At 36.4% G+C, this 72,089-nt stretch overlaps 3 protein-coding genes and 1 long non-coding RNA gene across 4 annotated transcripts in view; 2 read left to right on the top strand and 2 right to left on the bottom strand.

Annotated features, from left to right (window-relative positions):
- Positions 1 to 37,965: 37,965 nt before the first annotated feature.
- Positions 37,966 to 41,215, top strand: LOC113340013 (thiol protease aleurain-like). Its single transcript, XM_026585224.1, has 8 exons — positions 37,966 to 38,253; positions 38,343 to 38,464; positions 39,313 to 39,428; positions 39,544 to 39,617; positions 39,793 to 40,057; positions 40,335 to 40,466; positions 40,613 to 40,748; positions 40,878 to 41,215. Exons 1-8 carry the CDS (start codon positions 38,048 to 38,050, stop codon positions 40,913 to 40,915), a joined length of 1,089 nt encoding a protein of 362 aa, XP_026441009.1. The 5' UTR covers positions 37,966 to 38,047; the 3' UTR covers positions 40,916 to 41,215.
- A 12,491-nt stretch (positions 41,216 to 53,706) lies between these two features.
- LOC113339324 (probable GTP diphosphokinase RSH2, chloroplastic) lies at positions 53,707 to 57,557 on the top strand. The gene is made up of 6 exons (XM_026584618.1): positions 53,707 to 54,729; positions 54,823 to 55,008; positions 55,764 to 56,224; positions 56,330 to 56,488; positions 56,585 to 56,939; positions 57,029 to 57,557. The coding sequence occupies exons 1-6, from the start codon at positions 54,034 to 54,036 to the stop codon at positions 57,341 to 57,343; spliced, it is 2,172 nt and encodes a 723-aa protein (XP_026440403.1). The 5' UTR covers positions 53,707 to 54,033; the 3' UTR covers positions 57,344 to 57,557.
- Positions 57,558 to 57,860: 303 nt separating this feature from the next.
- LOC113339325 (transcription initiation factor TFIID subunit 9-like) lies at positions 57,861 to 60,979 on the bottom strand. The gene is made up of 3 exons (XM_026584619.1): positions 60,812 to 60,979; positions 60,140 to 60,409; positions 57,861 to 58,352 (listed from the first exon to the last, which is right to left on the bottom strand). The coding sequence occupies exons 2-3, from the start codon at positions 60,404 to 60,406 to the stop codon at positions 58,062 to 58,064; spliced, it is 558 nt and encodes a 185-aa protein (XP_026440404.1). The 5' UTR covers positions 60,407 to 60,409; positions 60,812 to 60,979; the 3' UTR covers positions 57,861 to 58,061.
- Positions 60,980 to 69,625: 8,646 nt separating this feature from the next.
- Positions 69,626 to 72,089, bottom strand: part of LOC113339862 — a 2,910-nt gene continuing 446 nt past the window's right edge. Inside the window, exons 2-3 of the long non-coding RNA XR_003355166.1 lie at positions 71,721 to 71,971; positions 69,626 to 71,209 (exon numbers count right to left, since the gene is read on the bottom strand). This is a non-coding gene — a long non-coding RNA (uncharacterized LOC113339862). The remainder of the gene's footprint in view (positions 71,210 to 71,720; positions 71,972 to 72,089) is intronic.

Genomic DNA, 72,089 nt, shown 5'->3' with positions numbered 1-72,089 from the left:
TAGCCTACTACTAACTAACTTCGGTCTGAACTGTAGTTGAACCCTAATCAATCTCACACTGATTCAAGGTACAGTTGCGCTCCTTACGTCTCTGATCCCAGCAGGATACTACGTACTTGATTCCCTTAACTGATCTCGCCCACAACCAAGCGTTGCTACGACCCAAAGTCGAAGACTTTAATAAACAAATTTGTATCACACAGAAAAGTCTACAAGGATAGATAAATTTGACCCCACAGATAAACCTAAAAGTTTTGTTCAGTCTTTTGATAAAAATCAAGGTGAACAAGAACAAATTTCTAAATCGGAATTATATTCCCGAAGAAAAACCTAGTATTATCAATCACCTCACAATAATCTAAATCGTATGGTAGCGAAACTAGATATTGTGGAATCACAAACGATGAGACGAATATGTTTGTGATTTCTTTTTATCTTGCCCTATCGGAGATATAATCTCAAGTCAATTATTCAATTGAAATCGTACGATAGAAAATGACAAGATCATATCGCTCAACTACAAGAGAAGTAGTTTCGTCTGGCTTCACAATCCCAATGAAGTATTTCAGTCGTTAATCGACAGGGTCTCGATAAGAAACCTACGATTAAAGGAGAATTGACTCTATCAAACCAACTAGTATCACACAGGAGGTGTGGGGATTAGTTTTGCATAGTTTCTAAACGTCTCCTTATATAGTTTTCAAATCAGGGTTTGCAATCTAAGTTACCTTGGTAACAAAGCATTCAATAATCACCGTTAGATGAAAAACCTGATTTATCCAAGCTAATATCTTTCAACCGTTAGATTGAAACTTATCTTGTCACACACAAATGAAATGTATTCATTTAGGTTTGAGTAACCGTACCTAAATGTGTACATTGGTTGGTTCACAAATGGTTGAGCAATGGTTAGCCATATGAGTGCTTTCATATTAACCGTATTCATCTTTCTCATAACTAGTTCAAATGACTCATAAGAACTAGTGCAAGAGTTATTCAATTGCTTAGGTCTTTATACATAGACACATTGAAACAAAATTGGTTTGATTCATTTGAATCAATTTATGAACAACATACCCACGGTTTGCAAAGATTGCATTCCTTATAATTTATTGTTTTAAGTCCATGAAACTACCGATTTGAGAAATAAGTAGATTAGGTACGCGTACGGGTATGCGTACCTTAGCTACCGGATTTTGAGTTGGTTTTAGTTTCCAAACTCAGCAGACTTTTTCGGGTGAAAAAGTTCTGCCAGTACGCGTACGGGTACACGTACCTAAGGTGACTGGTTTTTGAGTTCGTAAACTTCAAACTCAGTAGAATTTCACGGACGTGAATTTCCTCCAGTACGCGTACCCAACCTGTCTCCTTCACCAATACCGCATGCACACATATGCACGCACTTGGTTTCCGGCACATGGATTTATACACTTATGTGCGAACACACTATATGCTTAATCCATAGGTGGTTACATATTCTCAACTCTACATTTCAATCGTTTAAACATTCTTCTATAATGTTATAACAGTCGTTAGACATAAAGAATCGACTATCGTCATCAAAGCTATTTTCAAGATTAAAACGTCATCATGACTTTCGTCACGGGTAAAGATGAAGATGGTTAAAGAAAAAGCTTACCAACATGTATTTCGAGAAAAAGATAGGCGAGTAAACTCGGCTCGAAATAGCAAATGTGTATGTATGAAAACTATCATGCTTATACGACTTTTGTCTCAAGAGTGGGAGATAGAGTAGATAGACTTTTGAGTGACAAGATGAGTTCAAGTCTCCACATACCTTTTGGTCGGATGAAGTTTCACTGGTTCCTTGAGTATTTCTTCGTCTTTGCAAGATAATCGCCATGGAGTCTGGAGCTCAACTATTCCTAACTATCCTAGACCGAGACTTAGTCATAAGTAAACTAGAAATCAAGACATATAGTTTTGATCACTAATATTGACAAACATGCTTGAGATAGCAACGCATGCGAGTTCGACCGAGCAATGCTCTAACACAAAGTGACCTTTCAAGATTGTTTTCAACCTCAAGAACAAGAATAAGTCCTTGAAAAAAGATGATGAATATTGGGTTATGAATAAAACGATTCTGGATTGTCGTCATAACCACGCACGTCCACGTGACCTTCATGGACATGCAAAAGTAGCGCGACTCAAACCCAAGGAAATTCTAGAAGTGGATAAAATGACACGAGCACGTATGTCACCGTCTAGGATTCTTAGTAAATTGAAGGAGGGCAACAAGAATAACAAGTCGACTATGCAAACTATCTACAACGCAAGAAATAAGATTAGAAGACTCAATTTGCAAGATAGGATGGTGATGCAACAAGTGATGTGGTTAGGGGTGAAGAATAACTACGCTTGCCAAAAGAAGTTGGATGACTTTGGTCAAGTGACACACCTTTTTGTTTCCCACCCAGAATGCGTCCAATTGGCTCTATGCTTCCCACAAGTTCTTATATTGGATTGCACGTACAAGACTAACAAATATGAGATGCCATTGATGAACATTGTTTGGCATACATCGACAAAGGCACCGTTCACCGTGGCTTTTTGTTTCTTGAAAAACGAGAAGAAAGAGAGTTGTGTTTGGGGGTTAGAACAATTGAAGTTAATTTTCCGGGAGGGTGCTCTTCCTAAAGTGTTCGTATCCGATCAAGATTCATCGTTGATGTATGCTATAAATAAGGTATTTCCGGATGCTTTCAACTTTCTTTGTACGTTTCATATATCGTGCAATGTGAAGAAAAATGCCACCCGATAATTCAACCACTTAAGATGAAAGAATTAGAGAATATTGCTAAACTACCGGCATAAAAACGAGTAGAGAAAAAGAGAGAATTCTTGAAACAATATGAACACAATGAGATGTTGTGGGATTCTTTCCATGGCGAATGGGAAGCTTTGATATGGTCAATCACCGATGATATCTACGAAGAAAATGTTAAAATGCTTATTAATCATTGGAGGACTGACTACCCCAACGTCATTACTTACTTGCTCAAAGATGTGTTGGAACCTAATAAAGAAAAGCTCGTGTCTTGTTTCACAAATCGTCACAAACACTTCGACAACCAAGCCACAAATATCGTAGAGTCGGCTCATTATCGGTTGAAGAAGAACCTTTTTGGATGTGTTGACACGTTTTTCACGGTATTTGATGCAATTGATGAATATTTCAAAAGTGATGTTGTGAGAATTAAAGCGGCGTTCGAACATAACCTTATGCTCAAACACAAGGATTACAAAAGTAAATGGCTACGAGGATTAACTTAGGGAAAATTAAAAAAATGCTCATGTGGGAAAATGCATTTACGAAAATGCCTACGTTATTTTCATTATTTATTTAATGTCATGCCGTCACGATTTCCATAGGCCCCACCATTTTGGTAAAATGTCGTTTACTTTGTCAATTTCTCGTCACGCGAATTGAGAAAATTGGGGGCGTAATTACAAATATACCCATTGGCCTAGAATATCATGATATCATCTTTCACCGTTCATTTGATTAATCGACGGCTGAATTTCTGTACGAGGAAAACATCATGTTAGAAAAGACCTTATCAATATCTTCCATCTTCAACTCATCTCCACCTTCAGCCTCTCCGTCATCCCCTTACCCATGTTCTCTGCTCATCTCCTTTGATGGCAACTCCACTCAAACCCATCTCACTTGCTCTCCTTCGACAAATAGATTCAACCGATATCTCCCCATCCCTCGTTTCCAAACCATAATTAGATGTTGTTACAGTCTCAAAATTATGAGTTGAAGACGCAAGATCGTGTTGATTTTGGTTGTTTCGAACGGCGAAACGGCTGGAAAAACACCCAAGAAAAGGAAGGAAATAATTGGTGTTACTGCTGTTACCTAGGGTTGATAACGGAGGAGATGCAAGTGGTGATTGGAGCCGCCGACAACATCAGTTCTTGGGAGTAATTAATCAGTTCCTATATAAATTTAATCAAGAGATATTGTTGCTTTCATGGACTTTCATGGATGGGTTCACATTCAATTTGAATTCAAAGCAACGAAAGATGGGAGTTCGTGGACTGAATTCAAAGCACCCCATCAATTTAATCAAGAGATCTTAAACGAAAGCAACCGAAGATGGGAGGTCATGGATTGGATTTGGGATTGTTTTCCTCACTGATAATCAGTTCAAAACTAATGTTGTTGCCGTGAAAACAGCCAACAAAGTGTTGTCTATGTTGTTAGTTTTATAAGGATTGTTTGGCTTGTTTAGATCTCGAAATTGCATGGATTAAAAGACATACTAAGGAGCTAAAAACATAGCAGAAAGACACCTCTCCACCATCGGAGTTATGCCTGCAACATGTTTGATAGAAGTGCAGAAAGATGAAGATGGTTTAGCTCGGTATGGAGTTCCGTCTCAATTCGTCACTGACTCAGCCTGACTCTACGATTTAAGGGCTTAAACGTCTTTTACTAGGACACGATAACTGCCACCAATAGACTAACGGCCGTGGAAAAGGTCAATTCATGGGCATTAAATAAAAAATAAAAAATAAACGTGAGCATTTTCTTAAATGCATTTCCCCACATGGACATTTTATTCATTTTACCATTAACTTATAGGGTCTCCCATCTATGCATTGACTTATTGATGAAAGAAGTAGATTTGATTGAGATATTTGGCGCCAACTTGGAGAAAGAGTGTGTTTGTAAAATGAAGACATCTATGGGACTTCCATGACGCCACGACGTACTTCGGTACAAGGATGAGATCATACCATTTGAGGATATTGATCATTTTTGGGAACAATTAAGCTTTGATCCTCTCCCAACCGAAGACAACGAGGATGATCTAGAGATTTGGGACACGGCAAACGGGAAAAAGTTGGCGGAGATGTATAGGAAGATGTTCCGAGCTCAAAAACAAATCCTATGGCACAACATGATGCCAGTCATGTATCCCTTCACCCAAAAGAATATTTTGGAACCGGAGAAGGGGGTCCCGAAAGGTAAGAAGAGTAAGAAAATGAATAATTTCCAAACTAGACAAGCAAACAAGGCACTATTGGCTACCCATAGGGATCCATCTGGCGTTGAGATCCATGATGCAAGGTATGAAAAGGCAAAGAAGGAAATTGAGAAGGTGATGAAGGAGGAAGAAGTGAAAGTTCCAAATAAAACGTAGTCGTCCGAGTATTCAAAAAGCCGAATCAAGTAATAAAGAGGTCAAGGAAAATAAATGTTCGTGACAAGCAAAGGACGGTATAGAGGACGTCAAGGGGAAGAGTAAGATGTATCCTTCACAAACCAAGATAAAGGAGAAAAGGACCGTACATGAAATTGGTAGGATGAGAGGACCCCAAAGAGATAAGTCCGGTAACTATTTGAGGTCTATCAATTTTATATACGATAACTACTTGGAAGATCTATCGTCGATAATTCATGAGCATATTGTAACAATGGACGACGTACAAGGTGATGGAAATTGTGGATATTACGTCACGACGGAACAACTTGGTCCTTTTAAGGAAGGGAACAATCTCGTGCCCCATGAAAATGAAGTTTGTTAGAGCATAGCTCGGTTGAACCCACCAAGCGTTGGTATGTCAAGTTTGGTTGTCATATTTTAGTGAATCAAAACTCATTTAAGAGTCGATTGATTAAATGTACTAGAGTCAACTTCGCATAGGTTAGCTTGAAAGTATTAGGATATGAGACATTACAAGTATTGGGAAGACTTGAAGAAGTGAAGAAGTAAGTAGCTACATCCACAACATCATCCTTCCACTTGAGGTTAGTGATATTTGACTTGAACTGTTTTATTCCCTAACGTATCTTTCAAGTCGTGCATATTGAAAACAAAACTGCCAAGCATGGACACTCTAGATAGACATAGTATTAAGGAATACAATACGAGGTTTATTGCTTAACCATTAAACTTTGTAGATAAGACATCGACATAATCGTTTGAATGCTATTCTGATTATGTATGGGTATGAGGTGAGGATTTTATCCTAGGAAACAATGTTTTACATGTGTTTTAAGGAAGTAAGTTCATGAACTTAGTTTGTGAATCGAAAAGGAAATCGCCAGGCGTTATTGGGATTGTTATTCATTGCATATCTTATAAACAACCAATATGTGTGATTAGTAAAACCGCTCATGACTTTTTTCTGTTCTTGATAAAAATATTCACATAATGTCTGACTTATGTATTGGTATGACTTTTATTAGTGAAACCGATCTTAAGTAATCACCTGATGGTATGATTGAGTTTGTGTGGATTGTAAGACCTAACTCTGGGTAAAGGGGAACCGATCCTAGTAAGAGGTGCAACACATCACAAAGGGGAACGGATCCTTGTATGAGGTGCAGCAAGGTTTATAGCAGAAAGGGGAACCGATCCTATGGACATGTGCAACACGTTTTTAGGCAAAGGGGAACTGATCCTATGGACATATGCAACACAAATAAGTTAGATACCATATATATGTGGGGAACCGATCCTAGTACCTATTGAACCGAATTTTGGGAAGCTAGTGTGACTATGCACAGTACTCACATGGAGGTAGAACCGAAACTTGTTTTGGTAGAATCGTTAAACCCATGATTTGTGATTGAGTGTTCTTGATCAATCACATAGCTCTTGAAAGTCAGATGAACCAATTCTAAACTTGTTTGGAAGCGTGGTAAATCGGTTTCAAGTGTGTAAGTATGAAAGAGGACTTACAAAGTAAGTATGTCGACACACTTTGAACACGTGCATTAATGCGTATCTTTTATTGTTCAAATATATTCCTTAACAGCTAAAAGGAAGAAAATCCCAGGATCGAAATTAAATAAGTTAAGAATCTTTCAATTAAGGTTTTTAATTATATATATGGAAAATAAGAATTAGTAATGTGCAATTACTAGTTAAAGATTTTCCAAGGAGATTTTCGATCAATATTTTGGACAGAGCATTCTCAGGAATTATGAAAACCGAATTTGGAAATTATTATTGAATATCTTGAGAATATTTTCGGTTTTGGAAATTCCTTGGTGTCCAAACTTCCTTGTCTATAAATACTTGAAGTTTGCATTTCTAGCAAATTAATTCTTCGTGACAGTAAACTTCCTCTGTTGTACTGTTACTGGTGAAGCCGCCTATTTGGAGAGGAGAGTAACCTAATTAGGCGAAATCTCTTACGACCGCTCAGTTTAAAGTCTTCTTTGGGATTGAGAAGCTCAATTAGTACCGTTTGTGGGAAACTAGATAATTGGGGTTTATCTTTTGTTTTCAATTGATTTGATTGACTAACGGTGGTTGAACTTTGATTGCACCTAGTTTTTTTATGCTTGAGAATCTTCTCTTCTGATATAAGATTCACTCAAACTAGTTCAAAGTTTCGACAGTGATTTTTAGATTGTTGTTAGTTCTAAAGACGATCTTGTGATAATCCATTGTTAACAGACTCCGTTATGTGTGTCATTGATCACAAGAGATTCAACTAGTTGTGTGCAGGTATTTATTGAAGATCTAAGAAGATTTGAAGACAAAGAAGAGATAGAAGATTTCTGACTTGGTTATATAAATCTTTGGGGTGCACAATACTTGTTTCGGTAAAAAGAGGATCCAACTATAATCGGTTTATCCTTGTGGTAGATTGAATTGATTAGTTGAGTAGATCGGCATCAATACGGTTCTTTGTGATTAAAAGTATTGATTGCAAAATCTTACGATAGATCTAAGGACCTGACGAATGAGTTTATTGAGATAAACAGAAGATCCTTTGTCCGACTCATATCACTTGGTTGAAGAGAGTTGATACCAAACAGATTTGTTGTTCCTTTACTGTTTGGAATACGAACCAAAGGGATTGTTCCAAGTACGTGACTTATTCATAGGTCGGAGGCGTGGGAATACAGACGAAACTAAGTGAACTATAGGGTTAGTTATTTGGTCTCAACTATACGAAGTTAGGTGTAATTTTGTGTAGCGGCTTAATCCTGAGAGTATTCAATTCTGGACTAGATCCCGGGGTTTTTCTGCATTTGCGGTTTCTTCGTTAACAAAATCTTGTTGTGTCATTTACTTTTATTTTCCGCATTATAATTGTTTTATTATAATTAAAGTAAATTACACAAACGTTAATTCCTATTTACTTGATAAGCAATCCTATTGTGTTTGGTTAAGTCCGAACCTTTGCATCAAGTAAACATACTTCGTTGTTGTATTGTCTCGATCTCGTATCCATAGACAATCACATGAAGTGTGAACCGATTAGTTGTATTGTCTCGACTCAGTCCATAGACAAGCACTTTCGGAGAAAGGACTTATAGGTAGGAAAAGTTTTAGCTTGAGGTATATTTGGGTACCCTCGCCTTTTCAATTGGTATCAGAGCCGGCAAACACGAAAAGATCTAACAATCTGTGTTTGGTGCGATCCATCCTATAAGAAATGAATCTATTCTCTGATTCAGTTAATGTTATGCAAGAGTATGAATACTCAAAAGTTGAAGATGTTACCACTTCGTTAACTCATGATCCAGGAGTTGCGAAAACTTCTATGTCTTTTTCTGATGAAAAAAAAGATGTTGATAAAGAGTTGGTAAAACTCCTAAAGCCTATAAATTCTCTGTCTTCTAAAGTGATGATATTAAAGACAGAGACAAATCTTCTTAAACAGGAGACCAAAGATAAAGATATTCAACTGAAGAATATGAATTTCACTGTCAAATTAGAATCTTTTGGTAAATCTCTTTCTCAAGAAAAGGAGACATGTCCTATGATTCTGACAAATGATACTGTTGTGATTTCTTCTGATACTGAGGAAACTAAAATTCCCTGCTCGATTTTTACATAATGTGATAAAACTGGTTTGGTCACATGTAAAACATATCAAGATGATGGTAGTCTACCTAACTACATAAAGTCAGAAGAGGATAAGAAACCATCTTCTTTGTCTACTGATGATCAAACAAAATCTTGTCCAAAGGAAACTTTGAACCGATTCCATGAAAGTAATCTTAAGGAATACACGTTTCAGTTACTTGACAGGAAACTTATACTTCTTCAACATACTGTGGTAAAAATATTGAAAGAAGTTTCTTGTCTTAAAAAACTGAAAGACCATTCCTCAGCAGAAAGACAGATTATACCACTACCTGAAAAGATCAACTCAAAAGGTTCAGAGGAAAGAGTTGATAATCGCTTCTGGAAAAAGGTTACTCCTCACCCATATTCAAACAGTTGTTTTGATGAAGAACGATTCCATAAGAAAGGGAAAGAGAGAATCTCTACCAAAAGGAACAATCAGGAATTTCCGATAATTGTTTCAGATAATCACACTGACGTGAATCATAAGGAAGTCCTTAGAATGAGAAAATCCTATGAAAACCTCATTGAAAGAATTAAGAGAGATCTATCAATCTCTGAAAATTCTCACATCAGTAAGATTTCTCCACATGATCATATCTTTAGAGTTAGAAAAGATCATCGTCTTGAGAGAAAATATTTTGGGCATAAATTCCCTAAGAGAAACATGAACTATGTTTCTGATATTCACTATAACCTAGAAAAAGCTTACTCTGATGCAACTTAGTTGTATAAAAATTTGTGCACTCTCATCCTCTTCGGTGCTCTTATTCATGGATGGGAGAGGCACAATAAAACTGGAGCACATGTGTTTGTGTAGTTGATTATCAGAAAAGTTGTGACACTTTATAGATAGCTGCGAATCCATGGTTGCCTGAAAAAATGTTCATGTTTAACATGATTTTCCAGAAATAGGTTTTATTTGGAATTTTCGAATTTTAATAAACCTTCCAACTTGAAAAATTCGGACAAAAGGAAACGAAATATATTCTTGTAATATTTTCGGTTTCTCGGTTTTCGATCCGAAAGTTGTTCCTTTTTGAAAGGGAAACTATTTCTTACCTGTATTCTGATACCCTAATCAATCCTTTATATATATAACCGAGCATGCCTCCAATAACTCGCAGTATCTCAAAGACTAATAAGGAGGAAGCCCAAAAGGTTAGAGATTGTCAAGGAATCGATACAGAGAGGAAGAAAAGAAATATATCAAAAATCATGTCTGATTATGATTCTGATAGTTCAGCAGGATCACAAGATGAGTCGTGTCTGTTGGCTTACAACCTTCAAGATCCAACCAAAACCAAGTGGTTCGTTCTGATAGTATGATTGACTATATTCAAGGTTTTGAAGAACTATGAACCAATATCATAATAACGGTTCGAAATCAAGATTGGCTCAATGATAAGATTGAGGAAACAAAGGCTGGAATTGCTGACATGAAAATTCAAGTTGAAAAACTTGATAAACAAGAAGTGGTTGCAGACAAGTCTCTTGAGACATGCTTTAACAGTTTGAACACTGAAGAAACCTTGGTGAACAACAAGAGCACCACTAGAGATTAAGTTATATGCTGTAATACTTAATCTAGAAAAATAGGCTGCAATTTTTGATTTCTTTCACTGATTGTAATAAGTCTATTATGAATAAAAACTATTATGAATAAAGTTATTTGATTTATAATTTTTATTGTGATAGTTTTTGATTTACATAGCTTGTGCTTCAAATGCTTTATTTATTGCTATGTATGTTTATGAGATGTTTGATTTCGGTTTTATTACCTTGATATTCGATCTCATATGTTTTGAACCCTTATGGTTTGGGTGACTTTTTTATTTAGAAGGATTAAGTTCTAGCCTATGTTGGTAGGCTTTATCAAAGGATCATGAGGGGTTCTGATAGAAACAATATGTGAAAAAGTCACAATATGTTGAATCGGTTTTGGTTTAGCATAAAAGCATATGTGTTTCGTGAGTTTTCAACTTTTTCTTGCAATAGTTAAAAAACGGTTTTCAACCTTTCTCTGGTAAAGGTTGGTTGTTGTTATTCTTTTGTTTTCCATAAGGATGACAACATAATGGTATTTCGAAATCAATTCTCCCTGGAAAAAGAAGATGCAAACATATTGGAGAAGTGGATGCGAAATTAAGGTAACAATCTTGTTAGTTAATTGTTTTCCTATTTAAGAAAATCCTAATTTTATTGCTTATATCTTTTTGCTTTTGCTTAACAAAATTTCGGTACAATTGATGTTTTATTCCATTATGTGTGTATGTATGTGTGTGTGATTCAATCGGTTCCGGTTAAGAAAAACTATTGTTATCTTGATTTTTTGTGTGGTATCAATTGTTTAGGCTTACAAAATTTCCGGTGCAATTGCGGTGCTTTAATGTTTATGTTGTTTCAATTGCTTCCGATTGAGGTGAATAATTATGCAAGTTGTTTTGTTTTGGTTTGTATGAATTATTTTTGGCTTGACAAAAGAATATGTTTACGGGATGAATTGTTTAGTCCAATTCGATTCCGGATAAGAGAAACTAAGTTAATTCTGATCTTAGTTAGACTTATCAAAGTGGAGGTTTCGGTTATTCAAGTCTAATCGAATGCCTTAACAAGAAATGCTAGTTAACTAACCTAGTATTTGGCTTGTTTAAAACTTAAAGGTCTAAGTTATATGGATAATTAGAACCTGATGAGAAAAATAGAGTTATCTTTATTTTGGTCTTATCGAATGAAGCGATTGTATTTATACAATCGGTTTAGCAAAGGAACTAATGTAATTAGTTGATTTTTGGTTTGCTAAACTAGTTGGGAAAATTGCTTCGGGCAATTATTTCCATGATAGCATATCAAAACATAATTACTTTGTAGTTTCGGTTTTGATATTGGTTATCAAAAATGATGCGTGGAAACCTCGTGCTTGACTCAACAGGTTGCAAGTCTATTTTGAGATTTGTAAGATCCTTTTCGTGTTGTCCTTTATTTTTTTCGTTCCTTTGTCATTTTGTGACAAAAAGGGGGAGAAATATATGGAGTAAACAAGTGATACTGGCACTGATTTTATATTCATTGGTATCGCTAAGGAAAAGAACATTGGTGCTTGAACGTTTATCTAATGAAAGAGTGAAATCACAGACTAAGGGGGAGTAACATGTCATATAAATTGGTATAACAAAGACGTGCAGATTGAATATCTACCTATCTTCCTTAAGGGGAGTATTATCTTTTTTATTATAATGTCAACAACGACATTTTCAAGGATTGAATGTAAGCACTTTACTGTGCGGTTGAATTCAGGAATCAAGCGTATGTGTAATGAATTCTTGTAATTTGTTTATCCATATGATGTAAGAGTTTTGTCACTAAAATTGACAAAGTGGGAGATTGTTTGAGCATGGCTTGGTTGAACCCACCAAGCGTTGGTATGTCAAGATTGGTTGTCATATTTTAGTGAATCAAAACTCATGTTAATAGTCGCTTGATTATGTACGAGAGTCAACTTCGTATAGGTTAGCTTGAAAGTATTAGGATATGAGACCTTATAAGTATTGCGAAGTCTTGAAGATGTGAAGAATCAAGGAGCTACAACGACAACAATCATCCTTCCACTTGAGGTTAGTGATATTTGACTTGAACTGTTTCATTCCCTAACGTATCTTTCAAGTCGTGCATATTGAAAACAAAACTGCGAAGCATATTTGAACTCTAGATAGACATAGTATTAAGGAATACAATACGAGGTTCATTGCTTAACCATTAAACTTTGTAGATAAGACATCTCCATAATCATTTGAATGCTATTGTGATTATGTATGAGTATGAGGTGAGGATTTCATCCCAGGGAACAATGTTTTACATGTGTTCTAAGGAAGTAAGTTCATAAACTTGTTTGTGAACCGAAATGAAATTGCCAGGTGTTATTGGTTTTGTTATTCATTGCATATCTTATGAACAACCAATATGTGTGATTGAGTATAACCGCTCACAACTTGTTTGTGTTCTTGGTAGAACTATTCACAAAGGCCTGACTTATGTATTGGTATGACTTTTATTAGTGAAACCGATCTTAAGTAATCACCTGAGATGGTATGATCGGGTTTGTGATTTTATGTCTGACCAAATATGGGAAAGGGGAACCGATCCTTGTAAGAGGTGCATCAAGGTTTATAGCAGAAAGGGGAACCGATCCTATGGACATGTGCAACTAGGCAAAGGGGAACCGATCCTATGGACATATGCAACACATATAAGTTAGATACCATATATATGTGGGGAACCGATCCTAATACCTAGTCAACCAAATTTTGGAAAGTTAGTGTGACTATGCACAATACTCACATGGAAGGTAGAACCGAAACTTGTTTTGGTAGAACCGTTAAACCCATGATTGTGATTGAATGCTTGTTTGATCAATCACATAGTTCTTGAAAGTCAGATGAACCAATTCTAAACTTGTTTGTAAGTGTGGAAAATCGGTTTCAAGGTTGTAAGTGTGAAAGAGAACTTACAAAGTAAGGATGTCGACATACTTTGAACACGTGCTATGAATTTTTATTTTTTTAATTGTTCAAAGTTATTCCTTAATATCTAAGGGAAGAGAATCCCAGGATCGAAACATAAATAAGTTAAGAATCTTTTAATTAAGGTTATTAATTTCATTTTGTAGGGAAATATAAGAATTAGTAATGTGCATTTACTAATTAGATTTTCCGAGAGATTTCGATCATTATTTTTGGATAGAGCATTTCCATGAATTATGGAAACCGAATTTGTGCTTTAATGAATATCTTGAGAATATTTTCGATTTTGGAAATTCCTTGGTGTCCACACTTCCTTGTCTATAAATACTTGAAGTTTGCCTTTCTAGCAAACTAATCCTTCGTAACAACAAACTTCCTCTTTTGTTGTTGTTACTGGTGTAGCCGCCTATTCGGAGAGGAGAGTAACCTAATTAGGCTAAATCTCTTACGGCCGCTCTGTTTAAAGTCTTCTTTGGGATTGAGAAGCTCTAGCGTGTACCGTTGGTGGGAAACTAGATAATTGCGGTTTATCTTTTGTTTTCATTGATTTGATTGACTAACGGTGGTTGAAATCTGATTGCACCTAGTTTGTTTATGCTTGAGAATCTTCTCTTATGATATAAGATTCACTCAAACTAGTTCAGAGTTTCGACAGGGATGTTTAGACTGTTGTTAGTTCGATGATCTTGTGATAATCCATTGTTAACAGACTCCGTTCTGTGCGTGATTGATCACAAGAGATTCAAGTGATTGTGTGCAGGTTTTTATTGAAGATTTAAGAAGATTTGAAGACAAAGAAGATATTGAAGATCTGACTTGGGTTTATAATCTTTGGTGTGCACAATACTTGTTTCGGTAAAAGAGGATCCAATTAATAATCGGTTTATCCTTGTGGTAGATTAGATTGATTAATTGAGTAGATTGGAATAAACAAAATTCTTTGTATTAAGAGTGTTGTTGGCTTAATCTTAAACGATTACTTAGGTAATTGAACATAAGATAGATCTAAGGACCGGACGAAGGAGTTTATGTTAAGATAAATAGAAGAGCTGTTGTAATATTTCGATTGCGGTAAATAAGAGTTCGTTGCTCGGACTTGTAAAGATTTAAAAACATAAAAATATATACAAACGTTTGTCACAGGATCAAGAGACACTAGGACTCAGGATTCCACCATTAATCATTCACACAATTCATATATTTATTCGAAACAATTATATCTCAAATCATAAGGACTCTCATTCTTGCCAAGGTAGATTTTTAGAATATTTATTGTATATCACTAGCATGACGCATCAAAAGCACTACGACCAAGCATACATCATCATACGATATCACAACCAATTAAGAAATCATAAATCAATTAATAAAAAGTGCAAGTAGTCAAAAAAAGAATTAATATAATTATCATATGCATAAAGAACGGCTTCCTCCTTCATCCCAGTGTTGGGGTTTAGTTAATCATAATAATCATATTTTTAAAATATATATTTGATGCTCAAAGTATGATTAAAAGAGTAAAAAGTTATAAAACAGTGGTTCTGAGACTCACAAAATACGTCCAGAAAGAAACGATACCGCAAAACTGCAGCTAAACTGCGACACTTATTCACTGCGCTGGAACTGTTGAAGAACGACGCTTCTCTGCTGCTGACGCTGCTGAAAATAAGACTGTCCTGGGGAGTCTGTTCTTCGTGTTCTTGAATCTCTTTAATGGCAGCAGCAGCAGCAGGTGAACATTGCTTCTACTCCTTCTTCTTCGCTCCCCCTGGCTCTGGCTCGACCCCAAACTCTTGATAAAACTTCTCTAACTTCTCTCCACCTCTTATATACTTCACAACTCAAAGAAATCCCGATAAAATCTCTTTTTTTCTTTCTTCCAAAGTCTCGGAAAATATTTCTCCTTTTCTGTTCTTCACGCGGCTTCTGGGTTTATCAAAACTTCTCAAAGCTATTCGTACGCGTCTGTTAGCTATAAACTTTCCACCAAACTCTTATCAAGACTTGAACATGACCTAGTACGTAACTATCCAGCGTAAAACTCTCACAAAATCTTTCATAGAAATCCTTAAAACTGGACAGAACAATACGTATCATGTTTGGACTTTGATCGCTTCTCCCAGCCATTCCATCCCAAGTTGATCGATAAAATCACTTGCATACGGTCTGTTTAGTCTTAACAGGCCTGGCCCAATTGATTTCAGGGATTTAATCTCCCTCAAAACTTCCCAGAAATCCAATAACAAATTATCAGACGTGAACTTTAGTTTTCCCGCCAAATTCCATTATTTGAACTTTGAATGTGGTGTCCCCTTAACCAGACTGGGAGTCTCTTTAGCATATGCCTTGAAATGGGGTGCCTCTTATCCAAATTAGGGGTGCCTTTAGGAATTCTTCTGGGATGTTTTCCGCACTTTTTCAGGGTTCCTCCGGGGTATTTCCGGTACACTTCTGGGGCATTTCCAAGGGCCACATTTTTAGCCAATTTTTGTCGCAAAGCCTTATTTATCCAAAAACACCTACAAAGAGATTAAAAACCAAAATAAGTACAACAATGGTCACTAACAATGTACACAATTAAGATAAATTAGACACATAAATGCGTCTATCAAATACCCCCAAACTTATTATTTGCTAGTCCCGAGCAAATCAAAGCTACAAAATAAAATCCTAACTCACTGTCGCAGGCATCGTCGATTGCATTTAGCGTATGCAATAAGCCTTTAAACCCCTAGGTGGGCCTAGTGGCCGAGTTATAGTCTCGGGAGGGATTACCAGAGAAATACCCACAAAACCTGTACTCCAAACCTTAGTTATCTACGCAGAACCTTGGAAGGCACTAAAGAATCTCCTTGGTTGGCATACTTATTGACTACAGGAAGAAGTACCATGATGCGAAATTCCAATTGTTGTACACGAGTTTGCACTCAAGCATACTAAAATTCATATAAAGTGACAGAGCTCTACTCAAATAGTTGCACTATGGACATCAATATCCGGAGTCAAAACTAATCACATGGATAGATCAAGAAGATGGATATAGATAAACATAGATGGTTTTGATGTTTACTAAGTGAACGACGTTTCCCATATCTGTCTGAAGGCCTCCGCCAAAATGAACCTATCCTAATGGATTGAGATACTAGTCTGACTAATATCAACACACTGGCATATACAAGGGTACCAGTGGTCGATAACCTAACTCTAGGTCAACACAACTGGCATATACAAGGGTACCAGTGGTCGACTTTATTGAATTTATTCCTTTTGGTCAAATGGTCTGGTCTCAATATTTTCTCTTTTTTTTTTTCAACTTTTTGGTAACTACCATTTTTTTTTTATCTCTTTTCTCTTTTTCTTTTTCAACTTTTTTTTTTATGGTATCTCAATCACTCTAATTCACCCTAGCATTGGTAACAACTTGAATCGTGGGCCCCACCTATCACTTAGAGAAACATAGTTTAAAAGCAAAATAAAATAAAAATAGAAGTGAAAAGGACTCAACGAGATATGGTGAAACTATCATGTTATTTCTAACACCTGAGATCTGTGCTTTTATGAATAGACTCTTCTAGATGTTTCCATCTAATCAGATTGGTTCCTCAACTCCTACAACCAAAATGCTTCCATCCACTTAGATTGGTTAGTGCAATCCTAATTAGGCATAAATTTCTAAGCTCTGGAGTTTATTTATTGCAACTAAAAAGTTTCTCCCATACCCCCAAACTTAAATCTAACATTGTCCTCAATGTTCTAAAGATGAAATTAAAAGCATGAACAAGGAGAAACTGTTACCATTTGAAGCAAAAGAGATAAGGAAAGATATTACCGTGTCGCATGAATATTGGGTTACCTCCCAAGAAGTTCTAAGTTTAAAGTCTTCAGCCAGACTAAGCAAGGATTAGTCAACTCGAATCATATAGTAACAGTCGAAATAACTGTGGGTCTTCAAACCAAATAGAGATGACCAAAGGAAACTGCAATAAACCAAGAAAATGAACAAGACTAGCAACCCCTTACCTAGTTTCCTGATTAAGATATCTATATCTAATTGTGGTTCAGGTTCAGGTTCTATAAAAGGGTCTAAATATATTTCTTTAGGCTGCAACTCCTCCAAATTGAGATCCGAATTATTAGGTCCTAGAGTCTGTAAATACTCAAATAAGAACTTAGAAGCACATAATAATAACCTAAATAATTGAGGATCCTCTAAGTCAATCAGGTTTGACTTACATAATTGACCACAGTGAGAGTAGTGGTCATTCTTAAGAAAATGTGTCGATTCTAATATCCTAAAGCATTTAGGTTTAGTCTCACAACTTAATATTCGACACATTTGGAATATAAACGTTCCCACAGTTGGATGAAAACTATTTGGTGGGAAAACAAAGTCAATCTGGGGATCATAGCCTGCGCAAACCACATCAACCAGAGGATGGGTTTCTAACGACTGAACTTCTTCCTGGACATCATTAGGCTCGGGAAAACGAGTATGAAGGTAATCTTGTAAAATGGTCGAGGCACAGATATCAAGTCCTAAGTGTGGAGACTTTCTGAGAGTTAAAGGTAAGGCACTAGGGAAGTGATAATCACCCCCAAACTTAGAGTTTTCAGTGTCTCTAGATAGACCTCTAATTATTTCTTGAATTTCCGTATCTTCAGAGTCCTTAAAATATTCAAGAGATTCTTCTAAGTTATTATCAGGTAGTGCATCTTTACTCATCTCTACGGGTCTATCTTCTTCTTCCAAGAAGATTGTTTCTAAGTCGCTAGACTCTAAAACAGTATTTTCGAAATGAACCCGTTCCTCTAAACCACTATCGGCTTCGTAATCAAAAGGAAAAACTACATCGTCTAAAACGGTGGTATCCCTAATCAAATCCTCGTCCTTTTGAATAGGTGAATAATCATAAAAATTATTTGGATTTGAACTAGAAATAATATAATCACTATACAGCTCAATTGGATTACTAGACTCCTGATCACTATGCCTACATATTTCAGATTCTTCATTACTGCTATCCTCATCATCATAGTACGAAGATGATTGAACCTTATCTAAATAAGTAGTGTCTTTTATTCTAGCCTCTTCCTCTAAATTAGGCAAATATTCACTATTGATATCAAAGGTAGAATTAGAAACCCTACTTTGTAAATTTAGATTATTTCGAGCAGCATTGGCCAACTGTTCATTTTCTGCCTCTAGACGTGCCTGAATTTCACTAAGCATAACACTTATACGTTCACCACTCTCGCTTATCATCTCAGAATATCGTGTACACTCTTCTTTTGAACTATTCATTGCAACTAAACGTTTATACGTCCTTTCAATCCGTTGTTGGGTCTCTTCTAGAGATGGAACAGGTTCAGAAATATCATAATCAGGACTAGTTTCCAAAAACGAGTAACCAGTACTACAGTGTTCCTGATTTTCTTGCTCGTAAGACCAATTCGCGTGTGGCTAGTAATTGGGCTCACCATGGTATGAACCATAACCTTGAAAAGGTTGGTGTTCCCAACTACTATTCCCACCATGGTCATAAAAATGATGATGTCCATATTCAAATTCAGATCGATACTCATTGTATTGGCTTCTATCATACCAGATCGACATTCTTAATTGCAAGGGAATTCTACACAATCACAAACAAGGCTGACTCGACCAAATCAAACCTATAAAATCTAGCAAACAACAAGCATGATGGCTCCACTAAGATTGTTTCTAGACCAGCTTCTATTCCTTCAAAAAGGAATTCGTTACAATTTGAGCACACCCCTCTGGAATCTATCCGAGTCAAAGTAAGTTGAATTGAGGCGAGGGAAGCTCAGTTGAGCTTTGATACCCAAGGCCTCACCGCTATCACAAGGCGGCGCAATCACGCATTCAACTCACAGAAACCATCATGAACTTTGAAGTGTACTTAAAGAGCAACCAATATTTTTCGAACGAGTTTCCTATTAAGCGCGATACCCTATCGGTCTCGTTCTAGTCAAGTTTTAAGCTTGGGTTCGCGTTAGGTTTCGTTTTCCTAAGGCGGGCAAGAAGGAAACGGTGATGAAATCCGAGTCCTTATCTTGATTTGGCCAGGCCTTGCCCTTTACTAGGAAATTAAAAACAGTCCAAATTCGTCCTCAATCAATGAATCACCTTAAGGAATACAGTAACTCTCTTACAGGAGATTCGCGAGTGTTTCGATGGACTTACCTCCCGTACCAGACGGGGGATGAACCGTTGTAGTCGACTCGGGCCACGACTCCTATGTCATGTACGAACCCGAGGGGCCGAGACGATATTGTAATCGTCGTCCTTCCCTGCAGACAGTTTATATTTAATTTTTTTTTATATAACCCTTCCGTAGGGTTAAAAAAATAATAATAAAAAAAAAATGTCCAAAAGTCCAGAATAAAGTCCAAATAAAAAGTCCAAAAATTACAAAAATTATGAAAAATAAAGCCTATTTACAAATTCTAAAAAAAAAAAATAAAAGCTATATACAAAAAATTAAATCCTAAAAAAAAATTAAATCCTAAAAAAAAAATTATGTCTTTTTTTTCTTCTCTTTTAGCTTTTAGCTTTAAGATTTTTGTTCCCAAGTCCTTAGTATTCCACTTCGAACCTGTAAATCAAAGACACAAAAAGAAACGTAAAAAGGAACAAATAATAATAAATAAATAAAAAATTAAACCTAAAAACAAATCTATATACAAGTCCCCGGCAGCGGCGCCATTTTGTTGTAATATTTCGATTGCGGTAAATAAGAGTTCGTTGCTCGGACTTGTAAAGATTTAAAAACATAAAAACATATACAAACGTTTGTCACAGGATCAAGAGACATTAGTACTCAGGATTCCACCATTAATCATTCACACAATTCATATATTTATTCGAAACAATTATAGCTCAAATCATAAGGACTCTCATTCTTGCCAAGGTATGTTTTTAGAATATTTATTGTATATCACTAGCATGACGCATCAAAAGCACTATGACCAAGCATACATCATCATACGATATCACAAACAATTAAGAAAAATCATAAATCGATTAATAAAAAGTGCAAGTAGTCAAAAAAAGAATTAATATAATTATCATATGCGTAAAGAACGGCTTCCTCCATAATCCCAGTGTTGGGGTTTAGTTAATCATAATAATCATATTTTTAAAATATATATTTGATGCTCAAAGTATGATTAAAAGAGTCAAAAGTTATAAAACAGTGGTTCTGAGACTCACAAAACACGTCCAGAAAGAAACGATACCGCAAAACTGCAGCTAAACTGCGACACTTATTCACTGCGCTGGAACTGTTGAAGAACGACGCTTCTCTGCTGCTGACGCTGCTGAAAATAAGACTGTCCTGGCGAGTCTGTTCTTCGTGTTCTTGAAGCTCTTTAATGGTAGCAGCAGCAGCAGGTGAACATTGCTGCTACTCCTTCTTCTTCGCTCCCCCTGGCTCTGGCTCGACCCCAAACTCTTGATAAAACTTCTCTAACTTCTCTCCACCTCTTATATACTTCACAGCTCAAAGAAATCCCGATAAAATCTCTTTTTTTCTTTCTTCCAAAGTCTCGGAAAATATTTCTCCTTTTCTGTTCTTCACGCGGCTTCTGGGTTTATCAAAACTTCTCAAAGCTATTCGTACGCGTCTGTTAGCTATAAACTTTCCACCAAACTCTTATCAAGACTTGAACAGGACCTAGTACGTAACTATCCAGCGTAAAACTCTCACAAAATCTTTCATAGAAATCCTTAAAACTTGACAGAACAATACGTATCCTGTTTGGACTTTGATCACTTCTCCCAGCCATTCCAGCCCAAGTTGATCGATAAAATCACTTGCATACGGTCTGTTTAGTCTTAACAGGCCTGGCCCAATTGATTTCAGAGATTTAATCTCCCTCAAAACTGCCCAGAAATCCAACAACAAATTATCAGACGTGAACTTTAGTTTTCCCGCCAAATTCCATTATTTGAACTTTGAATGTGGTGTCCCCTTAACCAGACTGGGAGTCCCTTTAGCATATGCCTTGAAATGGGGTGCCTCTTATCCAAATTATGGGTTCCTTTATCAATTCTTCTGGGATGTTTTCCGCACTTTTTCAGGGTTCCTCCGGGGTATTTCCGGTACACTTCTGGGGCATTTCCAAGGGCCACATTTTTAGCCAATTTTTGCCGCAAAGCCTTATTTATCCAAAAACACCTACAAAGAGATTAAAAACCAAAATAAGTACAACAATGGGCACTAACAATATACACAATTAAGATAAATTAGACACATAAATGCGTCTATCAAGAGCCTTTGTCCGACTCATATCACTTGGTTGAAGAGAGTTGATACCAAACAGATTTGTTGTTCCTTTATTGTTTGGAATACGAACCAAAGGAATTGTTCCAAGTATGTGACTTATTTATAAGTTGGAGGCGTGGGAATACAGGCGGAACTAGGTGAACTATAGGTTTAGTTGCTTGGTCTCAACTATACGAAGTTAGGTGTAATTTTGTGTAGCGGCTTAATCCTGAGAGTATTCAATTCTGGACAAGGTCCCGGGGTTTTTCTGCATTTGCGGTTTCCTCGTTAACAAAATCTTGATGTGTCATTTACTTTATATTTCCGCATTATAATTATTTTATTATAATTAAAGTAAATTACACAAACGTTAATTCCTATTTACTTGATAAGCAATCCTATTGTGTTTGGTTAAGTCCAAACCTTTGTATCAAGTAAACATACTTCGTTGTTGTATTGTCTCGATCTCGTATCCATAGACGATCACATGAAGTGTGAACCGGTTAGTTGTATTGTCTCGACTCAGTCCATAGACAATCACTTTCGGAGAAAGGACTCATAGGTAGGAAAAGTTTTAGCTTGAGGTATATTTGGGTACCCTCGACTTTTCAAATTCAATTGGCCATGCTCAAGATAAGAGAACTTACGGAGCAACACCATATATGCACAAGATTGTGGATCGGAGATCGACCAGTACTGCGGAATAAACAAGGATTCATTCTATTTTTCATCATTATTTGCACAATTACATATAATAGACTTAATCCTTGTAAACAAAAGTTTTGTCCTTTCTTCTTTCAAAATAATGACATAAAAGGCTTTAGCTCTTGTATTGTCAAAAGTTCATTCTATCTTCTATCAATACTTTCATACCGACATAATAGAGATAACTTTTGACCAAGTATGGGACAGTCACAGGTTCACATACGTAAACAACATATCCCATAACAATTTGCAATATATAAAATCATAAAGATTAAAATTGCAAACATCATCTTCCAAAAAACTTAGAATTTAAATAAATAAATCTAAAAACATGAAGATGAAAACATTGGAAATATCTATGTGTACTCACAATAATGGCTATTCCAAACCCTAGTTTTTCTTCTAAAAACACAAGAAATAAATTCTCATAAGAATATTTACTAGACAAAATCAATTAAAACAAAACAAACTCTAAAGACCAATCATGATCACAAGCACTAATCAGAGTTCAGGCATCGAAGCTTCACTGGTTCCAAAATCTTCAAGCTTGTGACAGACTGTATCAACTGCATCTTCGGAGAAGATATCCTCATTGAGAATATTTTTAACATGTGACTTCATGAGAACAAGGTCAGAGTTAACCTTTTTCAACTCAGTTCGCAGCATGTTAAGATCTTTTACCGAGTTCTCAAGCTTTAGTTGGGTCTTCCTAATGTCAGTGAGAAAACCATGAACCACTTCAGCAGAGACCATCTCAGCATTTTCTCGATATTTATGAGAAAAAGAATAATATCATGAGGCACAAGATTCGAGTTCGTCAGCTTTAACTAGGGTTCTTTTCTTCTTTAAAAAATTTTGCAAGTAAACTGAATCATCAAATGAATCAGTTGGAAACTTCCAAGGGTTTGAAGGAGACCCCATTCTTTAAAACCAGGAAGAGAGAGTATGCGTACTCAAAAGAAAATATTGGAATATATATGGTTTCACAAGAACCAGAATTTAGGGTTTCCTAAGTTGGTCCGTGACAAATAAACTGGGTACTCGTACGAACACAGCCTTGACCTATAAAAACGTAAAAGACCCACGAAGGAACCAAATAACCAAGAACGTTGTTTCTCCGTCAAGATTTTTGCTACGTGAATAAATTCACAGGCTCAATAAATATTATATTATCACCAGAGAAGAGTTCAGAGCAAATAAAAGTAGCATTTTTGGACACAACAAGGTTTCAAAAAGAAAAAGAAAAAAAATCTCTACTCTTATTAGAACAAACAAATACTTATGCACGAGTGTCTGTGAATAATAATCCAGCTAAGAACGATAAGAAAATATCATAGAGAATCAGAAAACATTTTGTCATAAATATACCTGAAACTTATCTCACTCAACCAGGAATTTTTGTGAATGAGAATACATTCTTGTGATCAATTGACACAAGTATGAGCCTTGATCTCATTAACTGGATGTTGTTTCCGGATAAACCTCTTTTTCCTGATCTTTGGAGGAAAACCATTATGATGTGAAAAGTTATCAAAAAATTTACTATCATCAAAATATGAAGCATAGTTTTGATTCTTACCTGAAGAATTTTGACCGAAGGGATTTAACAGCCTGTTGATGATATCTTTATATCTTTCAATAATCATTTTAGGTTTTTTTTTATACCTCCATTGCATCCTTCTTATGGTAATCTTTTCACATCATGTACAACATTATCTCCCTTTTTGAAGGAATAAAAACCATTAGTTCTTCTTGACCGAAAAGCGTTGGGGAGTCTGTTAAGTTCTTGAACATTTGAAGAACACTTTGAACTGACTTTCCCAGTAGAATACATGGGGTGAATCCTAAAACCAATTGGTTTAGACATACGAATGTCAGTTACACCTTTGAGAATTAAATCTAAGGTGTGTTGAAGACGAATGATAGACTTGTCATTCAACCTAGGTTTCTTATTTTGTTCAACATGACCTTTTGAATTACAAAAGAGACATACTTTCTGATCATCTGAGTGATTAGAAGGAACAGACTCAACACTATTGTTTGGATACATCTTCCTTCCATGTGATGTGGATATTCCTTGATTAGAGGAAGACACAGGAACATCCTTTTTGACAAGAAGGGATTTTGTTTTTACTTCTGGAACTGAGTGTTTTATAGTTAAATCAGGAATAATTGGTATGGTGGACTCTTTGGAAATCTTTTGGAGGGAGAGTTTACTTAAAAGATGTTCCATTTCCAAAGCATCCTTTTTGAGAGTAGAGTTCGTGAAAAACAGATTGAGATATTTTCTTCTTGAAGGACCTTTAGACAAGAGTCATGCTTATTTACCATACCAACAAGATTATTGACTTTGTGTTTCAATCGGTTGACATCATAAGCATGGATTCTAACGAGTTTTATAATCACTGCACTCTCTTTGGCTGCATTCCTTTCAATTTCAGAGTCAGACTCGTTAGTAAGGTAGTCATACAAACACTTGTCAATGTATGTTTGTTTCCTTGGAACACAAGGTTCTTCTATATTCGAGATTGACAAATCTTTCTCTTTAATAGACTTCAAAGAAACAGAACTTTTATTTATGGTGATGCGCTTATCAGAAATAATATCGTCCATCCTCATATCGCTACAAACACAGACTTATGAGGTCTTTAATGTGTTTTCCTGATCTGATACCAATTGAAAATGCGGGGGTATAACAACCACACCCAACAATTCGTTTGCCAATCCGAGAGGACTTACTCCAATACACTTTCTAGAGAATCCACTAGACAGTCATACTCAATCTAGAGTAAAGTATATCAAAGATTTTAATATCTCTGTTTCACAATGTAATCAGCAAATCAAACAGATAGAAATCCGTGAGCCTGATTATTATGTGAAACAACTTGAACGCTACCAAAGACCAATGTTCAAGTGTCAATCAATTTAAATCAACAACCAAAGGTTGGATATTCTAATTGATTGATCTAAACGCACAATCAGTGATATTTCAATTATATAACAATATATAATGCAGAAAATAAATAACACATACACCAGAAGTTTTGTTAACGAGGAAACCGCAAATGCAGAAAAACCCTGGGACCTAGTCCAAATTGAACACCACACTGTATTAAGCCTCTACAGACTCTGTCCTTCTACCAATTAACTTCGGACTGGACTGTAGTTGAACCCTAATCAATCTCATGCTGATTCAAGGTACAGTTGCGTTCCTTACGTCTCTGATCCCAGCAGGATACTACGCACTTGATTCCCTTAGCTGATCTCAACAACTAAGAGTTGCTACGACCCAGAGTCGAAGACTTGATAAACAAATCTGTCTCACACAAAAAGTTTATAGATTGAATAAATCTGTCTCCCGCAGAAATACCCAAGAGTTTTTGTTCCGTATTTTGATAAATCAAGGTGAACATTAACCAATTGATAAACCGGACTTATATTCCCGAAGAACAACCTAGTATTATCAATCACCTCACAATAATATTAATCGACTAGCGAAACAAGATATTTTGGAATGACAAACGATGAGACAAAGATGTTTGTGATTACTTTTATCTTGCCTATCAGAGAAATTAATCTCGAGTCAATTATTTCAATTGTACTCAATACGATAGAATCGGGCAAGATCAGAAAACGCAACTACAAAGAAAATTGTTGGGTCTGGATTCACAATCCCAATGAAGTCTTTCAAGTTGTTAACCTATAGGGTCTCAATTGAAACCTAAGGTTAAAGGAGAATCGACTCTAGTTATGCAACTAGTAACATACATGAGGTATGGGGATTAGTTCTCCTAGTTGCTAGAGTTCTCTTTTATATAGTTTTCAAATCAGGGTTTGCAATCCAAGTTACCTTGGTAACAAAGCATTCAATATTCACCGTTAGATGAAAAACCTGATTCAACAAGCTAATATCTTTCAACCGTTAGATCGAACCTAGCTTGTTACACACAAATGAAATGTACCCTCATTTAGGTTTATGTAATCGCACCTAAACATGTACACCATGTTGGTTCACAAATAGTTAACCGAGGTTAGCCATATGTTTACTCTCATATCAACCTTATTCATCTTAACCATAACTATTTCAAATGACTTAAATGAAACTAGTTAAAGAGTTGTTCAATTGTTATATTCTCATAGAATTATACGAGAACACAATTGAAGCAAAATCGTTTTGGTTCACTCTCGAATCAATCATGAACATTATAGCCACGGTTTGCAAAGATTGCATTCCTTATTATATAAATGTTTAAGTTCATGTACACAACCGATTTCATAACTTTAACATTCAAGTATGCAAATGGGTACGCATACTTGAAATACTCGGACTAAGATTGGGTTTCGCCAGTACGCAAACGGGTACACGAACTTTCAATCCCAGCAGAAATTCTCGGACATGAACTTGTACGCAAGTACACAAACGAGTACGCATACTTAGGTTCCCAGATTTCTAAAACCAACCGGTACGCAACCGGGTGCGCATACTATGATTCCCATACATGGATTACATATGTGCAAGAGTGCACAACATGACATATATCCAATAATGGATAAGTTTTCTAAACTCTTATTTTAATCATTGAAACTTTCTTAGAGGATGACAGTAGCCTTTTCACACACTATTAGCATCAAAGCAATTTTCAAGTTATTGAAATAATCATAACGAAACATTCCAAGACAACACCAAATAATTGTATCACACAAACCATGTAAGATGTTACTCGGAAATTTTCACATGATATAAGATGAACTTGGTCGAAGCGAAAGCTTTCCAACACATATTTCGAAAAATATGTAAGCGAGATAAACTCAGCTCGAAATCTCAAATGTGTATATAGAAAACTATATCATAATACGACTTATGTCTCAATATAGGAGATAGAGTAGAAATAGACTTTCCAAGTGATATATGAGTTTCAGTCTCCACATACCTTTTGTCGATGAAGTTCCACAAGCTCCCTTTAGTAGTTCTTCGTCTTAAAATGATGAACGTCGTGAAGTCTAAGCTCAACTACACAATCTATGTCCTAGTCCGAAACATTTATAAATAGGCTAGAAATCAAAACTTAGTTTTGATCACTAACATTGACAAACATGCTTGAGATAGCAACGCATGCGAGTTCGACCGAGCAGTGCTATAACAGTTCCTGATACAAGTATAAAACTTATAAGCCTAATATTTCGAACAACAAAGGAAAACTTACCAACACATATTTCGAGATATAGATAGGCGAGGTATACTCGGCTCGAAATACCAAATGTGTATGATCTAGTCTATGTATATAGCATACGCCTTTAGTCTCAAAGAGTATGTGATAGAATAGATAGACTTTTGAGTGACAGATAAGTTCAAGTCTCCACATACCTTTTTGTCGAGAAGTTCCACCTGTTCCTTGAGTAGTCCTTCTACTTGTATGATGAATCGCCATGAAGTCCTTGAGCTCAACTACACTTACTATCCTAGTCCGAGACTTAGCTATAAGAGACTAGAAATCAAGACTTATAGTTTTGATCACTAACATTGACAAACATGCTTGAGATAGCAACGCATGCGAGTTCGACCGAGCAGTGCTATAACAGTTCCTGATACAAGTATAAAACTTATAAGCCTAATATTTCGAACAACAAAGGAAAACTAACTATATGAAATATGGATTTGAAATATCAAAAAAATTTCAACAAATCAACAGGTTCTGCTAACCTGAAGTAACACAAATGAGCTGAACTATGTCTTAATATTTTGATTATTATACACAGAGTGTGGTTCGGCTTATATGTACAAATTACTTTCAAGCCGATCCTACATATTCAGCTCAAAACGAATAAGCCAAATCTATATTTATGAATTGAAACACATATTCGGCGCATAATGAATTCATAAAATAAGCCGAACCCCTACACTTGCACAATTTATGAATTCTAACAATACATATTCGGCTCAAAAAAAATAGTATCGAATAAGCCGAATCTATACTTATGAATTGTAAAACATATTCGGCGCATAATGAAATCATAGAATAAGCCGAACCTATACACTAGCACAATTTATGAAATTCTAACAATACATATTCAGCTCAAAACTAATAGTATCGAATAAGCCGATCCTAAATACAGGACTTCTACGTAACTAAGTTCGGCTCAAAATGAAAATGAATTGGTAAGCTGAACTGTTTCATATGCACTTTCAGAGTTCAGTTTCAAGAACACTTCGGCGCAAATCTGAACATGCTTTTAAGCCGAATCCTAGATTGTAACCGCCGCAAAACCCTAATTTTTGACGTATTAAACCTATTATACCAATCAAAAACATCAAATACGAGATGGGTTTGTATAACTTACCTTCTTATTCTCATTTCAGGAGTTGGTTCTTCACTTTGTTTTTCAGTTTCTACAACATCTTCATCTTCAATTGGTTCTTCAATTGATTTCTTAGAACGCGTTACCTTATTACGACGACCCATTATATAGTTGAGTTGAGTTTAATCGTCGATCAAATTTTAACGAATCGACGATTATCAGTATCGAGACGATACGATGAATTTTTTTTGGTGAGGGTTCGGCTCAGGCAGGGGGAGGGGAGGAAGAAGAAGACTAATTTGAAACTGATTTTGATAAATTGATTTTAGGTTTTTGTATTAGGGGTAAGGGTAGATTAGTAATTTAAAAGGTTTAAGGGTATATAGGTAATTGAACTATCTATAGGGTACCCCTTATAAGGTCACCCAAGATGGGACTATTGTTTTGTATGCCCTGAAAGTTTTAGGCATTCCCTAAAACACGGTTCAAAATTTATGCTTATTTTTTTCTTTGAAGTCGTTGATCAAGAAAAACATAACAAAAGGCATTAAAATGTCATAATTCGGATAAGAAGAAGCACGTATACTAATGCTTGTTAAGATGGCTTAATCATTTATTAAAACTTTTAAAAAACCTTTTCTTTTAAGTTTAGTGTAGAAGGTATTAGACTGATTTCAGAAGTATGTTTAGAATTCCATCTAAACAAGGGTCTGCTATTCTTAGTTTTTTTTTGTTTTTTTTAGGTATCCTGTATTGGAGTAAAGATTGGTTTCCTAATCGAAGTAGAACTTGGTTTCCAAGTAATCACCCTATTGTAAGCCTATAAATAAAGGCATGAGTCCTAGGTATAGGCATATATATCATCTACATCAATATTCTCTAAACCCTTAGGTTCTATACATCTCCTCACAAAGAAGAGAAGTAATCTCTCCATTAGCAAGATGTGGTTCCTCTCATAGCTTTAGGGCTGGGAGAGTTAGGAGGGAGTTGAAGGTGAGTTGAGAATGTGAATAAGAAGAAGAAGTGGTGTTGATTATCAATTGTACTGTGTATTTTCTGATATATGAATGAAGTGAATTTCTGCTTCCCGTGGACGTAGGAACATTGTTGAACCATGTTAAATCTCTGTGTCTTTTATGTTCTATGTGCATTAGCTTCCGTTAAATGTGTAGTTTCTGTTTCTGATGCCGGATCTTGGAACAATTTGAACCTCTCTGTACAACAAACTGGGATCAGAACTTAGGTCTAGGTTCTTGAAATCTAGGGTTTGCTCGTTTAAATTTGGTCATAAAGGGTATGCGAAGATATCAAAGAAGATGTCAAATTTGAAGAAGAACACAAAGACAAGATAACGTATTTTTGACATAAGTTTGTGGTGGAAGATTCTTGATATTTTTGTAAGCTGTGGTGAAGAATCGTGACAATTAGAAAACTGTGATGGAAGACTGGTGGCAGTTTCCGAAACTGTGGTCAAAGGGTGCAACAGTTTTGTCTGGAAAGATGGTGTAAATTTTTTTTCAACATTCACCATGTGAATTTCAGAAATTCGAAGATCATAGTTATTTTGGAATTCAGAAAGTCGTTATAAAACCTCATGTGAAGAATCTTGGAGACAAGGTCGTTTAAATTGTCTCAAGATGAAGAGGTGGATTTTCTGGTTTGACAAGCACCGTCTGAAGTATCAAATTCATGAACGAATGTATTTGAAGTATTTTACGCTCGTTCATTGTTGATTGATACACTTTTTAATTTGAAGCTCTACTTGATGGGAGGATTTGACATTGGTATACTTCTTAAAGCATAAACCCTATGTATTTTGCACAGCTTCGAGTAAGTAGTTACATAACCTTATCAATTATTTTGACAAGTTGTTTGATTGTTTATGGTCTTTACCTCATTTGTTTGAGACTTTTGTGGACTATTTGGGAATACCTTGTTGGTTTTCTGTATGAATGTGCTTGTTTTGCAAGCCAAGTTGCAAGGAAACAAGAGTATTGTGTTTGAAGAGGTAAAGATGCAAAGATTGAATTCATCAAATATTCTTAGAATTGTTCGAAGTACTAAGGGGGACAATTGTGAATGTTACCAGTTGGCATTAGTTCGATCATGTTATCCTTAATATAGTCGAAGGAATTGAAGAAGAATTTAAACTCAATTTTTTGCCTCAATTGTATGGTGTAGCGAGGATTGCATAAACCTATTAGTAGGTTTCATGTGAGAATTATCGATCATCTCTTAGTGTTGTGAGAGCACTAGCAGAGGGTTGATAAATTATGGTTGAAGAGTTTGATTTCATGAAGAAGTGATTGAAACAGGTGGTTGTAAGCATATTGCATTGTTTATGATTGATTGAAGAGACGTCGTAAATTTGAATTTCCTATACTGAGATATTATGTGTGGTTGAGCTGTAAATTCTTGTGTCTATTTTTGAAAAGAAGCAATTGAAGATGAAGTTGACACAATTTTTGGCATATGTACCCAGGGAATATGATTGAAAAGGGTTTGTTTGAGTGTGTTGTAGTAATCTTATGAGCATTGGATTTCTACAAGCTTTTGTTGTTTACACAAAAATGTAGGAGCAGATTTTTTTGGTACTGTTGAACACCGCAAATATGGTACATTTTGAATAATCCATTCGGATGTTTGCATGCACCTCTTTGATTTACTGTTTTTTAAAAGAGGAGCTAGGTGGTTTGTTACCTTTGTTGCTTTGATGATATTTGGCGGAGAATGAAGGTGTTTACCTTTTTTGAAGTCATCAAGTTGAATAAGTGCAAGACCATGGTGGAGAAAAAAAAACAAAATGATCATATGAATATGTTCCATTTTTTGAGGTGAAAGCTCGGTTGCAAGGAACATGGTATCATTGTAGCACTTCACAATCGTAAGGTACAATATTACATGTTTAGTATATAGTTAAGTGAGGAAATCGCAAACTATTTGAAGAATGCGGTGTGTGAATTAAATTGAATGGCCTTTTATCGTAAGAAAAAAATATAGGAAAACAGGGAAAGAAGTTTCAAGTTCAGACGTGAATGTTGGAAAATGAAGATCTAGTAATGATGAAGAATATGTGGAAATTTGAGTGTTTGAATGCTTTTATCATAGGCATTCTCTAGAGAATAGTTTTTTGACTTTCAAGAGTTGGAATTTGAAGTTAAAGATATTAGGCATTCAGGTGCAACTCGAGAAGTTTGAAGCTCTTTGGTATGTACTAGAGTTTGAAGAAGAATCTTAAATCATTAGATCCGTTTGACTTCGTGGGGTTTAAAGTTTTAAAAGATGTAAGGTATTTAAGAAGTTCTTCCAATGCAGTTGCACTGATGAAAGGATTGAATAATGGAAATCTGTATTGTTGAATATGGAAGTAGAAGTATTAGATAGTGCACAATCTATTATGGCTGAAGACTAAATCATGCAGTTAAGGCATGTAGACGAAGAACGCAGAATCGTGCAATTTAGGATTTTGCGAACATTTTGTGTGAAGGTGGAGAAACAATCAAGCTTGAAATAAAGAGTTCCAGTTTTTTTTTTGAAGATATGAAGATATCATGAATATCACCACATGATATACTGGAATGTGTTCACACATATGTCTGGAAACTTGCAAAGACTGCATCTTTGAAAGGTATGAATTATCTCATTATTTGAACTCTGCGTTGAAAGACGAAGTGTTGGAATTTAAAGAAGTGGGTTGGAGGAAGAGCTCAAATTTGACGATTGAAGTGGTGAGTTGAGTCAAAGATTATATCCTACAAGTTGAAATAAATGTGCAAAGAATTGAATCTTACAAGTTTGAAGAATATGTACATGTGAAAATCTTTGAAGTTGAAGACGCGTCAGGAATTCATAGATAATTGGTTTTCCTAAGAAATCAGCAAAGTTGCAAAAGAAGTGGTAGAATTCGGGTAAGGCCTTCCAGGACTTAATCATGTTTTTTGAGTTTGCTACACCGTTTGGGTGTATTGGTGTTGTTAGACACAGTTGCATCCCTACTACGAGATCGAATTTGCGAAGCACATGCTGAAGCACATTGCATCCTTTAAAAGGATTAAAACACTAGTTGGTGTGTTGCTGTCGGTTGAAACAATTGAACCTTAGACAAGGATTTTGGAAGTTGTACCAGTGCAACATCTTGGGATGATCGAAGTATAAAAGCATCATTAGATGATTGGAGTATTGTAGTCCTTTTGTGGAATTGAAACATCTTCGGATGATTGACACTTATGTGCAAGTGAAATATTGAAGTCCTTTTATGGGATTGAAGTATCTTCGGATGATTGGCATCTCCGGGTAATTGAAGGTAGTAGAGTACGAAGGTGTGAAAGGTGAATGTTGAGATTTCATGTGAAGGTGAAGAAATCAGAGAATAGTGAAGTTGAAATTGTCCTAGAAATATTGCCAAGATGGAGAATTGTTAGACATTGGCTCGATTTTAAGAAACAACTAATTGGTTTCTTAAATCAGTCTTGTACTGATTTAGAAGTATGCTTATAATTCCATCTAAACAAGGGTTTCCTATTCTTAGCTAGTTTAGGTTTCCTATATTGGAGTAAAGCTTGGTTTCGTAATAGAAGTAGAACTTAGTTTCCAAGTAATCACCATATTTGTTAGAGCACTGCTCGGTCGAACTCGCAAGCGTTGCTATCTCAAGCTTGTTGTCAAGTTTAGTTGCCAAAACTATAAGTCTTGATTTAGTCTACTTATAGCTAAGTCTCGGATTAGGATAGAAAGTGTAGTTGAGCATTAGACTTCACGGCGTTCATCGAGTGAAGACGAAAAACTACTAAGGGGAGCTAGTGGAACTTCATCAACAAAAGGTATGTGGAGACTTGAACTCATCTATCACTCAAAAGTCTATCTATTATATTTCCTATTTGATACAAAAGTCGTATAGCTATATAGACTTCGATTATACACATTTGATATTTCGAGCTGAGTTTAACTCCCCTACATATTTCTCGAAATATGTGTTGGTAAGCTTTCGCTTTAACCAAGTTCATCTTATATTCTTGACGAAAGTCAAAAGATGATCATGTGAAAATCCCCTTGTAACATCTTACATGATTTGTGTGAGACAGTCATTTGATGTAGACTCGGAATGTTTTATATTAATTGATCATTCGATCACTTGAAAATTGCTTTGATGCTAATAGTTTGTGTGAGACAGCTATTTTTGTCTTCTAAGAATATTTCAATGATTGAAATGGGAGTTTAGAACAAATAACCATGACTGGATATAACACAGTATGCGTACTTGTATGCTAACTGTTGCAAGTTATTCCAAATCCGGGAACCATAGTTTGCATACACGTATGCGTACTGGTTAGTTAATGAAAGTCCGGGAACTTAGTATGCATACCGGTATGCATACTGGCGTGAGTTTCAAGTTCCAGAAATTCAACTGAGTTTGGAAGGTATGCATACCTGTTCGCATACTGGCGAATCCAAACTTAGTTCGGCCACTTAGGTATGCGTACTCGTATGAATACTTGAGTAGGTTATGTTCTAAAATCGGTTTGTTCATGAACTAATACATTTATATAATAAGGAATGCAATCTTTTGCAAACCGTGGCTATAATGTTCATGAATTGATTCGAGTGAATCAAAATCTATTTTCCTTCAATTGTGTCTTGTATACTTTTATGAGAATATAAACAATTGAACAAATCTAGAACTAGTTTCATTTGAGTCATTTGAACTAGTTATGGTTAAGATGAACAAGGTTAATATGAAAATGTTCATATGGCTAACTTCGGTTAACTATTATTGATCCAACAAAGGTGTACACGTTTAGGTACGGTTACTCACATCTAAATGAAGTCACTTTTCATTTGTATGTAACAAGCTAAGTTCGATATAACAATTGAAAGATATTAGCTTGAGTCTAATTAGGTTTTCATCTAACGATGAATATTGAATGCTTTGTTACCCAGGTAACATTGATTGCAAACCCTAATTTGAAGACTATATAAGGGAGAACTCTAGAAACTGGGAAACCTAATCCCCGCACCTCCTGTGTGATACTAGTTGCGACTAGAGTCGATTCTTCTTTAACCTTAGGTTTTTCCAAAACCCAGTAAGTTAACGAATTAAAGACTTCATTGGGATTGTGAAGCCAGGCCCAACTATTTTCTCTGTAGTTGCGTGTTCTGATCTTGCTGTTTTCTATCGTGTTGAGTATTATCTTCTCTAAGATTTGCTCGAGATTTAATCTCCGATATGCAAGATAAAAAGTAGTCACAAACATCTTCGTCTCATCGTTTTTGATTCCAAAATATCTTTTTCGCTACCATAAGATTAAGATTATTGTGAGGTGATTGATATTACTAGGCTGTTCTTCGGGAATATAAGTCTGGTGTATCAATTGGTTCTTGTTCACCTTGATTTATCAAAAGACGGAACAAAACTCATAGGTATATCTGTGGGAGATAGATTTATCTATTCAATAGACTTTTCTGTGTGAGACAGATTGTTTTATCAAGTCTTCGACTTTGGGTCGTAGCAACTCTTAGTTGTGGGTGAGATTAGCTAAGGGAATTAAGTGCGCAGAATCCGGCGTGGTTCTAGAGGCGTAAGGAACGCGACTGTACCTTGATCAGTGGGAGATTGGTTAGGGCTCAACTACATTCCAGTCCGAAGTTAACTTGGAGTAGGCTAGTGTCTGTAGCGGCTCAATACAGTGTGGTGTTCAAATTTGGACTAGGTCCCGGGGTTTTTCTGCATTTGCGGTTTCCTCGTTAACAAAACTTCTGGTGTCTGTGTTATTTCTTTTCTGCATTATATTTTCTATATAATTGAAATATCACAGGTTATGCGCAAGTGCAATCAATTGTGAATCCAACCTTTGGTTGATTAAATTGATTGACACTTGGATATTAGTTTTTTATACCGTCCAAGTTATTTCTTATATTCAATCGGGCTCGAAAATTCCTATTTGTTTGATTGCAGATTGAATTTAGAAATTGAGATATAACCCTTGGATATACTTTTCTTAAGATTGAATATGACTGTCTAGTTGATTCTCTTGAAATTATATTGGAGTTAGTCCATAAAGATTGCTAAGCGAAATATTGGGTGTGGTTGTTAGACCCCCACTTTTTCAATATTGTAAGCCTATAAATAAAGGCATAAGTCTTAAGTGTAGGCATCTACATCATCTACATCAATCTTGTCTAAACCCTTAGGTTGTAGACACCTCCTCACAAAGAAGAGAAGTAATCTCTCCATTAGAAAGATGTAATTACTCTCATAGCTTTAGGGATCGGAGAGTTAGGAGGGAGTTGAAGGTGAGTTGACAATGTGAAGAAGAAGAAGTGGTGTTGAGTATCAATTGTGTTGTGTATTCACTGGTATATGAATGAAGTGAATTTCTGCTGCCCGTGGACGTAGGCACATTGCCGAACCACGTTAAATCTTCGTGTCTTTTCTTTTCTATGTGCATTAGCTTCCGTTGAATATGTAGTTTCTGTTTCTGATGACGGATCTAGGAATACCTTGAGGAATGATTTGAACCTCTCTGTACAACAGAAAAAAAAACAATTACAAAGGAGTGTTTGGAAGATTATATAGCCATCATTGTTGGAATTAGTAGCAAAATCTAATTTAGAAATATTGTTATCTTGTTTAGAGGTGTAAAACGGGCAGGCACGGACCAGCAAAGCCCATTAAAAGGCAAGCCCACCATGCTATGTGTCGTATTGTGTCGTGCCAAAGATTAAGACGTGTTGTGTCGTGTACGAGGGCGTGCTGTGTTGTGTCGTGGCAGGAAAATAATCGTGTTGTGTCGTGATGTGCTGTGTTGTGTTGTGCCTGGCAAATTTTTTTTATTTTTTTCAAAGTAAATATTTTCCATATTTCTGGATGTTATATGTGTTTTTATAGAAGTAATTCAAAACGATGAAGATAAAATTTTCAAAAACACTCTTTTGTGAAATATGCACAGAATGTGTTGTATTGTACCATATTATATAGTGTTGTACGCATGTCATGACGTGTTTTATTAGCGTGTCATGCCGTGCTGTACCACGTGTTTATCCGTGCCAGGTGCTATGCTGGGCCACTGTGCCGATTCATATGGCCCAGCACGGCACATGATGTTACCGTGCTCGGTTAAGTCATGTGCTGGGCTGAGCTGGGAAAACTTTTGTTTGCCGGTGGTGCAACAAAGTTTCTGTTTCAAGACCAATTCATAGAAAACTTTCGCACCAAGTCCCAACTAAACAAGCAACTGATTCTCATATAACCCCAAAGATCAAATGGTATCTGCTTATACCACAACAACAATCACAAGTTGCGATTCCTTTTTTGATATTTAAATGTAGCTGTTTCATTTCGTTTTCCATCGTGCAAGTAAGGTACCACTTTAAATCAATCGTAACCATCTGTTTTGGTTCTATCAATAAATCTAACCTCTTCATACGTCTTTGTGATGTTTTAGTTTCTCCGATCAATGTTACAGATTCCACATTGAGAGTGAAATGTTGAAAACAAAAAATCTCATATCAAGCTTTAAGTTGATTTTCTTAGGAGTTTTAAAACCTGATCTCAAACCCATAAAAATACCAAAACTGCACCCATATGGGGCAATCTTGGTAGTAGTGTGCATTGGTGTAGTATCATATCTGACAAATATCAAAACTCCGAAACTAATATGATACAGTATTGCCGATGTCACTGTAATAGGTGTGGTATTATATCTGACAAATATGGAAACTGCCGATCTCAGTTAATATAGTGTTTGAGTATCGAGCGATCATATTGATGCTCTGTATTCGAAACTCGTGAGCTTAACACTTGAGAATCAGTAGGTTTTCGCCCGAGGCCAATCTCGTCACTAAAAGCTCAAATTGGAGTTCCACCAAAACCACCAACTAATAATGCACCCATAAGAGATCGGAAAATGGATAATTTGTCCAAATATTTTTAAATCACGGTTTAAATGGACGAGTAAAAAATAGTTTGGGTGAAATGGCCAAAAAAAAATAGTAAGTCTTAGCTTAAATTTTAAAAATAGCAAGGATGAAACTGGATAAATCCTGTGGAAATTAAAAATAAGAAAAAATATTTGAAAATGGGCATGATGAAACTGGTCATATCCTGCCTATTTTTACATTATTGTCCATTTAAACAGTATCAAAATCTAACTGTCCATTTCACCCAGGAATTGTTATTTTGGTCATTTTAACCAATTTTGTGTAAAAGAATCTCTTTTCCAGGGCATCAAATGTCGTCACCCCTTATAAAAACATAACAAGATTCCAAAAAAAGTCACAACCAATATCTCATCTTCTTTATTTAAATCCCCCCGATCCAATCCTCTTATCACTACCCCAAAAATACTGGAGACAGTTTTTCTCTGAACAAAAAAAAAAAGAACCACAGATGGCTGCTAAAGCTAATCATAACTTAATAGTTTCATTCATCATATTATTCTCAATCAGCTGTATTGCTGTTGTACAATCAACATCCAGCAGCTTCACTGATGAAAACCCAATCAAACTGTTCTCATCAGATGATTTTGAATCTTCTCTTCTTCAGATCATTGGTGATGTGCGTCATGCTGTCAAATTCACTCGCTTTGCTCTCAGGTAAATTAATTAACTTAATCAATCAACTGATCATAGTGATGATTCTGATTCTGGATTCTTGACTGATTTTGACTTTTTTTTTTAAATAGGTTTGGGAAGAGGTATGAATCAGTAGAAGAAGTGAAACTGAGATTTGAGAATTTTGTGGAGAGTTTGAGATTGATTCGATCTACTAACAAAAAAGGACTTTCTTATAAATTAGCTCTTAATGGTAAGTTGATTTATTTTTATTGGGATTATTATGTTTTTTTGATTTTTGTTCATTAATCTAATTTGGTTTTCCTATTTACTTGTGTAAATCTTAGCCGTTGGATTTGATATGATTATGTTTGGAGCGGATGATCAAAAGTAGTGGTTGTTATTATGATTAAGTGATTATGATTAGATTAGGAGGATAAGTAATTTAGTATGAAACTAGTGGTGTTTTAGTTTAAGTCAACTCCTTTAAGTTAGTGGACTTTATGTTTTAATGGGCCTGGGCCTGGATTTGGGCCTAATTTTATTAACTATGCCCATAATGGAACCCATAATGTCTTAGCAGTACAGTGTCAGTGGTCAGCAAGATTTTCATTCTCTTCATAGAAGGAAGGAGCTTTTATGATGTACGTATTCCTTCTAGGGAAATATTATACTAACAGATACTAATATTAGGCTAAAATGGATAGTGATAGTATATTTTTTTTTCCAGAAAGGGAGGTTGTCTAAAAAATAAAAAAACATATGGTTGTCCTGGTTGACCATAGGCTTTTAACATCATTGTGAAAAATTAGGCCTATAGTCAGTTTGATGTTATTCGACGGGAGTTTGGTGTATTGCAGAAATGAAGTGGTTGTCTGGCCTAAACTGAAGTAATGTGCAACTTTCGAATTGAGTTTGTATTTTGATTAGCTTAAACCTGGTAGTTGTTTCTTGGTTTCGTACAAGTGTAATTACCAGCACAACCTAGTACAAACAGAACGAAAATGATTTGAGGCAGAAATATAAAGTTAGTCACTGGTGACATTCAAGTGTAGAGTGAAATAGTGATTTACTTAATGAATGATTATGAATGATATGCAGAATTTGCTGATATGAGCTGGGAGGAATTCCGAACACAAAAGTTAGGAGCAGCTCAAAACTGTTCTGCAACTCTAAAAGGGAGTCATAAGCTAACTGATGAAGCCCTTCCTTTAACGGTAGGAGCACAACTACTGTTAATTTACGGTTAATGAACGATAACTCTAGCAGAAATCGGATACTATTTGTTGATAACTTTACATGATTGCATAATATTACTCTTTCTCTTTACAGAAAGATTGGAGGGAAACTGGCATTGTCAGCCCTGTCAAGAATCAAGGTCATTGTGGTTCTTGCTGGACTTTCAGGTTAGTCAATTCTTGGGGGAATGATCCCGTGGTCTATATATAGATTTTTGTCTCTTTGAACTTTCATCAAAATGAGATAATTGGTATACATGATGAGTTTGAAAATCGAAATGACGATCTTAATAGTTAATGTATGAATTTGATCATGTGAGAATAACCTTTGTATATTTGGCAGTACAACTGGAGCTCTGGAGGCAGCATACACTCAGGCATATGGGAAGGCCATTTCTCTGTCAGAGCAGCAACTGGTTGATTGTGCTGGAGATTTCAACAATTTTGGTTGCCATGGAGGTTTACCCTCACAAGCCTTTGAGTACATCAAATATAACGGTGGTCTTGAAACCGAAGAAGCCTACCCCTACACCGCTGTAGGTGGCAGCTGCAAATATTCTTCACAGAATGATGTTGTTCAGGTCAAAGACTCGGTCAACATCACCCTGGTAAATTCTATTACCCTTTTTTAGATATTTTACCTACTCAATCACTTACATATCTACAGTACTAAAATTCTTTTTGGTACAAAGATCTCTTGATATACGGCATTTATTGACTGCATGGCATGGTGAACAATATACTCACAAAAGTTCTCCACATACATCCTGTATCATTTGGTAGTTGGGTCGCAAATGCTAGCTAGGTCCTGTTTTGATCAGATTTTGCCCTATGCATGAACACATGCTGAATTTTGGTTTGAAGCTTCTAGTTTCTATAATGCAGGGAGCTGAAGATGAGTTGCAGCACGCAGTGGCCTTTGTTCGTCCTGTTAGCATTGCATTCGAAGTGATTAAAGGTTTCCGTCTCTACAAGGAAGGAGTTTTCACCAGCGACCATTGTGGCACCACTCCTATGGTAAGAGTTTACAAGCCAGAAATTAAAACACATTAGAGATTGATTATAAAATCATATTAACTAGAATTGGATCGAAGTATCTTGGTTTCTGCTTAACTAACTTGGTACGGTGTTATATCTTTACTTATCCTTGTTGATTATGTCAGGACGTAAATCACGCTGTTTTGGCGGTTGGATATGGTGTAGAAAATGGTACCCCATACTGGCTCATTAAGAACTCATGGGGAGCAACTTGGGGTGACAATGGATACTTCAAGATGGAAATGGGAAAGAATATGTGTGGTAAGTTAACTTCCCCAGACCTAACCTTCATTGTGAAAACGATTTCACCATCCTTTCTCTTTGATCAGTAACATCGTGAAAGTGAATGCAAATACTAATGAATGGTTTTGGTAATCTTGTATGTTGCAGGTATTGCCACTTGTGCTTCCTACCCAGTTGTTGCATAGAATGATGGTCGAGTTACTTTTCCGAGCAAAAGAAGTACTCGTCTTCAAATTAAGAATGGAATGGTACCAGTGTCTTGTGAATAATTTAAGCTTGGTAATGAGAATATATTTCGATTCATCACGAGATATATACACACGTAATTACATAAAACAAGGTTTGCAATTTGTATCAAGGAACAGTTGGATGAATGTAAGCAAATATATACATCATGACTAGTATGATCAGACCCATTGTAAATTTTCCTTTCTCATACGTGGTCATTCTTAGCTTAATGTACTCAACTTTAAATTTTGTTCGCATGAGTCCCTCCATCCCGTGCAAAACTCGACTTTCCTAGCTCCAATTTTCAGTTTGTTTACAGGGAGAAGAATGCCACAGACGATTATGTCAGTGGTGCATTTATCAACCATGCATATGGTTGTTAAGTGACCGTGAATTAGCTAAGAGATTTATATCAGTCATTGCTCCTTTCTGGAGACCTTGTTTATGCTACATCTGGCGACCTTGTTTATGCTATATCTTTCTCGCGTTGGTTCAAGTGATCGGTTAGCTGGTGCCTCAATCTGTTGTTTACCTTGAAATGTCTGCTGAAACTTAGTTTAGGTTTGAGCTTGGTTGCTAGTTCCAATCCTTGAAGATATTTACTGTCTAGAAGAGTTTCGAACTGATGACATAGGTAGCAATCTTGAGCTTACTTTGTTTTGGAGGAGGTAAGGATGTAGTTACTGTAGTATCATCAACCACTACTAGTCGCACTGAAACTAATCAAGTCCGAAGTTGAAACCTCAAAATTACAATGTACAGTAAACGAAACACATTGATTTGGCCTAGACCAAACAAATGGTGAGAAATCCATGAACGATATCCCTTGGACCTGGGAAGGATTTTTCTTGTTTTTTGTGCCGCCTGCGGTTGTCATCTCGTTAAACAACGGTTCGAAACAATTGCGTGAGTGTTTTTGTCATCTCAAATCAGTTTCATCATACAGCAAGTCTGAGACTTCTTTTCCCTTGGTAGGCTACTATACTAGACTAGTTTGATTTTCAAAAATCACGTCGATGTGATTCCCTGCCATATACTTTTAGTTCTTATTGGTATCTTGGATGTTCTTGTTTCTTGTTTCTTGAATTGGTTTCGTTGAATTTGTGGGATATTTCAGCAGTGTCCAAAAAAATTGGTTGCTGATTATGCACCGCACATTCATGTTCTAGAAAGGCTCCTTCCAAGAGTGTAGGAGCCGTATGTTTATTTTCAATTTGATGTTTGTTATTTAGGCAGGATGGGCTCCAAGAGTATAGGAGCCGTATGTTTTTTGTCTAGGAGGCACATATTATGTGATTCGTTTTCTTGATTGACTATTATATTGTCTATAAAGATTGTTGGCAAATTAGCAGGATGAAAAGAACAGGGAGAAATTATGTAACATCGATCTTAGGAAATTTTCAAATTTTTTTTAGACAATTAATTTATTCCTGCTAATATATTCGCGAGTACAATATGTCAATAATTAATAAATTTTAATACACTGAAATAATGAATTTTAATGGCATGATTAAATTCTAAATTTATACTTCCATGACTCGATCACGAACATGTACGTACTGATGAGATTTCTCGTGATGCTTATATGGGAATTAAGAAAACACCAGTTGTGATGATTGACTCTCATGACTCAATCAATCATCACTACGTGTAAAGGATTCGCATCTGTTGGAGATGTTTGTTCACCAGACGCTCATGGTGTCTGATATGGATGATTGTTGAGAAAGCTTGTAATAACATTGATAGAACTGATAATTCTTACGGAGATAATCATATGCCTTAAATAGGCAATGATTAACACACACTTTTTTCACACACTCACAATACAAAACAGAATAGGTCAGTTGACTTGTCAAACATATTGCTACATTTTCTAATACACTCCCTCAAACTGATAAGGGCACTATAGCAGTTTGAACAAGAAGAACAAAAAACTAAGTAATTGCAGCCGTAGAAAAACGACAACCTTGAGAAGAAAAAAAAAATCCTTCAACCTTGAGAAGAAACATTCTACAAGTTGAACTAAGTAACTCCATCTGTGTAAACAGTCTGCAACTTAGTATCCATGAGAGACTGCAATAATCTTGAGAAAGCAAAGGCCTTTTGTAAAATTATCTGCAATTTGTTCTTCACTAGCAATATGTTGAAGCTTCAGAAATCCTTTCTCCACCAGCTCCCTAATAGTGTGGTACTGAATCTCTATATGCTTTGTCCTAGCATGAAAAACAGGGTTAGAAGCTAAGGACAGAGAACTTGTATTATCACAGAGTAATAGAGATGGAATAACAACTGAAATATTCAACTCAGACAACAGATCAACAAGTCATTTCAACTCTGCAAAAGCAACAAACATATGTACTCAGCCGGAGCAGAAGATTTGGAAACTGTGGGCTGCTTTTTAGAAGACCAAGACACTAAATTTTTGCCCAAAAACAATGCAAACCCTAAAGTAGACCTCCATGTATGTGGAGACTTGAACTTATCTATCATTCAAAAGTCTATCTATTATATCTCCTATTTTGAGACAAAAGTCGTATTGCTATATAGACTTCGATTATGCACATTTGCTATTTCGAGTCGAGTTTATCTCGCTTATCTATTTCTCGAAATATGTGTTGGTAAGCTTTCGCTTTGGCCAAGTTCATCTTTACTCGTGACAAAAGTCATGTTGATTATTTCAATAACTTGAAAATCACTTTGATGAAAAATAGTTTGTGATAACAACTATATAACATCCTCTAAGAAAGTTTCAATGATTGAAATGAGAGTTTAGCACATGTAACCATCTTTGGATATAAACATAATGTGTTCTCACATTTGTGTAAAAGTCCAAAACCGAGAACCCATAGTATAAGTACCCGTACGCGTAATGGCGATTGTTGGAAATACGGGTGAGTATGCGTACCCATACGCCTACTGGCGGAAAGTTCACGTCCGTGAATTTCTGCTGGAGTTTGAAAGTGAAAAACAAACTCAATCCGGTTACTTAAGTATGCGTACCCGTTTGCGTACTTAGGTAGGTTACTTTCTAAAATCGGTTCGAACTAAAACATTTATATAATAAGGAATGCAATCTTTGCAAACCGTGGCTATAATGTTCATGAATCGATTCGAGTGAATCAAAACCGATTTTGCTTCAATTATGTCTTGTATACTTCTATGATATCTAAGCAATTGAACAACTCTCTAACTAGTTTATTTGAGTCATTTGATCTAGTCATGGTGAAGATGAATAAGGTTGATATGAAAGTGCTCATATGGCTAACCATTGGTTAACTATTGTTGAACCAAATAAGTGTACACGTTTAGGTACGGTTACCCTAACCTAAATGAAGTTACATTTCATTTGTGTATAACAAGCTAAGTTCGATCTAACGGTTGAAAGATATTAACTTGAATCTAATCAGGTTTTCATCTAACGGTGAATATTGAATGCTTTGTTAACAAGGTAACTTAGATTGCAAACCCTGATTTGAAGACTATATAAAGAGAACTCTATCAAATGGGAAACCTAATCCCCACACCTCTTGCATGATACTAGTTGCATAAACTAGAGTCGATTCTCCTTTAACCTTAGGTTTTTCACAAAACCCTGTAGGTTAACGACTTGAAGACTTCATTGGGATTGTGAAGCCAGACCCAACTATTTTCTCTGTAGTTGCGTGATCTGATCTTGCTGTTTCTATCGTGATTGAGTGCAATCGTAAGATTGTATTGAGATTTGTATCTCCGATAGACAAGACAGAAAAGTAGTCACAAACACCTTCGTCTCATCGTTTGTGATTCCACAATATCTTGTTTCGTTAATCGATTAAGATTATTGTGAGATGATTGATATTTCTAGGCTGTTCTTCGGGAATATAAGTCTGGTATATCAATTGGTTCATGTTCACCTTGATTTATCAAAAGGCGGAACAAAACTCGTAGGTATTTCTGTGGGAGACAGATTTATCTATTCCTGTAGACTTTTTTGTATGAGACATATTTGTTTATTACAGTCTTCGACTTTGGGTCGTAGCAACTCTTAGTTGTGGGTGGGATCAGCTAAGGGAATCAAGTGCGTAGTATCCTGCTGGGATCAGAGACGTAAGGAACGCAACTGTACCTTGAATCAGTGTGAGATTGATTGGGGTTCAACTACAGTCCATACCGAAGTTAGTTTGTAGTAGGCTAGTGTCTGTAGCGGCTTAATATAGTGTGGTGTTCAATCTGGACTAGGGCCCGGTTTTTTTTTTTGCATTTGAGGTTTCCTCGTTAACAAAACTTCTGGTGTCTGTGTTATTTCTTTTTAGCATTATATTTTGTTATATAATTGAAATATCACAGGTTGTGCGTAGAATCGATCAATTGGTAAATCCAACCTTTGGTTGTTGATTGAATTGATTGATCCTTGAACATTGGTCTTCGGTATCGTTCAAGTTATTTCTCTTGTATTCAATCAGGCTCGCAAATTTCTATTTGTTTGAGTGAGGGTTGAATCGAGAAATTGAGATATAACTCTTTAATATATTTTTTATTAAGATTGAGTCTGAATGTCTAGTTGATTCTCTTAAAAGTATATAAGAGTTAGTCTATACATATTTCTAAGCGAAATATTGGGTGAGGTTGTTAGACCCCCGTTTTTTCAGTAAGCTACCTACTATTGTTCTGTACTCACTTGCATTATCCAATTTAGTTCCATCATGTAAAGAAGCCCATGCACCTTTTGTAACTGGTGTATCACAAGGTTTGCTATCAAGCATATTTGGTTTTATCAATAATTCCAATGCATACTTTTTCTGTGTTAACACAATATAATCTATTCCTCTCACAGCTTTAATTCCCAAGAAATAACCCAATTCACCTAATTCCTTCATAGCATATTCTTTCTTAAGAGACACAATTAACGTATCAATCAGAATAGAAGAACTGTCAGTAAGCAAGATATCATCCACATAAAGCAAGAGAATAAGCATTCTATGTTGAGAGCAATATACAAACATAGAATTATCAGACACTGCTTTCTTGAAACCATAAGAAATCAAAAAAGAACTGAACCTAAGATACCAAGCTCTAGGAACTTGTTTCAACCCATATAAGCTTTTCTTCAGATGACACACAAAATTAGAAGGATAATCAGGATTTGTAAAACCTTGTGGTTGTGTCATATAAACATCTTCATCTAAAAATCCATGTAGAAAGGAATTACTAACATCTAATTTCCTTATCTGCCAATTATATGCTAAAGCCATGCAAAGAACAATCCTCACAGTTGTTGCTTTCACCACATGACTAAAACTTTCATTATAGTCTATACCATCCTGTTGATCATACCCTTTTACAACTAGTCTAGATTTCAATCTGCCAATTGTATCATCTGATTTTTTTTTGACTTTGTATACCCATTTTGAACCTAAAACATTCATGTGAGGTTCTGGAGCTACATACTCCCAAGTATCATTCTCCCTTAAAGCTACATACTCATCCTTCATTGACACTTGACACTTAGGATCATTCATTGCTTGCTTAAAATTTTTGAGCTCTGAGACTGTAGTTAACAAAGATGTATAAACAGAAGGAATTGGATATTTAACAGAAAAATGAGAAATATGATCCGGAAAATGCTTTGGTTTTGAAATACCTTTCTGAGATCTAGTAATCATAGTTGTAGAATAAAATATATCAGAAATAGCAGGAGTTCCAATAGACAATGATTAACACACACTTCTTTCACACACTCACAATACAAAGAACAGGTCAAGTTAACTAATGTTGACTTGACAAACATATTGCTACACTTTCTAATAATTGTGTCAACGAGCAAAAGTATCTCTTTTTATTTGACGAATTGATCTAATAAGTGTCTCGTTACGAGTCCAAACTGAACATAAAATCAACGTCCACACAACTAACATACGAAGGTTTGCTCTTTTTCGAGTGGTTGTAGTCTCATAAACTATCAACCTTGAACCTTGGATCATTTTTCTTTTAATAAGATACAAAATTCCATGAAAAAAAAAAGAATGGTAGGTTACATGCACATTATCTCAATCACTTCTGCTTTAACCTTTTTTTCTTGTACGTTCAAATAAAATGTGGTAATTAAAATTAATTGAGCAACGGTTTTAAAACATTGACGTGATTATTCAGATCTTTTTGATATCAGTCCATATTTCATGAACGGTTCTATTGATTAAACTTTCCGACTACAGAAAAGACTATCAATGTGACTGATTGTTATATATGCTTAACCAAGTTGATGTCTTGAAGTCTCATTTTTCTTGCTTCTGGAATTTGATTATACTTACTTCCAAAATAAAATAAAATAATTTGTTACTTTTGTATCACCAACACTAGTTAAACAATTAGCTAGCTAGGACGACTTTTAGCGCCTGTTTGTGTCGGTGAAAGGAAATAAAGATTTGCTTGCCCCGTTTTGGGTACACCCAGGCTGGGGTGGCATATTGTGCACGCACACTCTTAAATATTAAATCGTGCTTCCTCCATTTCTAATTTGCACACAAACCATTATATTATTTTGAAACATATGGAGTATAACTCAACCCAACAAATTGTTATTTAGCTAACACACAAGTATCTCCTCTCTCTTTCTTCTCAAAAACTAAAACTAGAGGAAAACCCGTCAATTTGTTCTTCTTCCTTTGCTCAGATCTAGTTCTTTAGAGCAACCACAGTGGGCGAGTAAAACTATAAATATGGTCCACAAAGCAGACACAGTTGATCGGACTAAAGAGCAAAACCCGGACTAAAACCAAATCTCAGAGTATATTTGGTCTGGGACCAAGACCAAAACCAAATATAGTCGAGCGGACATTAAAAGTGTGCCTGATACCGAGCGTAGGTATAATGTCCGTTTATAGCGGGGCGTAAGTATTAAATCAGTATGATGGTGGGGAGAAGGTATAATGTGAGCCTGATGAGTGGCCTGAAGGTATAATGTGAGCCTGATGAGAGGCAAGTGTAAAATGGGGCGAAGGTATAATGTGAGCCTGATGAGAGGTGAACATTTAATGTGAGTTTGAACGGGGTGGGGGTATAATGTGTGCTCGACTAAATTTTACTCGACTATCGTAGCGTACCACAATAGACTAAACCCAAAATTTTGACTATTTTTTAGTTTATGGTCTTTGGTTTTAGTCGCATCATTGCAGTTGTTCTTAGGGGTTAGATTTGAGCAAAGATTTTTTGTTTTTAGTTATTTTTGTTGTTTCCAATAATTTCTTCGTTATTAGAGCGATTTTTTATCTTCGCTATTTGGACGATCTTATCTACACTTTTATAGTGTTTTTTCTACGGATTTGTTCGTGGTTGGTTTTATTGATAAAAGTACATCGGCGATTTGGCACGGGAGAAGAATTTTTGGGCGTATCACTCCTCTATAATAGGAGCATCTCTTTTCCAAGAAGAAAATCTATCAAAATGGTTGATTTATAATTTCAAATACCATTTCTTCTCCAATCTCAGTGTACAAGATTTGGATGCTATCGTGGTAGATCGCTCTTTCTCTCCGCGATTTATTTACGTTTTGTATCTTTCTTTGTATTTGTTTCATTTTATGATGTACTTGTTTCTCTTTAAAACCATTATATAAACGTTTCTTGTGGAATAAAATACTTATGATTTGATGATAAAAAAAAAAAAGAAAAAAAGCTCAACAAGTTGTCCATCCAAATCCAACTGTTTATATTTTCACTGCTCTGCAAGAGATTCATCAACCCGTAACCTAAATATATTTACTTGTGCTGAAGAATTTCGACGTCAATTCTGATAAAATCACCCAATGTATTCGCCACCGTGATATTAATGATGGCTAGCGCATGAAAGGAAAATACAGTTCGTATTATTCTCACAAAATATAAAATAGTACATATCAACTGGACCAAATCAAGTAAATGCTTAACAAGAAAGTTAGGTTAGGCGTGCAAGCCTAGCTGTGGCTGTGTACTACCGATCTAAATATCCGTGCATGATTGTAATGAAAGTGACCGATGCCCTTTCACAACATTATATTGTTGCGTCATTAACATGGAAATGTTATTCCCTTCGTATATACGCATGTACAGGGTCTAGTCATCAGCCACTTTTAACTTATCCCCACAGTGCATATGTGCAAGTGGGTAAGGTCGGGCATAGATATTAAAGGATATATGTCGATTAGATCTACAAGAGTGTTTATACCAATCCACTGTCGCATAAATATCCATGGGACCGTCATAAATAAGTAACGCCCTTTGAAAAAATTCGATCGAGAGAAACTTAAATGGAAGAGATCCAATGGTATAATTATTCTCTTCTCGTAATTAATTTCAAGGCTTCAACTGTTTAATATACTCCGTTTATATAATGTTTCACATTCCCATAAAAAATGAACACAAAGCTGGAAGAAAACTTATAATATTAGAGCATCTCCAATGTTAGAGGTCAAGGTCATTCTATGTGGAGATGTTATTTATACCTTTTATTTGTGGGTCATTCATTACATGACAAAAAAAATTAAAAATAACACTCTCTACCTAATTTTCATCTCCAATCTACAAGGTACTATCTTACACTTTTTAATTAAATTAAGAGACAAAAAATGATGTGGACTTAAGACTTAGGGTCATGAAGAAAGTCTTATTTCCAACTTGTCCTTTACCCCCAATAAGCCATGTCATCTTTTTCTATGACCCCCACCCTTGCATGGGAGATAAAACTTTGGTGCAAAAAGTCTTAAATCGTAGGTGTCATACTAATTTAAGACCTTTACCCCTTGCATTGGAGATGTTCTTAGTCATTATAATCACTAATAGATGTAGCATTTGTCAAACGGTGCGGGATAGCATTTGTCAATCGGAACAAGCAAATAAGGTTCAACTTCAAGGCTTCAACTGTTCCATTCCATTCCATGTAAAAAGTCCAAAGGATGACTCACAAGAAGAAAAAACTATCAAGCATGCGAATACAAAGTCCAAAACGTGATGTTATAGAAATGATGTATAATCATTTGAATTAATCGAACAAAAAAACTAAAAGGAAAATCATACGGAAGCAACTCGTTCTTCCCCTTCTGTTGGTGGAGATTTACAATGAAACTCTCAAACAAATATAACTTGAACCAAACGAAACCTATTAAAATAGTTCAATACTAGTATGTTTCTGACTACAAGAAAAGAAACATACTTCAAACATAAACAAGTATACAACTGGATTCAAAAATAAATAAGTATACAACATGGAATTCCCAATAAGCTACGTTAGATAAATTAATACATCAACTTGCACCGGTCTGGCAAATTACCGTTTGTGTTGGTCCCTCATTTTCCAACAAAACTTCCACCAAAAAACTAGTTCTGGTTCCGTGAAGCATTAGCAAGCAACTTCCACAATACATTTTTTTTCAGGAGTTCCTTTCCAACATACCGATATCAATATATCTGTCTTGAGTCGCATACTTTTGTTACAGATGTATAGGAATTTGGATCGAGTACTTTGCACAAGTCTACGAGTTTGTTCAAGTTCTTTAGTGTTTTTGTTTGTACTTAAGACTCTGCTGATCCCACACCTTTTATATATATATATATATATATGTGATTGGCGACTGCACACCATCACAACCACTCAGATTCCTGTTGCCGGTGCAATTCTGTTCATGTTAGATATTAACAAACATTTGTTTCAAACAGTTGATATTAAAACGATGCTAACAATCGAATTTTGAACATTGGTTAACAATAGCTTTACCAGATGGATCACTGACGGACCTATGAGGGGGCTAAGTGGGGCTTTAGCCCGCCCCCTCATAGGTAGAGAAGTTTTTTTACTACATGCATATATGAGAAATTACATTTGTAGTCCACACCGTAAACTCACAACAGCCCACTGCTTAGACCACTACTAACTCCCTTTTGACTGTATCTTAATCGATTGAAAATTGAAAACAACTTTCCGTTGCTTGCTGCCATAATTGAGACGAAGAGTTAGAGAGCTTGAAAGGGATTTGGAGACATATCAAACCCTTGATATTCTTCGGTACCAAAACAGGATGAGCACGAATATAATATAATATAATGAGCCAAGCTTGCCAGTTTGTGTGCCCACCTAATGGCTAGATCCATAGTTTCTCTAAGATAAGCGCTAGAGTTAGTGTCTTTGACTGCTCATAGTTAGGGCCACAACGAGAAGACATGCACAGGTTTGGACTTTGCAAACTTCTTGGACGACGAGGCAGCAAGCAAGTAAGAAGAGTAAACGTACACCCAACTTACTTGGGTACTATGGAACTTGTCCTCACGTGAGTTTACCACGTGGAATGAAAGTGATGACCCCGTGTCAATGTTGGCTGCTCGATAGTTTGACACGTGCTTTGTCGGTATGTTTTTGGTTCTTGTGTGTAAGAAGAATGAGAAGGAGAAGATTCAATATGGAGAAGGGATGTAGGTGTGTGTGGAAAGGATGGACTGGAGATTCATCCGCCATCCATAAATTTGTCCACGTACAGAGATTCTCTTCTTTGGTCTTACTCTGTAATAACCACTGAACTTTGACATATTTTCTTGGAGTGGTGGCAAAAGTAAGGTTAGGGTTGAGATATCTAGCTTACCTCAACTCAACCAGACTTCGCTTCGTGCCCAAGAGCGTATGTGACAACCAGAAGCTGAAGTGTTTCTGTTTTTTCAATTTATTTTTTTCCTTCTTTCTCTGATAAGCTAAACGCAACACTTATGAACTTTGTCTTCAACATGTTTATATCTTCAACGAGCCTTTGTAACCTCCACGCAGGCTTAATCTTTGCTTCACAGAGTTGAATTGTGTATATGGAATCACTTTCGACCTTCAGTTTTGACACACCCTTGGCAGCACCAAGCCTAAGGCCATCACATTCAATTCTTTTATTTTTCTTCCACTTAACGCACATTCTGATGTTGAATTATGCAAGTAATTTCTAACTTTTATTAGTTATGTGGTATCCAAACACCCTCTTACCAGAAGCTTAATATATCAAAAACAAAAATAATTAATTTCACAGAATGCATACTGAAATTTTGCGCCAAACTAATTTCAGACTCTTCAACTTAAACTAAGTGCAAAAATAACTTCTCTGAATACTATAAAACAATTCATAAATAAAACAAGACTGTGCCTGAATAAAAGATCAACGCATTCGAGTATTTAATCATCAGGTTGTTTCGAATTTCACCTGCCTATATTTCACCACAACATAGAAAAATTAACCATATATTGTTAGACCAAGCTTTACTATCAACGTTCATGTTAATCTCACCTTTCTTTTGAACTTGCTGTCAGAGAAGATATATCATACCAATATCTAGAAACAGTTTCAAATGTGAATATAATCTTGTGGTTCGCTAAGATATACTTTCTTTAAGGTTGAGAGAATCACACCAAATTGTCTATATTTTTGAAAAGTTGGTAACCAGACCATCTGTAGCAATTTCTGAGTATCAAAACATGTCAAATGACAAAATCCCTATAAGATTGCACCAATGCCCGATCTGGAAAGCGAATTTCGTGATAAATTTTTAAATCATACGTTTAGATATATCATAAAAATTAAATTCCAGTAAGTTTTCTAGTTTCGGTAGCCTATACAGATGAAAACAAATTACTACTTAATGGTGTGTTGAAGCAGATAAGATTTCAATTGATACACCAACTCTAAACATATATACGCCTCTCGAACATAACAATAAAAATGCAGGATATTAGTTTAATATCAAAGATTTATTTTCAAAACTCATTAACAAATATGCAGTATTTTACGGACAAACGTATTCGGTTATTGGTGAACAATCAATATACTTCTAATATCAAAATCAAAATCAACTAGGATTGAAATGAAGCATTTGGTCGAACTCTTTTTTAGTGTCAAGATAATGGTTGTGAAGAATTATGTCTTCGAGGTCTACTGATCCTTGTCATTCACAATCCAAAAGATAGTATAAAAGTTACAAAACCTTGATTTCAGGAGTTAGTATATCTCGCTCTACAACAAACCATAATACAGTGCATGTGCAGTTTTGAATTTTCTGGCTCACCTGGTCGCTTGTCTAAATCTGATTCATCCATACCTGACTCATTACATTAAAATTTGACTTGTCATATCTGACTAATTTTCTTAAAATAGTAACATTATAGAAAATTTTCAAATCCTCAAGACATTCAATGAGTCAAGAACAAAATTATACCCGACTCAAAATACCTTGTAATTAGATGCATTACAACATATAACGAGTCAGATCTCAAAACGGGAGGTTGATAACGGGGGATATCGATTTATTGGTAAGGGTGCAAAAAAAAACTCATATTACAAAACAGAGCATTTCACAGTTTATTTTATATGAATTTCAGTATCCTTCCCGGTACACGGGTACCAATTAGCAATGTTGTTGAAATGGACATTAGCAAGAGAAGAGTAAAAAATAATAATCAGACATCTGACTCAGAAACTCGAGTCAGATCCCATAAACATGCAGAAAACATAAAATAAATAAATTACATCCGTGATTTCTGGGCGGTGTTATCCAAAATTACTCGAGTCCTATCCTTAAACCAGATGAGATCTGTCTCAACAGTTACAACTCCAAACAAATTAAGAAACCTTTCCGTTACAACATATTTATCCATTTTTTTCCGTTATATCTAACTGAAACTAACCCCATTCTCGTCATTTCCTTCCCCGATTCTTTTCCCTGGTCGGTAATAATATTTAGAAAAAATAAATAAAAAGATATTTCATTTCCTTCTCATTTCTTATTCTTCTTCTTCTCCATTTCATATATCAAAATCAATCTCCCAATTTGACTTCTCTTAGGGTTTTCTTCATTTCTCACATAAAACCAAAAATTTACAGATTTCTTCTTCACCTAGAATTTCCCTATTTATAAATTCTCTGTACATACTGTTCACCAAAAATTTCATTTCTTTCTTCCCTCTGTTCATAATTTTTTTCATTTAGGGTTTGTAAAACAAATTCAGAATTCTTTGGATTCACTTTGATTTTTTGATTTGAAGGTCAGGGGTTTTGATCTGTGGTTGAATTTGGTAAAAGGGTTCAAAAAAGATTGGATTTTTGATGATGGCTGTACCGACAATTGCACTCTATGCAAGTTCACCAAGTTCTGTATCTCATCCATGTTCAATTAATTCTTCTCATTCAAATTCTGACTATGAATTGATGAATTCTCGTTGTTGTTCATCATCCCCATCATCATCTTCATCATCACATAAACCTGTAACTGGTGGGCTTTCCCTCCTGTTTAGTTCCAATTCCGTTCGTCATTCATCTTCAACGTCAGCAAGCTTTAATAATGGAGGTGATGATTTAGGATCAGGGTTAGGATTAGATTTAGGATCTTCATTTAAGTATAACAGTAGTAATAGTAGAGATCATCATTATCATCATAGTCCTGTATCTGTGTTCCAAGGTCCTGTTTCATGTAGTAGTGTTGGTTCTTCTTCCTCGTCTTCCAGGAGTTCTCCGATGAGAATTTCATCTTCCTCCAGTGGATTGTTTAATGGGTTCGTGAGAAATGCTATAGATTCTGCTTGTCTTGATTCTGATTCACCAAGTTTTAACATGGAAGATTCTACTTTTGCTACTACTAGTGGTCTTGTTGATGAGCTTACATTTAGCATGGAAGGTAATTTTAGTGTTGTTGATCCATATGCTAAAGAATTACTAGTGAATGCTCAATCAAGGCATAAGATTTTTTATGAAGATATTGTTGTTAAAGCTTTTCATGAAGCCCAGAAAGCTCACCGAGGACAGGTAATTTCGGTGATCCCTGTGTGAAGTTTAAAATTTGATTGTTTAGAGTGTGGGTTTTGAAAATGGTTGTGTGTTTTTTTGTTTATGTTTCAGATGAGAGCAAGTGGTGATCCGTATTTGCAGCATTGCGTTGAAACTGCTATGTTGCTTGCTACGATTGGTGCTAATTCTACGGTGGTTGCAGCTGGGTTACTTCATGATACACTTGACGATTCTTTTATGAGTGTTGATTATATTGTTAGTACATTTGGGGATGGAGTTGCTGATCTTGTTAAAGGGGTATGTTGAGTCTTACTTTTCAGCGCAAAATGTTTATCTTAAAAGTTGTATTGTTTATGTTAATTTAATTTGTTTTATTGGAGAGTTGGATTATCGGTCAATATTTAATTTGCTTACCTGACAACTTTCTGTGTGAAATAGGATTAACATATGAAGGATGAGTGTTTAGTCGATAAAGAAGGATTGTGATTTTTGAGTCATTCCATTGTTGCCGCACTTTTAGCCGTTGTTTCGCATTGGATACAGGTGTTGCTGCTTTCAGCATGAAACTTGACACATATCATGATAATTAGTTAAAAAGCTTAAAGCAGTAACCAGCAGTTAAGGGTTGAATTAGCTGGCGTTTTGAGTGAACATCTGTATCCCTTCATGTCCACATTTTTCTTTGGTTTTCAGTTAGCTGTAAGCAACATTTGGGTTGACTTCGCAAATGTTTTTATCTCCTTTCTTTCGTTGTCTTTGGTAGATTACTTCAATGTTTCTGCTGAAATTGTATGCGGTACAAGACTGATGCATTTTTTTTCTCTTGTAGCACCGTTGAGTTGTTCTAGACTTACTATCACCTTCTTTGATGTCTCTATCATGAATTTTATTTCAAAACTAAAGGTGTTGTCCGTTAGAATAATATTTATGTATTTATTGGAGTGGGTAGATGGTGATCGATGTGGTGTTTAATATGCTTTTTTATTATTTATTTTTTGTTACCGTTGTTTGATTTGTGTCCTAAAGTGCTTGTGTTTCTAAACTCTTTGTAGGTATCAAAGCTGAGCCATCTGAGCAAACTTGCACGTGAGAATAATACTGCAAACAAAACTGTTGAGGCAGATCGCTTACATACTATGTTTCTTGCAATGGCAGATGCAAGGGCCGTTCTCATCAAACTTGCAGATCGTATGCATAATATGATGACACTAGAGGCTTTGCCTCCGGCCAAGCAAAAGAGGTTCGCGAAGGAAACCTTAGAAATTTTTGCTCCATTGGCCAACCGCCTTGGGATCTCTAGTTGGAAGGATCGCTTGGAAAACATGTGTTTCAAGTATCTCAAACCAGACCAGCACGATTTACTGTCTTCCAAGCTTGTGAAGTCTTTTGATGATGAAATGATTACATCTTCAGTAGAAAAATTGGAACAAGCTCTTAAGGATGGAGCAGTTTCTTACCACGTTTTATCTGGGCGGCACAAGAGCTTGTATAGCATTTATTCCAAGATGATTAAGTATGTACTTTTTCCATTTATACGGTTGATGTTTCGATCCTGTGATTTTCGTACAATGCACTGATATTCATGATTTTGTCTTTGAACACTCGGCTAATCCTGCAGGAAGAAGCTATCAATGGATCAAATCAACGACATACACGGGCTAAGAGTGATTGTTGAGAACGAGGAAGACTGTTATACCGCACTTAAGATTGTTCATCAGCTATGGCCTGAAGTGCCTGGAAAGTTTAAAGATTACATAATCCATCCCAAATTCAACGGGTACGAGTCATATAACTTTGGCTTTTTTTGTTTAATCAAATGGAAACACTCAAAAGTTTGCTGCTACTTATAAATCTTCTTTATTTGTATCTTCAGGTATCAATCTCTTCATACTGTGGTAATGGGGGAAGACATGTTTCCTTTGGAGGTTCAAATCCGAACAAAGGAGATGCATTTACAAGCTGAGTGTGGGTTTGCTGCTCACTGGATGTATAAGGAAGGTGACAGTGCATATTCTTCATATGTACTTCAGATGGTGGAATGGGCTCGGTGGGTAGTCACTTGGCAGTGTGAGACCATGTCAAAAGAAAAAACTTCTTGCATTGGTGATGCTGATTCCATCAGGCCACCTTGTCCTTTCCCTTCACATTCAGATGACTGTCCTTACTCTTATGCGCCCCAATGCACCCAAGATGGTCCTGTTTTTATCATCATGATGGAGAATGAGAAGGTTCGCACAACGTCTTATTTTCACAATTTTTGACATCCTTTCATGTTTGGTGTTGCCTGAAGTTTAAAAGGACGGAATGTTATTTGCAGATGTCAGTGCACGAATTTCCAGCAAACTCGACTGTAATGGATTTGCTGACACGAGTAGGCCGCGGAAGCTTGAGGTGGTCTCCCTCTCCATACAGGTTCCCCATGAAAGAAGAGTTAAGGCCAAGGCTTAACCGTGAACCTGTGACTGACCCATCTCTCAAGCTCCAAATGGGAGATGTAATAGAATTGACTCCGACAATACCTGATAAGTCTCTTACAGAATATAGAGAGGAAATCCAGAGAATGTATGACCAAGGCCGTGGCCGTTATGCGGTTTCAGGCAGTAGAGCTGCTTCGAGTAGGGTTGGTTGGTGACGTTAACACATCCTAACACCCTCCTCCTTGGTATATATATTTGTAATCAGTTCATAAGAACATCCATTCATTTTATACTGTTCTGAAATTGGAGGTAACAAATACGTTACTCGGAAAAGTTGTTTCATTTGTATATATATAAAAATGAAAACCCTGTACAGTGAACATTCTATTTCTTGACGGAATCAATGCTATGGGAAGCTGTATTATCTTGTGTTATTGCACCTAAAAAATGGATGCAACTGTAGATCCCAAAAAAACATGAAATTTTCTCAAGTTTTGTTAAATTATTTGCCTCTTTGAGAGAATTGCAACATTCAAGGTGTAGAAACTCAACCTTGTAGGGGTTGAAGAAAGACTCGGGCAATAGTTTGATCTCAGGGTCATGCAGGTCAAGGGATCTTAACTGAACAAAATCCGCTGGTAATGCTTTTAGCAGTGGGCAGTTTTTGAAATCAAATATCCTAAAATATGCAAGACATGAACCATAGCGGGGTTGCTGCTCACTTGGACAGTATTGGCAAAAGCAAGTACTGTCGGATGAAATTTAGGATAAAAACTTGCAAGATGTTGAACCACTGTTGGGTGCAACCAGTACTACTTGAGGTTCCTTGCACTCAGCATTACAGTAGTTTACAGTCATAATGTTGCATAAAGAAGAACCTAAATGGACAGTAACGAGGAGCTTTGCTTTGAAAACACTGATTTTTCCTAAATTTCACCCTGGACGTTTTCCAGTGAGGGGAAAGGATACCCTTTGAGGAGTATTTTGTAGCTGATCCGTGTTTTGTTCCTGGGGCGGATTTAGGTTGGAGTTTTGATTAGGATCGACCACATCTTCATCTTCCTCCATTTCTTCATCTGCTTGAGCTTGTGGTCTTCTGGGGATTGCAAGTTGGTAGTTAGGGCTGATCAGTGTGTCTTCATCTGGTGGGAGTGGGATTCCAGGCCCTGTAATCGATTTAGGCAGTGGCATTTTGTTTCTGTTCCTTGCAAGCTCTAGAAGGACCTGAACAATCAAAGCAACAGTCAAAATTTTGATCCCAGAAAACTACCAAAGCTACAAAATTGTGAGATCCAACTTACATCCCACAGTTATTCACACACATAAAACAAGAAATTCTGGATAAGAAGGTTCCATGTTACTCCATACAAATGGTTGGGATATGTAGTCATATACGCATTTGCAGTGACCATGTGGGTGGAAGTAGTTTGAAAACTATAGGTATGGATACATATACACCTGAATTATAAATATTAGTGCGAAACCATGCTTGGCAACTTAACAAAGAATCACGCTTAAACACATCCTATATGACTTGGCAAGAGGTAAACAAAGAATCACGCCTAAACGCATCCTATATGACTTGGCAAGCGGTAACTACTGACAGTGAGCCAGTGAAGTAGTGACATCCATTTTCCCACACAGTGCTTATATCAATAAGTACATCACGATTCCAAGCACTCTAATCTTCAGAGTCAATCACAATGGATAATGACATATGAATCTACCCTCTTCTCATTACTTATATACAAAAGCAAGCAATGGTAGCGGAGTCTACCCTCTTGGTACAGGGTTATAACTACCCTCTTCTCATTACTCTTTCTACGGTTACTCTTCTAATCATATTTTTGCTGTAAATTAATCCTGCCAAACTGTTTTTCACCTCTACTACCCACTGTATCCATATATTACAGTGAAACAGTTACAAAATCCAGATCAGTTACAAAATAGAGAAACAAAATAGGATCAAAAGACGATCACAGCCAAAACAACGATAAACAAAAACAAAGACAGAAAACAAGACCTATACAAATCTAAAGTAATCCAGGTCCGTCCATTCTAATCTAAAGCATAGAGTCATATTCTTCCAAGTTCCATCTGCCCCCTTGCTAACCGAGCACCATTCTTTGCAAGCTTATCGGCTAAAAAATTCACCCCAGGAAAACTATGTACAAAGCTTAGTTTATCAAAGTTTTTAGAGGCAATTGATCATCTAGCCATGACGAACCAAGGAACAAATCCAGTTTGAATCACTACTAATCTGAATTCACTTGAAGAAGCTTACTTACTAACAGCCGACTCCACTGCGATAATAACTGCAAAGACTTTCGCGGTGAAGTTAGTGGCAGACCCTAATCCCCCTTCAACTAACTTTAAGACCCCACCCACGTGGTCCCTAGCTACAAACCAGAACTCCATACAAGTGGCAGTAACCTTGTGATAAACCATGAAGAAGTAGCATCTAAGCCCGCCCATTGGTTGAGTTGTAATAGTTATGGTGTGTGAAGGAATGCAAGGATAATCTAGGATAGGCTTAGTTGTAAAAATAACATGCCTCCCTGCAGTGAATACACGCGAAAGCTAAGACATAACATTCAAATCATGTTCTCTGACTAAGATTGGTGAGCTAAGAGATTAGACCCCCTACTGTTTCGTACTTTTTCTTTTTCATGTGTAGAGCAACACTGTTAACCTCAAGCAAGTGGCCCTAGATCTGCACAAACCAGAAAAGATCTATATACATTCCATGTTTTACTATCTTTGGCGCGACAGTTGCCTTACCAGCTAATTACCGGATCAGTGTAGAAGTCATCATGAGGTAAATATTAGTCAATATCCAATGAACTTAAACTAGAACTAGTTTGTTAATCCATGAGGTAAATAGTAGTCAAAATGTTCAGATCAAGAAGCAACCTAACTTGAACAAACAGACGAGTAATTGCAAACCAGTCACCATGAAGAATCTAAGACATCTACGAAGAGTAAACAACTAGGGGGCGGAAAATGCTTACCTCTCGAGGAGGAGGTTGCGAGAAACCAAAATTAACTTTTGTTTGTATTGCAAGCTTAACATCATCAGGATCAATTGCAGGTTTACTAGCATGTTCTGAGTAAACTTGAGCATCAGTTAGAACATCCACCACATACCGATACCAAAGTTCTAAAAACTGGTGAATAACACGAGGTTCATATTCGGAAACACCCATTGATTTCAAAAGTGTTTGTACTATCTTTGCATCCCGGGGCAAGTCCTCATCTCCATTCTCTTTATCCCCCATTTTCTACACACAGAAAAAAAACCAATCTCATCAACACCCACACTGAGCAAATGAAACATTTCAACCCCCAAAGCAAGAATTAGTCAGGGGAACTCAAATTAAAGTATTTCAGCTCCATTCAAACATTTTATCGAACAGTTTGAGCACACTACTATTTTCTTTACTTTTTCCTGAACTTACTACCAGAAGAATGTTATATAAGAAATTCTAAACCGTGGGTTCTTTTCTAAACTGAAAAACCAGATGAACCTAACTAACAAACCCCTAAAATTGCTTAACAAGTAGTAAAATTTGAAGGTCTAACAATGTGAGCAGTTAAAAGCCCTAATTACTAGCTGAAATTAATCGAAAAAATTGAAATTGATCAGCATACAACAAAACCCAATCAGTAATAAGGATACGAACCTGAAAATTAGAGAGATCACGAGAACTTGAAGAGAGCACAAAAATTTGAGGAGATTGGTGGAAAGCGAAAGAATCAACGTTTAATTTTCTAGGGCGCACTTGCGAAAGGGAAGAGGAAGAAGGGTAGAAAAGGAAAGATAAATTTCTTGTTATTTCTCGATTTATGACGTGTGTCGGATGTTCGAAAATGACGGACAGTATTTAAACCTAAACTTAAAGAGATTTTTGAGCAATTATAGCATTGGTGGCTCTTATGCGGACAGGGGCGGAGCTTACTATCAGATAGGGGTGCAAAAATTTGCTATGGGATGCAACCGGAAATTTTAGGGGTACAGTGAAGAGAAGCAAAAATAGGCTTATATGTAGAAAAAAAATTCTTTAAAATAGGCTTTGGAGTCAGCTGTGCAGGGGTGCAAGTGCACACCATTGTAATGGGTTGTGTTTGGGCCATACTAACCTATATAAGGTACGGATAAACACGTGTAGGGGTGAGCGTAAAAACCGGAACCGCGGATTTGACCCGTATCCGTCCGCAAAATTGCGGATTTCACCCAAACCGCAAGACCTATGGACCGGACACGGATAAGATTCTCAAATCCGCACGTTTTAGCGGTTTGGGTGCGGTTGAATATTGAAAACCGCGGATTCAGCCGCACCGCATCTGACTCTGCTCCATTAGCTATAAGCCACTAAGCCCAGCTAGTTGAATGTGATGGTCACTAAACCCAGCTAATTGCAATAACTTATTCAGGACCTGTTTTTTGATGTCAAGTAAGCCCAGCTAATTGTTTGCTTATTCAGGACCTTTCCAACAACTTACTTGCGAGTTAGAGAGAGTTGGGCCTCATGCCAAAGACAGGTCCAGATCTTTTTTTTTTTTTTTTTTTTTTATCCCTAATCCGCGGTTAATCCGCAACCGGACCGCACAATCCGCGGATCCGCGGATGTAAAATTCGCGGGTGATTGGGCCGGTCACGGTTTGATTTTTCAAATCCGCAGTTTTGACGGTTTGGTTGCGGGTGACCCCTAATCCGCAACCGTCCGTCCGTTGCACACCCCTAAACACGTGGCACAACACACATCTTTAAAATCCCAAACTGCTCCCGGTGATAATAAGGGATTGCATAAGAGGAGAGAAACTTCAACTTTTTTACAAAAGTCTATCAAGGGTAGACAAAAAAAGAAAAAAGAAGAGACTCATTAGAACAACGTCTCCCAATTGTTTACAGTATTTGAAAAATTCAAATGCACCGTAGTACCAGAAGCACTTGTCCATGACAACACAAGAGTCTTGGCATCAACTGCGATTTTTGAATTTGTCTTGAAGCTATATTTGTCCTCAAAGATGCGAAAATTTCTTTCTGGCCGCATAATCCAGATGACTGCAGACGGGATAAGATCCCAGCAGACAACTTCTCCAGTATTAATAGTGTCAACTAAACCTCAACTTTCAACCACATGTCATAGTATTAATAGTGGCTGATACTTGTCAGTCCACTCTCATGAGTTAGCTTCAAGTCAAAGGTACGTATTTCTCGTTTTTCTGTTTGCTTACTTATTTCTCGATTAATTTATACCTGTTCCACTCATTATTATTATTTATTTTTTTATTAAAAAGAGGAGAAACCTCATACATTGATTAAACTCTCCTCTTCCTCATTGTGTAGAGGGAGATAAAGAGTATTAGTTACATTCGTATTCCAGAACTGGAATTGAAGATTGTTTAAGATTACTCTAAGATCTTCACCTAACCAAACTTTTTTAATAGCATATCGCTTACAAAAGGTTAATATATGGGCTGCCTCAATAATATTAAACCTATTTTTCAAAACAAAAGCTTAGACTTTAATTTTATACAATTGTTTGTCGTAATTCCAAAGTCGTCACTGATAGTGTATCTTCTTTCACGGGCATTGGCGTACATTCTTGTTAGCAGCTTGAGAGTGGGTTCGGAATCGCTTTGAAAAATGATGTTGTGCCCACTCCATTGTGTTGCCCACTGGAAAGCAGCTTCGGCCCCTTTCATTTCTAGTTCTTCTCTGGTACTACAGTCAGCATTCGAACCCTTGCTTCAACTATGGTACCTGTACAATCACAAAGAGTTAGTTTAATCCCAGAACTAGTGATAGGATTCGACATTGACAAAGCAATGTTTATCCTAAGAGACAAGAAAACCTTATACCCATCCGGTTCAATATTCTTTATTTCCAATGTTTCGTCATTCATGGGATTATAATAAAGAGATTGCATAATGTCATAGTCAAATTTGTTCACATTCATGAAACTGTTAATATATTTGACTACAGTTCTAGCAGTTTCAGCACTGTTCTGCTTTGTCTTTTTAAACACCAGGTTGCATCTAGCTTTCCAAACATGCCAAATTACAATGCTACAAAAATCAGACCAATCCATCGCATATCCATCTCTGTCTTGGTTATCAAACCAGTTATTGAGCCAACCATGAAAAGTAGAAGTACCATTAGAGACATACTGCATATCAAAGTTAAGGTGCATCCATACCTGGGATTCAAAATTAATATGAAGGAAGAGATGAGTAAGAGTCTCTTCACCATTATTACACAAAGTACATGCAGTATTAATATTTGGTAGTATTGCTTCTACTCTCATATTATTGGGAAGTATGGATTGAGCTGCCTTCCAAACAAAGGTTTTTACTGAAGGTGTTACTTTCATCCTCATGCAGGATTATTGCATAAAAAATTAAACAGTCATCAACAAAAAGTAAGTGACTCACAGAAGGTGCAGTTTTAGTTATTTTGATGCCTTTTATGTAATCAAGAGTTTCAGCATGCATTATAGTTCTACATAAAGCCTCCATACAAAAGAGAAACAAATAAGGAGAGATGGGATCTCCTTGCCTCAAACCTCTGGCAGGTTTGAAAAAATCAGTTGGAGAACCATTAATCAAAATAGCTAGAGTAGTGGTAGATATGCATTTGGAGATCAAATTGCACCATTTCTCATTAAAGCCTAACTTAGTCATTATTTGGATTAAAAATTTCCACTCCACCTTGTCAAAAGCTTTTGACATGTCTATTTTAAGTCACATTAACCCTTTCTTTCCTTTCTTATTTCTCATTTTATGTATTAACTCGTGGGCTATTGTTATGTTATCAGAGATCTGTCTTCCTGGAATAAAGACAGATTGAAATGGAGATATGATTTTGTCTAGCAGGGCTTTCATTCTTCCTGCCATCAACTTTGAGATAATTTTATAAGAGGTATTAGCCAAAGCTATGGGTCTAAATTCAGCAGGAATAATAGGATTCAAAGTTTTAGGTATAAGAGAGATAAATGATGCATTTATCTCTTTAGATATATGCCCAGTTTCAAAGAACTTTTGTATCATTAAGGTTAAATCAGGTCCAATGGTTCCCCAATTTTGTTGAATGAAGTTTGGGGGAATCCATTAGAATCCGGACTTTTATCAGGTTCCATAGAGAAAATAACTTTCCTAATTTCAACCATAGAAGGAGTAATGCAAAGCATATCATTGTCAAGATCAGATATGCAAGAGGGAATAAGATCTATCATGTTCTTATCAATATTGCAACAACCGTTAACCTGTTCCACTCATTAAGTACGTGGTAAAGAACACTAAAGAAGTCCATCAACCACAACCAATGCTATATGCAAGAACAACAACTACATCATCCACACCGGCCTCATCAATACAAGCCATAAAACCAGCACCAATATCTATATTGATCGATTATTTTATTAGGCGTAGATTGCATAGAGGACAATATATACATCTACAACCTACTTGTCCGGCATAAATGAGACCCATCAAAACCCATGTTGCAAGGTTATCTCGTCACCAAATTGCATAGAGGACAATATATACATCTACAACCTACTTGTCCGGCATAAATGAGACCCATCAAAGCCCATGTTGCAAGGTTATCTCCTCCCCTTCCAGTGGAAAAGATTCCAGTTATGACAAGAGTCAGTGGCGGAGCCGGATTCAGGTAAAAGGTAACTCTGTACCAACCCTCCAAAAGTTTCCTGTGTTGCTAGCAAACACTCGCAAGCCTTACGAAAACAACGCAGCTATCGTTACAATTTTTTCCGAGCTGGTGCTAGACCTTTTAGTATAACTAAAACATATTTCCCAGTTCCCGTGCCTGAGAAAAAGAAATTTAATGGCAAGAAAGGCGATGGCAACAATGTCTATAGTTCCAGGGATATACGACGCATTTAGTATTCGTGGATGATGATCGATCTTTTTGGAACCAGAACAGTGCCTGAAACTGTTGCCATTAAGATTGAGCACCAACTTTCAACCATATTCTATAAGTTATCGCCATTAATAATGGCTCAGTTGTCAGGATTTGATATTCCTTCCTCAAGAATTGGATAGGTGAAAACATGTTCTTTCTAACACGATTTTAAAACAAATAACAACCAGACAAGTTGCAGTCAGAATAAATAAATAGATCAATAAACCATGATGTATAAGTATAGCAATAAAAGAATACATTGTAAGCAGCTTAAACCATATATAATCAGGATATATGCTCCCATAATTTCCTACAAGAAAGAAAAAGATTGGTCCCTCTTCTATCCATGCAAACGTTTGGACCACAACCCCGATATTCCTATGTAATTCATTGCTCAAAGGTTTAACATAGAACCGCCGCAACTCAACACAGACAAAGCAATCAAATTTCTTTCATGCAAAACTAGTAGCTTCAAAGTTCCCAAGCAGAAGTCCCGAAGATGATAATGCTCGTAGTTTCCGTTCTATTTTTCCTTGTACTGCTCAATATATCTCTTCGTTTTATCAATTTAGACTCTCTCTGGTGTAAAAGAAATACCACCACTAAGTCAGCCTCTGGTGATAACAAGCAACTTCCTCAACCTGGGAGCTCCGGATGGCCGTTCATCGGTGAAACCATTGAGCTATATAGAGCAGGTATAGCTGGTGTACCTGAGAAGTTTTTCTTTGATAGGTTTCGGAAATACTCATCTCAAGTATTTAGGACTTCATTGATCGGTGAAAATGTTATCGTCATCGGTGGTACTGCTTCTCGCAATAAATTCTTATTCTCAAACGAAGGCGAAGATAAACTCATAAATGCTTGGTACCCCCATCCATTCGTAAACTCATACCTATTAGTAGTCAGTTTTCGAAAGATCAAGATTTTCTCAAGGCGAGCCGTAAGGCTTATCCTAAATTTCTCGGCCAAGAAGCGGTGAAAAGCTACATTGGTAACATGGATTCGATGACAAGAAGAAATTTTGAGACTCACTGGGATAAATATATGAGTACAAATGAAGAAATGATCACTGTTATCGTATACCTTTTAGTCAAGAACTACAGCTTCCTAATGGCCTGTCGTTTGTTGTTGAGCATGGATGTAGAGCAAGAAGCTCAGCGCATCAATGAATTAGAAAAATTATTTGACGTTTTGTTTAATGGCATCTTATCGTTACCTATAGATTTTCCAGGAACATCATTCAACCTCGCCAAAAAAGCTACCAAATTAATAAAAAAGCAAATCGTAACTATGATCAAGGAAAGCAAGCTCCATCTTTTATCTCATGAAAACACGCCAATGCGGGATGTGATGTCGCTGATGATTATGTTTCTCTGGTAGCCTGTTGCTTAGGTCTTCTTTTTTCCTTTTTCTTTTTCTCTTCTCCCTTTGGGCGGATATCATCCTTTTGTACTCCCATTTTTTATCTATAAAATCTTAGTTATCGTTGGAAAAAAAGGAAAAAAAGAACACCACTTTGATGTGATTTAATATATTATCAATCTAGTGTATTTGCTTTGTGTAATTAACAACTACTCCCTCTACCCTTCTAGGTGGTTTCCGTTTTCTACTCCGACGAGATTCGGACGAAATTCGACGAGCTCATATTTGCTTCTTGGGAGCTATTGTCATTATAAGCTTGGTTAGTGCAACACCTGTAGTCGGAGACACTATAGTGACTTGGCTTTGGGGTGGTTTCTCTGTGGACAATGCAACCCTAAATTGATTCTTTAGTCTTCATTATTTACTCCCTACTTTTACTAGCTGTTTAGAATTGGGTTTAGTTTCTTTAGTTTGTCTCTTTTATTTCTTTATTAGTATTTGGTAATTTAGGGTTAGTCTTAATGGCCGTTTACTTTGAAAAACTTTTCCGGAAAATTCTAGAAGATGAAGAACTAGGGTTGTGTCAATCACTAAAAATTGAGTAAATTACTCCACTTTCGTGGGAGCATATCTTCTAAAGGAGAAAATTTATAAAAATGGTTAGAGAGTACTCCTAACACCATTCGTTCTCTGATTCATCGGTTTTATTCGAATAGTTCAATTTGGATGCTTCATCGATTCTCCAATCTTTCTCTTCTTGGTTTGTTTGTTTGGCATGTATTGGAGAACTATTCCATAGCTCCTTTGCTACTACTCTATCTTACCAGGTGTTCTTTGGATACCAAAAGCCAAAGTGCGTCTTTTTCTTCAAAAGCCAAAGTCAATCTAAGAATTAATTTCAACATATAAAAAGTTGATTTTTTCGCTTTTAAAAATTATTTAAAAATTTGCTTCCAACCTGACTTCTTGCTTTCTTTCCTTTTTGTTTTTGGCTTTAGAAATCGAAAAGCGATTTCTTAGATTATACTATTTGCTGCATAGATATTCATATTCAATCCAAGAACTGCTATTGGTGTTAGTGAAAGTTGGACAAGATGATTACTTGTTCCCATCAAGTTTGCCTAGGAACACCAGCTAGAGATGTAAATTGGGTTGTGCTAACATGAGCTCAGCCCAACCCAAGACGTTAAAATTTGAACCCAGCCCAACACGACACAACATGTAGCTTCATGTGCGGTGTTGGGCCAGACTAATTGGCATAGTGACACGGCTCAGCACGTAACATGGTTAAGCATGCAGCACAACACGGCACAACATGCTAAAAAAGCACGTCATAACATGCATACAACACTACACAATACGGTGCAATACAACATATTGTGTGAACATTTCATAAAGAATGTTTATTCTAGCCAATTTTTGACATTTTATCTTCGTTATGTTGAATTATTTCTATAAAAACACATATAATATCTAAATATCCAGAAAATATACACTTTAAAAAATATAAAATAATGTGCCACGCACAGCATAACGCGGCACAACACAGCAGAGCACGCCCTCGAACATGGGACAACACGGCACACCTTAATCTCTGACACAACACCGCACATAGCACATTGGGCTCACCTTTTAATGAGTTGTTCCGGCCCGTTGTACACCTCTAAAGCCTAGGTAATCAAAATCCGGGATTGAATGCGGTTAAAGTCTCGAAAGCCACCGTATCAATCCTCTCATATGTCAGTTTAAGCGGGATGTTGTGTGTGTGGGTGGGCGGGGGATTATGGCATGAAATTTCGAAAACCCAGAAAGATAAATCCAAAGGTTGTGGGTGGTGCAGATTTTCAAAAACCGGCATGGGATAACAAATTCACCTGGCATTTGTTGGAGTGACTTTCATAAATGAATTGCATCAGCATCAATTACCAAACCACTATCGGAAATTGCACTCTTTCCATTTTGACATGAATAGGAAATACGCAAACAAGAAAACGTTGCAAGCAGCTCCGGATCCGGAATACCCGTTTAGGCATGTGATTAGTGGATTACCAAAACATTGACCACTGGGAATTGCACTTTTTCCATTGAATTCCATATTCGACTAGATTTTTTCCCGTGCTACGTACCGGGTATCTTTTTTGTTTTTTAGTCTGGTGTGCTCGGGTTTTGTCCCGCCCCGTGGCAATGTATTTTTGATTTCGTGTGTATGGTACTTCGCCCTGCCCCGTGGTGATGTATTTTTGATTTGGTGTGGCAGGGCAAATACATTAAATACGTGGAGAATATGTGCAAATTTTATTTATGTTTTTCTTTTACCTTGGTGTGCGCAGGGCTTCGCCCCACCCATGACGATGCATTTTTGACTTGGTGTGTGCGGGCTTCGCCCTTCCCCGCGGCGATGTATTTTTAATTTAGTGTGGTGGGGCAAATACATTAAATAGGTGGAGAAGATGTGCATATTTTATTTATATCTTTTTCTTTTATTTTCGCATAAAATATATAGATCTTTGCACCCCTTTATATATTAATATGGATAAAAGAGTTATAATATATTAGTTACTCTATTTCCAAATTGAATTTGAACTTCCATATATAAATACCATAACTTAGATTTTTCTTTCAAATTTGAAATATTTCCTAAATATCTTTGTTAGGAGGCCTCATCTTTGATAGATAAGGATACTTGGGAGGCCGTTACACCGGGTACTCCGGTAAGTCCATTTTAAACCCCTCATATAGAAGGGTAATCTGCTCTTTATGTAGCCTTTCAATTTCCATAACCTGATTTCCAAGCTTTATCGGGTCAAAGACTGAGAGGTATTAGATTTTGTGCCCGTGCTATGCACCGGGCGGCTCCGCTAGCCCTCCACCATCACTTGTTGTTTCTCACTCTGTCGTGTATCATTTCATTTGGTGTGATTCGGAGTTAGGACTTTTGATTTGGTGTGATTCGGCTTCGCCTCGCCCGTTGCTTAGGATATTTGATTTGGTATTATTTTTTTTTAAATCTTTGTTCAGTAAAAATAGAGTCCGAAAAGTAAAAAGTTCAAGCCGGCAAGCATTATTTTTATCTTTTTATCTATTTTCCATCCCTGATCTTTTTCGGTAGACGTGGAGAATAGTAATTAGCATTTGGCATTAGTGATTCGGTGCTAAGTATCTATCATAAGTTTACAGTAAAGCTTTTGGACTTTTGATTTGTGTGGAGATATAATCAAAATAAAATAATTTTAAATCATTGTACACTGCCACTGCACCTGATCAAATAAGTTTAAGCACTTATTAATTAATTACACTAACCATATAAGGACTCCCTTCCACTGACGCTGCTAATTTCATTCCTTGATACTTCAAACAAAGTTTGTTGCAGACCTGGTGAATGTATTATGCAGATCAGTGATGTAGATGAGAACTTTTTCGGGAGTTTCTTCAAACATATATGGGGTGTGAATATGTGTTGGTGGAGGTGAGTTTGTTGTATTCTTCCGACTCACGCACATCTCCTTTTCTGCATTCAGCCATACCCATGTCAACAGCTCCGTCAATAAACCTCTTCCCCTGTCTGATTTATTGAGATAATTCTCAAACATCAAACCCACTTCACTGAGCCAAAATCCCCAAAATTTGTACCAACGACCACTACCAGTTTGAGAATCCTGCAACCAACTAATTCCTTCCAAATGAACCCAATTTCGGCTCATGCCAAGAACCCACAGTAACCACCAGTTCCTGCAAATATTTCCCATCCAAACACCATCGGTTCACCACTTCTAACTCCGGATAATACCCATATCAGATCCCCATACTTATTGTTGTAACTATGAACATCTCCACTATCATCAAAGCTTTCCTGAACACTAAACACTCATTTAACCCCATCGAGCCAACACAACCATTACTTCCTTCGGTATCAGTAATTTGTCTTCAATTAGCTTGCAAATCTCATGTAGATAAAACCCATTACCACCAGCAAATTTAATCCATCACCGCCTGTGTCTATTGACCAACTAATTCTCATTTCTACCACCGTCCACCGATTGCAAAGCTAATTAGCTAACCGCACAACAAACTTAGATCAACATCATTCCCCATTCCCCAATCTGACTGCCGCAAATTTCTGTCTTCAACTGAAATCTCAAGAACTCATAATTTAGATTCACAACTAACCCAAGCTGTCTGAATCGCCATTGCAGCTGCAACTTCGAGAGCAGCAATACATAAGCATCCACAAATAAACACTAATGCCATTAACTGTCCAAGCATTGGAAGTTTGATCAAAGAAGAGTTAGGTCTTCATTTTGACGGACGTCTTATCCATAAACAGAATGCTTCAAACAAAATATAAAAAACAAAAAAGTTAGTTTTTCCTCAAGGGTCACCCAAGTTTTTCCTTGAGGGTCACATTCTTCCCAGGGTTAGCAACATAATTACGGTAAACCACTATGAATCTAATTGATCTCCTCTACAGTTATTATCCTCCCTTAATTTTTGATGGAATTCCTATATATTCCAATAAACTTCAATGAAATTGGATCATAAAACCATCTCTTTTCAGGTACTTGAATTACATACTTAAACCTTCTCATAGATTTCTTAGTACTGATTTCCGTTTTTGATGACAAAACTTTATTACCCAATGAAATTTATTCTACAAAAATAAAAGCACGAAATAGAGTATTACATATTCTTGCTAGCTCGTCTAGCATACAACGCATTAGGGCGTGCTTGATGAACTCTCCCAAAGGAATATCTGCAAACTCTAGATGTGTAGTATTTCTTTCAAATCTTATTCCTGCAACAGAAAAAAATCATTAATTTATTATCAATAAACTACATCTTAATGTTTTAGTCACCCAACTGTCTCAACTCTGGTGCAATACGCCAAGGCAATAGTGCCTCGAGTTCACCTTGAACAAAATGTGAATACGATATAAGATAAACATGACAATCAGAACATATGGAACAACTACCATTAGTCCATTACCAAACAAAGAATCTTTACATGGACCACGGGATAGTATGTACTGATTCACAAAGCCGGTTTTTAATTTGTGGACGTACTAATCAAGAATGCCTCAAATATAAGATATATGGGAAAGGTTAAACACTTAAACAGAATGTGTATATCCCGCTGCAGTGTTTCATGTTGCAAATATTATAATTAGAAGGAAAAAAACACTTTAGAAATCGTGCAAACCATTGTTTTTCCAACATAGTATAGCTTGTCTATGATTTCATCACAACTTAACTAATTAAGGCTTGCATAAAAATTGATACAAAAAAGGATGCTAGTAAAGTAGTACCTCGCCATCAAAAGTTATGACATCTGCATGCTCAGTGAGCATTCTCTCTGCCAAACACAACTCCGCCTCCTACCCGGACCATGTCCTCCAACTGATGACAACATTTAACACCACCTGGACCCATTAAACCCCTCATTCGGCAACAACAACCTTACAGTAGCATAAAAACTAATCAATTCATTTAGGCATTTTAGCAAACACCGCTCGTGTACTATGTTGGTTCTGATTTTTGAGGCATTGCAACTCCTTCCCTGCACAGCAATAAAATTCACATAAACCCATATTGAATCCTAATTCATTACAAAGCTCAAATCAACCGTCAAGGAATCTGCGTCATTTATCACCACAGTCAAACAGCGAAGCCAAGCT

This window comes from Papaver somniferum, unplaced genomic scaffold (genome assembly GCF_003573695.1).
Source record: "Papaver somniferum cultivar HN1 unplaced genomic scaffold, ASM357369v1 unplaced-scaffold_21, whole genome shotgun sequence".
NCBI lineage: Eukaryota > Viridiplantae > Streptophyta > Magnoliopsida > Ranunculales > Papaveraceae > Papaver > Papaver somniferum.
Note: the sequence above shows the minus strand (reverse complement) of the source record. Positions and strands in the feature narration are given on the sequence as shown.

What these genes read in the sequence shown, in the direction of transcription:
- LOC113340013 (XM_026585224.1), top strand. Translation starts at nt 38,048, where the DNA reads ATGGCTGCTAAAGCTAATCATAACTTAATAGTTTCATTCATCATATTA. An exon ending in GGTTCTTGCTGGACTTTCAG is followed by an intron (nt 39,618 to 39,792) that starts GTTAGTCAATTC and finishes TATATTTGGCAG; the next exon opens with TACAACTGGAGCTCTGGAGG. An exon ending in ATTGTGGCACCACTCCTATG is followed by an intron (nt 40,467 to 40,612) that starts GTAAGAGTTTAC and finishes TGATTATGTCAG; the next exon opens with GACGTAAATCACGCTGTTTT.
- LOC113339325 (XM_026584619.1), bottom strand. Translation starts at nt 60,406, where the DNA reads ATGGGGGATAAAGAGAATGGAGATGAGGACTTGCCCCGGGATGCAAAG. An exon ending in CGCAACCTCCTCCTCGAGAG is followed by an intron (nt 58,353 to 60,139) that starts GTAAGCATTTTC and finishes TTGATTGTTCAG; the next exon opens with GTCCTTCTAGAGCTTGCAAG.
- LOC113339324 (XM_026584618.1), top strand. Translation starts at nt 54,034, where the DNA reads ATGATGGCTGTACCGACAATTGCACTCTATGCAAGTTCACCAAGTTCT. An exon ending in ATCCATCCCAAATTCAACGG is followed by an intron (nt 56,489 to 56,584) that starts GTACGAGTCATA and finishes TTGTATCTTCAG; the next exon opens with GTATCAATCTCTTCATACTG. An exon ending in TCATGATGGAGAATGAGAAG is followed by an intron (nt 56,940 to 57,028) that starts GTTCGCACAACG and finishes TGTTATTTGCAG; the next exon opens with ATGTCAGTGCACGAATTTCC.